The sequence below is a fragment of the Lutjanus erythropterus genome, chromosome 17 (genome assembly GCF_056507025.1).
Source record: "Lutjanus erythropterus isolate fLutEry1 chromosome 17, fLutEry1.hap2, whole genome shotgun sequence".
In the NCBI taxonomy this organism is placed as follows: Eukaryota; Metazoa; Chordata; class Actinopteri; order Lutjaniformes; family Lutjanidae; genus Lutjanus; species Lutjanus erythropterus.
This window is the reverse complement of record NC_139333.1, coordinates 5,281,939-5,342,886: the sequence shown is the minus strand read 5'-3', so window position 1 is coordinate 5,342,886 and position 60,948 is coordinate 5,281,939. Positions and strand designations below refer to the sequence as shown.

The following is a 60,948-nucleotide window of genomic DNA, read 5'->3' as shown; positions in this document are numbered from 1 at the left end:
GTCATGAACGTACCTTCAGCGACTCTCTCAGTCCAAATCAGCCCAGCAGTTCACTTCAGCTCACTTCAGTTCCAACAACCTGAAACAGAAGAAAAAAAAAAAAAAAAACATCCTCTGGCTCTGGTGGCTTAAACATGTCTAGACCTGTCCAATAAAGCTACTAGACGAAGCGTCTGTGACCACTTGGACACAAGGATGAACTGGTCAAAGGTCACCTCACTACACACAATTTTGGCTGTAAGTCAACATTTCATATGCTAATTTTGATAAAATTAGGATAAAATGATGTGGTAATGACATTTTGTATCCAAAATGCTTCACCGTGGCATCATAATGTTCAGCTCTCTATCAGTCTTCTGTCTTCCTCGGTAAAAACAGTCTCTAAGTGAAGACAGCATGTTTCTGCCAGGAAATTATTCACGTTTATAGTAAGAACTTCCATCTTGCCAAAAAATACACTTACTACACTTTAATTCCTTCAAAGTCACAGGTCAATATTGTAGTAAGTTCCATACTAAATTCCTTCACCACATACATTATATGAGTCTGGACAGACATAAATGTAAACTGCACTGGTTGGTGAAGACAACTGTGAAGGCAGTGATTCTATTTTGACTGCTCTGTTTTATATGACTATTGACAGCTGACTTCTCACTTTTCTTTGCAAGTGATCAACTGCTGGTGGTGGCATTGCAGTAGGTGTTTCACCATCTGTTGATGGGGATCTGCACTCCACTGAGTGACCTCTTCTAGTCTCATTCTGTGGCAAGACTGCAGCGCATTAACTGCATTATCCACATTTCAGTGCGTTATAAAGACCTACACCACATATTTTCACAATGCTCTCCTCCCCTGTTAAATTACTGCAATAAAAAACCTCTGTTTTATGCCCTAACTACTTCTTTTGCTTTCAGTATCACATCCATTATAGGTCCTGTGTGGTTATTACAGTAGTTAAATATAGTCTAATCATGGGGATAAGAGCCAATTTTCCGCTGCAGCCGCCACCTGCCTGCTTCTGCGCTGTCATGTCACAGAGATGAAGAGGCTAAACTCGCAAGGAGGCATTGTCAAGGCAAAGAAGAAAATCTTCCCCTCTGAGCAGAACAACGAGGTGCTTTCACCCCGGCCTTGTCCCCGTGTATAGCTGTGTAGTTAGCCAGAGGCGATTCTGAAGGAGGTTAATTTGAGGTGCAATGATAGTATCTGAGTTATCGGGGGTTTGGCACTGCTCCAGCTCCCAAGTAGCGCTGCTCAAGTCTGAAAATGAAGCTGTCCTGATACATTTTAATGACGTGCACTTTGGCAAAGGAAAATTCATCTTGGGAGAGAGGACAAATACAAGGCCATTCTTTGAGGTCAGTCTAGATGAGTCTAAAATTGCAGGCTGCCTTCTGTGTGCTAATGCGTCTGTCCAATGAAAGCAAAATGTGAGAAAATGCTGAAGTGCTGCTCTTTGAGAAAAAGAACCTTCCCGTCACACTGAAGTAGGCCAAGGCCCTGTTAGTCACTGTACTGTGCTGTGAACCTGTATAGCATCAGTTCATAGGGTTTAGAACCTGCTGTTCAACAACACATACCTAAATGCTAAAATAGGTCTTTTGGTAGGAGCTTCCAAAGTCTTACCTGCATGTATTTGAGGGAGAAATCTGTAATATATTTTCTGTCTTTTATAACTTTTATTTTTCTTCCAAGTATACTGCTTCTTCACTTCTGTATCTATTGCAAGTAAAATCCTCAATTTAGCATGGATTACCTTCTGTTAACATAGGAGGAGCAACTTGTTTGAGTTTGTGTTGTAACTGATTGGCTGTTAACTATTGAATTGATAGCTGTTTTGATGATTGTTTGGATTTTTTCTTTTTTTTTCTTTTTTTTTTTTTTTTAGAAAGGTCAAGGTTCTGTAGTCCCAGCTCCTGGAATCTGAGCCTTTGCTGGTTGCTGGATGTCTTTGGGTCATGAACGGAGGGGACATTTGAGGACATCATTTCGGGCTTTGATTTGATTGATTGATTGATCAGAAGGAAAATCGACAAGATTGTTGGACACAGAAAGTGATCTTTGGTTGCAGCCCTAATTAATGCAGCAAATTTCTGTTAAATGTACACTAAACATTGACTGTAAAAGCCTGTATTTATACTGTTAAACTTCCAGTAAAAATTGTAAGAAATAAAATGACCACGGTTGGGTGAGTCAGTATTTTATAGTTGTGAGTGTAAACTCCTGATCTTCCTGAACTCAAAAAACAGAGTTGTGTTTTATTTACTCTGTTTTTCATGCTTTACTTAAGATGCATTCACATTCCAGCCAGAGAAAGTGTGAGCTCTAAGATGACTTCAATGAAATGAGGCGCTGTGGTTGAAAACAGTTATTTCAACAAATGTGATGACACTCCAACCCGTATTAGAGTGTCATCACATTTGAAATAACTGATGCTGTGCCCTATCAAAAAAAGTCGGATTACCAGCAGTGTCTGCTCTTCATAAGAGAGATGTGTAGAAATGATAAATATCAAAGGACAGAGAGGCCGCAGAAGCATTTCTTAAGACAGAGACCTCAATCAGTCCACAGTCAGTCAGATAAATGAAACAGAGGGGAGAAACTTGGCAATGCTGCTCCTCCCCAAAGAGAGATTGAACTGCTAAGATCACTGCAAAAACGATGTCAGAACTTAAGCAGGTATTTTACAGACATCACTTGACTTGCACTTGCACTTGCTAATATGTTTCTCATGAGTCAAACCAACCAGGCGTTATTAATAGAGAACTGATCTAACGTGACATGCATGATCCACAGCGGAAAAAAGATGAAATCTTTGGCACAAAACTCAATAGAATCTGCTCTGTAGACCGATCACCTCCTGAGCTTCAACCCAATGAAAAAGTGCCATAGTGAGCGATGACGGAAGACAGCTCTTTGTATTGATGTATGACTGAACTGTTCTATAGAGAGATGCTAAGCAGGATCCTGGGAACAAAGGAGATACTTCGACTGCACTGTGTGTCTCCACAGAAGCAGGTTCAGGGTGTTTTTACATAGGAGTTTATGGGAATGTTAGCAAAACGTTCTTGCTGTGAGGCGACAGTGCTACTATTGAACCACCATGCCACTGAGCATTAATGACATTTGTTATTTATTTCTTATTGACAGCATGCCAGTATTTGAGTGCCTTAACTGGTACATTAAGTTGTTTTTATGGACAATGAACAATATGTCATGACACAAATGAGCGACTTTAAAACTGAGATACACACCGAACCATTAACTGTGTGTACCATTCCGTCCTTACCGCCACAAACTTGTAGCTTGGCATCAGCCTTTTAGTATGATATCATGTATGTAGCCATCAAGTCCAGGGTTGCTGTTAAAATGAATCAACAGGGGACAAATTTTCACTTAAGCACTCATTTATGCCAACCGTTAAATACGTGTACAGACACTGACAGAGCCTTCTGTCCGTACCATGCAAAACTTTTGACTCCTCTTCTTCGGTGTTAACTTTTGACTCTGAGCGGTGCCCTCTTGTGGATGTATTGCATAACATCCATGCCAACATAAAGGAATGGATGTATAGCAGCAATAACTATTTTTGTACATAAAAGGGCCATAGGGTTAACGCTGAGTGATTAACTTTACCTGGCGAGGTAGCTGGATTTGCGAGATCACACAAGAACCCATCTAGCCAGGCTTAACGTTTTCCCGATTGTGTCCGCAACAAAACTGGGAGCGACTACTGAGAGCTATGGTTGTGAGGCTATGACAAGAGTTTGATCTGACTGGTTGAAGTTAGCCCATGTTAGACATGATAGACGGATGGTTCATCTGATTACCTGCCAAGTATCTTTTTTAAAGTGCTTGCCCTTTTCCAGACAGTTTCTAACGACGGCTTCCCAGATGGTTCTGTGTAAAAAACCATCTGGCGTGTCAGTTTATAGACCCTTTTACAGTTTGTAAAGAATGAGCACCATGTTTGTGCATTTTCTCAACAGAAGTATGGTGGACCGAAACAGTGGGCGCTGAAAACAAGAGCAGTTGTGATCTAAGTCCGGTCCACACATTTAATAGCTTGCAGCAATAGACATCGTTGATTGCTTTGGAATTCTGTTGTAATCCTGTATAACTTGAGTCAACCAGTGAAATATTGATTCTGACAACATGCAATGTTGTACATTCAATGTCCAAGAGGTGTTTTGCATGCAACAACCAACATTTTGGTGCTTCCATTACCGAAATGCATGCACTGCTTTTTGATTATGTCAGCTGTAAAAGGGTCTATAGCTAGCTATGTAGAGCTGTTCAAATCTGCTAGCAGTTTCTGTCAAAATCAACGGTTGCTTGCTAGAAATAAGAAGCCTGCATTGTTTCAAAAAGAATTTCATGTCAAAACTGCCACCGTTCTGGCTTTAAACCACATTATATGTGATGATTGATGTGTTTAAGTCTGATGTTAAGATTTGGGAGAAGGTATTGCTGGTTTTCAGGCAGTTCCTCAAAGGTTTGTCAAACTGTGTCAGATGTGATCTGAGCGTAGATTCTGCTGTCATTGTCATTGTGAGATTCGAGCGACATGCTGTTTGATGTCCATTGTGGCAGAAAGTGGGATTGTTCCCTGCAGAGAAAGTGGCCAGTGCCACAGTAATGTCACCTGTCACAGCACTGCCAAACTTTGTTCCTTAGTGGCTCTCTCCAGCATGCCATGTTCCAGAAATTGTCCACACACTCCATGCTATTACCCTGCTGTCTCAGCGACCTGTGCAGCAGCATCTCTCCTTGACTTTGTACTTGTAAAAGCAGCCGTGTATCGGTGCTTGATATTGATTCAAATGTAAAGCATTTCTCTTATTTTGTTCACCCTGTATTGGACTGCACTGATAACAGAATGAAATGAACAGAATTTCTATATGCCACCGCTTAGAAGTTTTCTGGCTTTCTGCCTGTGCCCACATTAGCATACTGGCGTGACCCTTGACCTCCCAACCGCGTGGAGCTGTAGCACACACTCGCTGCAGTGGGAATCGCCGGGTGTCAAGGAGACAGAGGTTCAGCAACAATTGGAGATGACAGCCCATTCATCATGGCCGAGGTATCCGTTCCACTGAATAGAGCACATTCTCCACCCTAGACTGCGTCTGGCTCGCTTAATTAAAAATGGGAACACAGTAAACAACTTCAATGATTTCTGCTCTTCGCAGTGCTACCTCATTAAAAAACATACTTTTGATGTTTGCCATCTTTTTCTTTTTTGTGAATGACGAATGGAATTGAGCTGTTAATTTTGAGGACATGCTTTGATTGTTCTTTTTGTTCTGCTGTTTTGTTTGCACGGCCGTGTGGCATGTGAGTGTGTTTGTGACTGAATGAGATAATAGCTTATTGTCCACTACTGACAGAAGAAAGCTGGATGTGTAGTTCAGAGTGTGTGCATAAACTCACACACAGAAATACACACACACACCTGTGTCTGGTTTCACAAAGCCAGACTCTGAGGATGGTGTATGTTGTACAAATATTCTCACAAATAGTGAAAAAAAAAAAAAAAAAGCTGTCCATGGCTGTCTTGAGTATGACCAGTTTGCTAGTAATTGTGGGTAATTTAAAGTTTTTTCAAAATAGAACACAGTTTCCTATTCCAGTGTCAGAATGTGCAAACAAGACTGTGTTTTTATAACCTGTGGTAGCCACAATGGGCAATTAAACCTTTGCTAAGCCCCGCCTCTTCAGTTATTGTTGCTATGCTTGTCAAGCTTTCCATTCTTGCACTGCAAATATGCTGTTTACAGTGATAAATGATATAGCAATTAGGAACAGTTGTTGAAATGCGAGGCCTTCAACTGTACAGAGGAACTCATAAAAGCAAATTCTCATTTCTAGCTGACGACCATGGATTTTGTCGGCTAGAATGTCCGACTCTCATGAGGAGATTTCATAAGTGTAGCTGGCTAATGTAGGCTAATGCTTAAACTCCTAGATTCAGTTGAGAAATCTCTCTCTAGCTGACTTTTGTGATCTGACACTTGTTAATGCAAGGCATCTGTAAAAGGATCTTATATATGTAAAGTTAATTAAGGTTTATAATGTTAATGCTTAAAGACTGAGGCCAGAGCTACATCCCAGAAAACACTGGTAGAACGGCAGAATTCAACATATGTATAGAGTATACGACAGAAATACACTCATTAATGTGAGAAAAGGAAGCACAGGGAATAAATTAGAGCAGCACACCTTGAAGTGGTCACCCAGCTGGACTGCAATCGCCTTAGGAAGAGAGGTGGGATAAGAGCTAAGTTAACCTGGCTTAGATCTAAGAAAGCAAACCAGAGGGAGGTGTGTTGTCATCAGCCCACATTGATTATGCACCACATCATATCCTGTTACTGCAGCTAGTAAGCTAATGTTAGTTAGCTAGACATGCTAATGCTCTGAGGTTATGTAGAGCAGAAAAACACAAAGTTAAAGCTATACCTTACATGTGTATTTCTGTTTTACATTTTATACAACAGATGCTGTTTGCAGTTTTGTTTAAAAAGATTAAATAATGAACAATTTAAAACAATTTTTTTTATTGTAGTGTGTATATAACAGGAGACAATTATACAGCCACTGCATTGTCATTACAAGTCTTGGTCAGAATTTTTGTTTCCAATATTAATTTTTAAAATGTATTTGATATTTTTCTCCTAATACACACATCAGTTCTAAAGCAATTCATTCATTGTCCAAGTGATACAGTCGTCCATACAGAGAGGCAGTGACCAGCCCAGCAGTCATGTTCGAGTGTTTCATGCTCACTCTGCCATCTGCAGCTACTTCCAGATGTTCTGGCGTCTCCACGATCATCTTACTACCTAACACTGATGGGTACACGTATTTGGTTCCAAAGTTCCCCTCCAACAGGAAGTCCATTTTAGACTCAGCCTCTTCCACTGCCTGTCCACAGGAAGTGAAGTCTGGCCCTGGACATCTGACCAGTGCACACGCCTGCAAAACAGATGTGATTAATGTGACAAAACTCTCATGAAGGAGTTTTAAATTTTAAAAATTGTTTTCATTGATACCTGCATAGCGAAGACTCCGTCCACAGTGTGCTTCCCAGCAAATGCTCCCACTGCGTAAAGCTCTTTACTGCCGGCCTGTGGTAACCATCTGTACTGAAGGTGACAACAGAAGGTGCCATTGCACACCTTTACTTCACCCTCTGTCTCATTCAAGAGGACAAATGTAAATGGGTCGTGAATCATGTATGAGATGAAGGTGTCAGAGGAGGGAAGAACTGCAGAAGCAGTTTCAAGAGGAAGATCAACACAGTTCTGGTGACAGGATCCAAAATCTGTAGCTGATGCTGATGTGGACTCAACTCCCTCTTCGTCTGTGGCATTGCTGTGCCCCTCCCACAGTGGGTCCAAGACAGGCACCTTGGCCACCAGCAGCCTGCCCTCTGCTGGGTCTCCTTCCAGGGCATGGTGGTAGGTGGCAGAAAAAGGGGTGTAAATACCACTTCCTCTCATGTTTACTTGGTCATAACGAAGGTTGGCCGCTAGCAGGGTAACATTGGCACCCAAGCTGAATGCCCGCTGGAACTGGACTGCGTCCAGTAGCGGGAGCGTGTTAAACCAGGCTGTGGGGTAGACCACCTGACGCACACCCTAAAAGGAGTCCAAATAGAAACAGATGTTAGGAAAAAAGAAGACCAAACACTAGAATCTGCGGGGCTGTTTTATTACCTTCTTCACCAGGGCAACTGGAGGATTATGGAACAGGATGTCAAAGCAGATCACGAGGCCAAACTTCCCAGCAAAAGGTGTATCAAACGTTATGATCTCAGGTTGTGATGGTGTGTCAAAGGAATCCTCATGGAAGAGGTTTTGTTTATGATAGCGTGCCACCAGCAGGCCATCTGAGCTGTATAAAATAAGATACTGTGAACAACTGATATAGCGGTATTGTCGGTCAATTTGATCATTCATGTGATGTAAAAGGAAACGTGATTCATCAGACCAGACCACCTTCTTCCATTGCTCCGTGGTCTAGTTCTGATGCTCACGTGCCCATTGTTGGTGCTTTCAGCGGTGCACAGGGGTCAGCATGGACACCCTGACTGGTCTGCAGCTATTCAGCCCCATACGCAACAAACTGTGATGCACTGTGTATGCTGACACCTTTCTATCAGAACCAGCATTAACTTCTTCAGCAATTTGAGCAACAGTAGCTCATCTGTTGGATCAGACCACATGGACCAGCCTTCGCTCCCCACGTGCATCAGTGAGCCTTGGCTGCCCATGACCCTGTCACCGGTTCACCACTGTTCCTTCCTTGGAACACTTTTGATAGATACTGACCACTGCAGACCAGGAACACCACACAAGAGCTCTGACCCAGTCGTCTAGCCATCACAATTTGGCCCTTGTCAAACTCATTCAAATCCTTATGCTTGCCCATTTTCCCTGCTTCTAACACATCAACTTTAAGGACAAAATGTTCACTTGCTGCCTAATATATCCCACCCACCAACAGGTGCCATGATGAAGAGATAATCAGTGTTATTCACTTCACCTGTCAGTGGTCATAATGTTATGCCTGATCAGTGTAAACTACTTCTATTTTAAGGTATACACTACACCTGAAAACCACATTTGTGTTGAACTGCCAGTGTCCATCAGGGGGGCAGGAGGAGGTGGGCGTTAGTGGGCAGGGTTGTAGGTCACCCATGTTGGCCACCAGGTAGAGTTTGTTATCACGGGCCATACAACTCAACTGCTGGAGAACCTGTGAAACACAACACAAACACCATTTATTTTCACTGATGTTTCACAGAGACACCATGTCAGTGAAAGGTTAATATCATTAGCCTGGAATTTCTCATGTCATTTTCAATGTCCAAGAGGCGTTGTCAATGAGTGAAGACCAAAATGGCCACCTGGTCACAATCTCTCTCATATATTACAGTTCTGCAGAACACCAAAATATAACTCTGACAACATCTGAGTTGAGGAATAGACAATGCAGTAATAGAATCTCCATAGATAGTTGATCAGCAGTGCCTGGTTTGACAGTATTATCTGAGTTTTGGGAGTCTGAGGCACAAAATGGCAGCTACTTGTTCATGCTCCTCCTCATTCCTCAGTCTTTTTTAAAAGGTTCTAAAGCAGGCATGTCCAAACTGTTCCATAAAGGGCCATGTGGCTGCAGGTTTTCATTCCTTCCAAGCCGGAGCACACCAGGCTCGACTCATTTAATCACCTGATTTCAGTCTTCAAACAGCTGATTAGTCGAATCAGGTGTGCTCTAGACTGGTTGGAACAAAAACCTGCAGCCACTCGGCCCTTTATGGAACAGTTTGGACATGCCTGTTCTAAAGGGTATACTAAAATATGTTTCTGAAAACATGTGACGCAAGAAATGGGCAATGTAGTAACAGAATCTTGATTTATATTTGATTAGCACTTCAACTTCAGTAATCTGAGTTTTGTGAGCTGAGGTGTTGTACTGGGCACACAACTGAACAGGCTTAAAAATCAATATATCAGTCTTTCAATGGAGAACTCAAGCCACCAGAGTCATCTGATAAAACCAGTAATTTTACAACACAGAACCTGGGAGCTGCTGGTCCACCGCTGTGTTGACTTTGGTGTTTCAGCCCGTTTGGCTGTGACATGTCAATTCTGGAGCTAGCTGCAGTCTGGCTGAACTCACCTCACTTCCTGTCTGCTCTCCTCATCAAACAGCAGACACTGTTTTAACAAATACAGCAGATGGGCAGATTAACCCTTTTTTCATCATGTGGGAGAGAAAAACCCAGAGAGAGAAATGAAGAGTTGGAAATTAAGGAAGGTGTATTTCATCATATCATTATCATATATATCATTTCTATAATTTATGGTGGAGTATTAGTGTGCTCACATGTAAGATTTGCTCACAGAGCATGAGAAAAATAAAACAGGCTAGTTGATTAACATGGGCATCGGATGGACGCGAGCAGAACCCCTGGGCTCTGGGGCTCGCTTGCCACAGATCAAGGCAGCGGTGCACCAGCAACTCCTGTGTCCTGCAAGTTAAAAAACCTGTTTTTTAAAGGAGCCTGAGTGGTTGAGGACAGCACAGATGGCAGCTTCAGCTCCCTGATGGAAAAGGCTGTCTGATGGCAAATAAAAGTGGTGAAAATGTTTTAAATATAGTGTACATTTAAACTGATATTGATTTCTGCGAGGTGAATTTATTACAGTTTGTCTCAAAGGAGTCTGGAGCGATAAAGATCTGTGTATGAAGCATAATTCATCTGCAGTTGTTTTTCTTTCTTAAACCAGTCAACAGAAAAGCAACTGCAATGTTTTTTTAAATCTTAATAAATATAAATAAATATTGTATGTGTCTTAAACAGAAACGTGACTGCATGTTCCATTATCAAACTTGTACAATGAAGATCAACAAAGTACGCCAAGAGATGGAAACAGACAACTGGACTTCAAATTAAAATTTGAGCACCATGAGCAGTGATGAAATGTAATATGGGCTTTTGAGCTTCTCCTTCAGTTTATGAAATCCTTACAGCACCTGAAGGCAGCAGAACTGATATGAGACGTGCCATACTAAAGTTCAGCACTGAACCTTATATAGGGCACTCTAAAGTAGCGTCTCATGTTTTATCCTGGAAAGACATCAAAGTGCAAACACTGTAGTGTAACATTAATAACCACACTATGACTACGTGTGAGGTGAAAGATTTTGTGTTTAAATGGCGTCAATCTGATGTAATGATCACCAAATCTAATTCTGTATTCAGCCGTTGGGATTTTGTCTGAATAGATTTATGGCCAGATGTATCTGCCAGGGCAAACAAAAACATGAACTCTTCTTCTTCTGCACCTCAGTGTTTTTGTGTCTGTCCGGCTCCATGCAGGGATTCCAGCTCTCCGCCTGGGGATCAGGAATAGTTTCAAGGAAGCTGGCGATGGACAAACGGCTGTAGTTGAAACCGAAAATACCGTCTTCTGGAAACACCAGGATCTGGGCCCCCTGATTATGGGAAGATAAGGACAGAGTAAAGAAATGACACAGGAGGCAAACTGCAGTCATGAGTTCTGTAATGCACTTCTTTATGTGACCATACAGAGAAATACATTTACATTTACAATTAACTACCCTTCAATCACAAGTTTAAAGATTGGCCTCTTCATTTAATATTAGTCCACCAGGGCACAGACTTATTTTCATTTATATACTTGAATTTCTTTTTTTTCCTCCTTTTATTAAATTGGAAAGTACTCAAATCAAAGTCATTTCAAATACATTCTTCAGTTATTTAAGAGAACTGAGTTGTGTCTCCTCCATCAGGATAGATGTCAACTCTGTCAGGAGGAAAATGATGGAGTGACAAAATGTTGCACTTTTTCATTTTGCAACATTGTGGTGTCAGTGGTTATGAGTTCTCTTAGTGCTAATAAAAATACACGTTTTCAAACCCTAATTCTTATTTTGTTTTGATTTAGAAGGGCTGTGGAGTTGACATGGTTGAGAAACATCTGATGGTAATATTATTTAACAAATAGTCTGTTTGCTTACGAGTGGATGAGCAGTTAAATGGTTCAGTGAGACAGCAGCACTAAACCTTTTATGTCTGGTTAAATCTTGTTTTTGTAAAAACATTTTTTTAATTTTCAAAATATAATAATGATACTAAATTAAGACAAGACAGAAATTCTATTAGTCGGCCCCTTATCAAAACGGAAGGACTTGCTGAAAAAAACTGGCCATTTCTCCTCCTGGGTAAAAGCAGAAGTAACGAGTCTGGGGGTTATCTTAGACTCTGAACTAAGTTTTACCCCCCACATAAATAAACTGACCAAGGTGGCATTTTTCCACCTCAGAAACATTGCCAAGGTACGGCCATTCCAAAACAAAGAACAGAGAACATATCACTCCAGTTCTAGCCACATTGCACTGGCTACCTTTGTCCACCAGAATTGATTTTTAAGTGTCCCTGCTTGCATACAAAGCTCTCAATGGCCTAGGACCATCCTACATTAGAGTCTCTCTGCTGTTCTATGTTCCATCAAGACCTCTCAGGTCCTCCACTGCTGGTTTTTTAGACACCCAAAACTATAACAAAAAGAAAATTGGAGATGCAGCTTTTTTCAGCTATTCTCCCAAACTGTGGAACAGCCCACCCAAACACATCAGAGAAGCAGGCTCTGCGGAGATGTTCAAACGGCACTTAAAGACACATCTTTTCAACAGAGCCTTCACAGTAGTTTGAAAATAGTAGAAAGGCTAAGTTAGTTAGTTCCTCTTTTTTACTCCATGCCCGATGGCTTTTTCTAAATTGTCATTTTATACTATCTTTAGTATTATCATTATTATGTGTATGTTTGTATGTATGTGTTGTATATGTGTGTATGTGTGTGTGTGTGTGTGTGTGTGTGTATATATATATATATATATATATATATATATATATATATATATATATATATATATATATATATATATATATGCATATATATATATTATTTTTAATCCTCTTTAAATTGTGCTATTCTTGCTTAATGTTTACTGTATGTATGTATATATTTGTGCTTTTTACTCCTATTCTATCCTAGTCTCTATTATGTGAAGCTGCATGCTTTGTATGAAAGGTGCTATATAAACTAAAATATATTATTATTATTATTATTATTATTATTAGATTAGAAATTCAAACAAAGATGATTATAATAGCACATTTTTATAGCTACATTATTAGTAGGTGCTTAGTTTTAAATTTTGGAGGCTTTTAACATGTTTTCAAATTCTTTGAGGTTGTGAATTCTTTTCTGGAACAAGTGTGTTTTCTGATACAGAGCAAGTTTAGAAATTAAAAAGAATTAAAGCAGACTAAAACATTTTATAAATTACATTGGTTTCATATATCAATCCTTAAAGAATACATTTTCACCAGAAATGTGTGTTATTAGAAATATTCTTTTTTTTTTCAAGTTCTCAAGAATAAATGATGAAATAATTTTGAAGGATATGTTTACTGCATACACATATTTATCATCTATAATCAATAAGCCAAAGCTTTTTGCCTGCAAAAACAAACTTTAGTAACTCTCTTGAGTTCTGACCATACCTGCTGAGCGGCCTGGGCAGCCTGCTCCTTGTAGACATCAAGGTTTTTCTGCATGTACTGCAAGGCATCGGAGCGGGACATGGGGACACGAGGATTCGGGTTCAGGACTAAGTTGTGCTCATACACAGCAGCAATGTACGAGGGGCCCTCAACAGTCCCCGTATCAGCAACGGCCAACGTTAAAAAAAGACTAACAACGGCAACGTACGAAAACATTGTTTCTTCTCTGTGAGACATGAATGGTTTGAACAGAAGGACTGACAAGGTGACAGTCCAGTCCAGCTTTAAGTAAAGGTAAACAGAGCTGAGCTGATTTCTCTGATTGGTTTAAACGGGGTTGGATAATCTAAAATGTTCTTTAGCACAACTGGCACGAATAGTTGGTGTTCAATGCCAGGTCCTGAAAGATAAGATAAAGTTTATTGATCCCACACCAGGGACATTTATGTTACAGTATGTCCAAACTTGCAGCTCAAGAAAAGTACTTTATTTGACACAACATCCATTTTAACAAGAAGAAAATTACATTACACATTACAATTTAATTATTCATGTTAAAAGGAAGTTGTTCAAAGAACTGGTGGTAACGTAGGGTTTTTCCTGCTTTCCTCTACAGTGTGTAACGTTTTTAAGCAAATTACCAGCATTATCAGATCTTGGTATAAGCATGCTGCAGGTTTAATGGTTTGCTTATGCTCATGAGATTTTCACTTAAAGCTCACACAACAAGACAGCAGTTTCAAAATCATAACAGATTTAAAAAATCTGGTTGCCCCACATATGAGGAAAAACTGAACAGATTCTTTTCTCTCTAATCTCAAACAACCACACACTACAAGATATGAAAATAATGGCACACCACAGGATATATTAAGATTATCGTGCCAGAGGAACCTCATGAAAAACATGATCTTGCGTGATTTCATGGGGAACGTGATCTCGTATGATTTTATGTGGAAACAAGTGGATGTACACAGTGGAGACAGAACAACTTGCTGTAATAATGTTTTGCAGAGAGAAATAATAAAAGCAAAAGTTAAGTCTGGATGAGAAAATAGTTTGCAGAGACGCGGTCAACACAAGCTGCCTACTTTTCATCAAGAAGTGGAGTTGATACTTTAAAGAGTTTCAGTATCAACGGTCAACAGTAGCATGTAAGCTAACATTAACATCAAGGGATATAAAGTTTACCATTGAATGGCAACACCTGTTTATGACATCTGTACCAACCAAATCAGATAATCCACAAGCCTTGTTGTAATCAGGTTCATGTAGGAACTACTTCCTTTCTGCAGCAAAGTCCAGAGCCAGAACTTCTTTAGAATTTAGTAGAAAAGAAAGAAATTCTTATTCTTATGAAACTGCTCACAACAATATCTGTGGATTATCTTGAGTAATCGAGTCATGATTTCTTGAAAGAGACTCTGGTTTTGATATGTTGACATGTATGTTTTTAGCTGTTTGAGCTCCACAAGCTGAGTGCCATTTAGTCGCATTATGTTAGAGAGAAGGCATACAGCTCTACAGCTGATATCACCAAAACATGTTACCAAAAAAATCTAGATGGATAAATCACACTACAGGCCAAGAGAAAAATATTGTATTTTTGATTTTGGGTGAACTGTCCCTTTAGGCTTTCCCTGCAACACACTATGGTTTACTGTAAAGCATCGCCCAAGCATCGGATCACAGGACAAAGGTTACAGTGAAAACAGACACTGAACCCATAAAACAAATTTATATATATACACTGTATACATGCAAACCAGATAAGAAGTCTGAACCTTGTGTGGGTGACAGCTTTTGTTCACGTCATTCTGTACAAAGGTTCATGGACAAAAATCTATCATAGAAGAAATGCCAATTTCTACACCCACAGGAACCAAAAGACCAGAATACAAAGTTGCTCTGTGTTTCTCATGTGTTTAACATCAATATTGTCAAGACCATGAGATTTCCAAAAAGTAGGCCGTGATCCAGCCAGAAGCCCAGTTACACAGTGCATAAAGATGAGTCGAGACAGAATCGGCTCTTCTCTGCCATTCATTCATCTTTGTTACATCTTCTGTAACTGCGACAAGTAGCCTGTTTAGAGTCATACTTGGTCACGCAACTTCAACTCATCCAGAACTCAGCAGCCAGATTACTGACAAAATCTAGAAAGTCCTGTCATATCACCCCAATTTTAGCATCCCTGCACTGGTTGCCAGTTAATTTTAGAATACATTTTAAAATGTTATTAATTATGTACAAGGAAATCCATGGGCTTAAGGAGTATTTAACTCTGTACACTCCAGCCAGGCCCTTGAGATCAGTTGATCAAAACCTTTTGGCTCCACTCCACTCCACTACAGCTTTCAAGTGGCTTCTTAAATTTCACTTCTGTAGGATGGCCTACTATTTTCAATGTTTAAATGTTTTAAGGATTTAATAATATTTGTTTTATCTGCTGTAAATGCTCTTTTAAATGTTTGCAGGAACAAACAACTTTCAGGCAAGGATGAACATTTGTGTTGATCAAGATTACATAATGAACAAACAGATGTTTTTTTTTAATTTATTTTATTGCAGTGTATATATGACATATGAGACAATTATACAACCACCAAATTGTAATTACCAGTCTTGGTCAGCACTTTGGTTTTAAAATGTATTTGATATTTTTCTCCTAATACACACATCAGTTCTAAAGCAATTCATTAACTGTCCAAGTGATACAGTCGTCCATACAGAGAGGCAGTGACCAGCCCAGCAGTCATGTTCGAGTGTTTCATGCTCACTCTGCCGTCTGCAGCTACTTCCAGATGTTCTGGCTTCTCCACGATCATCTTACTACCTAACACTGATGGGAACACATGTTTGGTTCCAAAGTTCCCCTCCAACAGGAAGTCCATTTTAGACTCAGCCTCTTCCACTACCTGTCCACAGGAAGTGAAGTCTGGCCCTGGACATCTGACCAGTGCACATACCTGCAAAACAGATGTGGTTAATGTGATGAGAGTCTCATAATCTTTTTAAATTTTAAAAATTGTTTTCATTCATACCTGCACGGCGTAGACTCCGTCCACAGTGTGCTTCCCAGCAAATGCTCCCACTGCGTAAAGCTCTTTACTGCCGGCCTGTGGTAACCGTCTGTACTGAAGGTGACAGCAGAAGGTGCCATTGCACACCTTTACTTCACCCTCTGTCTCATTCAAGAGGACAAATGTAAATGGGTCGTAAAACATGGATGAGATGAAGGTGTCAGAGGAGGGAAGAACTGCAGAAGCAGTTTCAAGAGGAAGACCAACACAGCTCTCTTGGTGACAGGATCCAGAGTCTGTAGCTGATGCTGATGTGGACTCAACTTCCTCTTTGTCTGTGGCATTGCTGTGCCCCTCCCACAGTGGGTCCAAGACAGGCACCCTGGCCACCAGCAGCCTGCCCTCTGCTGGGTCTCCTTCCAGGGCATGGTGGTAGGTGGCAGAAAAAGGAGTGTAAATACCACTTCCTCTCATGTTTAGTCGGTCATAACGAAGGTTGGCCGCTAGCAGGGTAACATTGGCACCCAAGCTGAATGCCCACTGGAACTGGACTGAGTCCAGTAGCGGGAGCGTGTTCATCCAGGCTGTGGGGAAGATCAGCTGATGCACACCCTAAAAGGGGGTTCAAAGAGAGGCGGATGTTAGGAAAAAAGAAGACCCAACATTTGAGCACAAAATCTGAGAGGTTGTTTTACTACCTTCTTCACCAGGGCAATTGTGGGATCATGGAACAGGATGTCAAAGCAGATCATGAGGCCAAACTTCCCAGCAAAAGGTGTATCAAACGTTATGATCTCGGGTTGTGATGGTGTGTCAAAGGAATGCTCATAGAAGAGGTTTTGTTTATGATAGCGTGCCACCAGCAGGCCATCTGAGCTGTATAAAATAAGATACTGTGAACAACTGATATAGCAGTATTGTCGGTCAATTTGATGTTAAGCCAAGGTGGACCAGTAATACCAGATTTTAAATACTCAATGTCACAGGTGACCCACCTGCTCTCGAATGAAACATAAGAGCCCATTTGTGAGAATACAGTGTATTTCAGTGAGTTTCCCACAACATATTCCTGGAAACATGAAGGCTAGAGGGCTTTTAATTTGAAACATATACAGAAGTGTTGAGTTTACATTAACAGTGTAATCCAGTAACCTCGTTAGACACAAAGTTTGCTAGCTAACTGTGAAGACATCAATTCTCCACCACTGCACACCTCCACACATGCATGTGCACATTGCTTTCCCGATTGATCTGGGTATCCCTAGCTGTTAGACTTCAGCTACACTGATCAGGCCTAACATTATGACCACCTGCCTAATATTGTGTTGGTCCCCCTTTTGCTGCAAAAACAGCCCTGACCCATCGAGGCATGGAGCCCTGAAGGTGTGCTGTGGTATCTGGCACCAAGATGTTAGCAGCAGATCCTTACATTCCTGTAAGTTGTAAGGTGTGGCCTCCATGGATCGGACTTCTTTGTCCAGCACATCCCACAGATGCTTGATTGGATTGAGATCTGGGGAATTGGAGGCCAAGTCAACACCTCAAAATCGTTGTTGTGCTACTCAAACCATTCCTGAACCATTTTTGCTTTGTGGCACGGTGCATTATCCTGTTGAAAGAGACCACAGCCATCAGGGAATATTGTTTCCATGAAAGGGTGTACATGGTCTGCAACAATGCTTAGGTAGGTGGTACGTGTCAAAGTAACATCCACATGGACCCAAGGTTTCCCAGCAGAACATTTCTCAAAGCATCACACTGCTTCCGCTGGCTTCCCTTCTTCCCATAGTGCATCCTGGTGCCATGTGTTCCCCAGGTAAGCGACGCACACACACCCGGCCATCCATGTGATGTAAAAGGAAACGTGATTCATCAGACCAGACCACCTTCTTCCATTGCTCCGTGGTCTAGTTCTGATGCTCACGTGCCCATTGTTGGTGCTTTCAGCGGTGCACAGGGGTCAGCATGGACACCCTGACTGGTCTGCAGCTATGCAGCCCCATACGCAACAAACTGTGATGCACTGTGTATGCTGACACCTTTCTATCAGAACCAGCATTAACTTCTTCAGCAATTTGAGCAACAGTAGCTCATCTGTTGGATCAGACCACATGGACCAGCCTTCGCTCCCCACGTGCATCAGTGAGCCTTGGCTGCCCATGACCCTGTCACCGGTTCACCACTGTTCCTTCCTTGGAACACTTTTGATAGATACTGACCACTGCAGACCAGGAACACCACACAAGAGCTCTGACCCAGTCGTCTAGCCATCACAATTTTGCCCTTGTCAAACTCATTCAAATCCTTATGCTTGCCCATTTTCCCTGCTTCTAACACATCAACTTTAAGGACAAAATGTTCACTTGCTGCCTAATATATCCCACCCACCAACAGGTGCCATGATGAAGAGATAATCAGTGTTATTCACTTCACCTGTCAGTGGTCATAATGTTATGCCTGATCAGTGCAAACTACTTCTATTTTAAGGTATACACTACACCTGAAAACCACATTTGTGTTGAACTGCCAGTGTCCATCAGGGGGGCAGGAGGAGGTGGGCGTTAGTGGGCAGGGTTGTAGGTCACCCATGTTGGCCACCAGGTAGAGTTTGTTATCACGGGCCATACAACTCAACTGCTGGAGAACCTGTGAAACACAACACAAACACCATTTATTTTCACTGATGTTTCACAGAGACACCATGTCAGTGAAAGGTTAATATCATTAGCCTGGAATTTCTCACGTCATTTTCAATGTCCAAGAGGCGTTGTCAATGAGTGAAGACCAAAATGGTCACCTGGTCACAATTTCTCTCATATATTACAGTTCAGCAGAACACCAAAATATAACTGACAACATCTGAGTTGAGGAATAGACAATGCAGTAATAGAATCTCCATAGATATTTGATCAGCAGTGCCTGGTTTGACAGTATTATCTGAGTTTTGGGAGTCTGAGGCACAAAATGGCAGCTACTTGTTCATGCTCCTCCTCATTCCTCAGTCTTTTTTAAAAGGTTCTAAAGGGTATACTAAAATATGTTTCTGAAAACATGTGACACAAGAAATGGGCAATGTACTAACAGAATCTTGATTTATATTTGATTAGCACTTCAACTTCAGTAATCTGAGTTTTGTGAGCTGAGGTGTTGTACTGGGCACACAACTGAACAGGCTTAAAAATCAATATATCAGTCTTTCAATGGAGAACTCAAGCCACCAGAGTCATCTGATAAAACCAGTAATTTTACAACACAGAACCTGGGAGCTGCTGGTCCACCGCTGTGTTGACTTTGGTGTTTCAGCCCGTTTGGCTGTGACATGTCAATTCTGGAGCTAGCTGCAGTCTGGCTGAACTCACCTCACTTCCTGTCTGCTCTCCTCATCAAACAGCAGACACTGTTTTAACAAATACAGCAGATGGGCAGATTAACCCTTTTTTCATCATGTGGGAGAGAAAAACCCAGAGAGAGAAATGAAGAGTTGGAAATTAAAGAAGGCGTATTTCATCATATCATTATCATATATATCATTTCTATAATTTATGGTGGAGTATTAGTGTGCTCACATGTAAGATTTGCTCACAGAGCATGAGAAAAATAAAACAGGCTAGTTGATTAACATGGGCATCGGATGGACGCGAGCAGAACCCCTGGGCTCTGGGGCTCGCTTGCCACAGATCAAGGCAGCGGTGCACCAGCAACTCCTGTGTCCTGCAAGTTAAAAAACCTGTTTTTTAAAGGAGCCTGAGTGGTTGAGGACAGCACAGATGGCAGCTTCAGCTCCCTGATGGAAAAGGCTGTCTGATGGCAAATAAAAGTGGTGAAAATGTTTTAAATATAGTGTACATTTAAACTGATATTGATTTCTGCGAGGTGAATTTATTACAGTTTGTCTCAAAGGAGTCTGGAGCGATAAAGATCTGTGTATGAAGCATAATTCATCTGCAGTTGTTTTTCTTTCTTAAACCAGTCAACAGAAAAGCAACTGCAATGTTTTTTTTAAATCTTAATAAATATAAATAAATATTGTATGTGTCTTAAACAGAAACGTGACTGCATGTTCCATTATCAAACTTGTACAATGAAGATCAACAAAGTACGCCAAGAGATGGAAACAGACAACTGGACTTCAAATTAAAATTTGAGCACCATGAGCAGTGATGAAATGTAATATGGGCTTTTGAGCTTCTCCTTCAGTTTATGAAATCCTTACAGCACCTGAAGGCAGCAGAACTGATATGAGACGTGCCATACCAAAGTTCAGCACTGAACCTTATATAGGGCACTCACTTAGCTAAAGTAGCATCTCATGTTTTATCCTGGAAAGACATCAAAGTGCAAACACTGTAGTGTAACATTAATAACCACACTATGACTACGTGTGAGAAAGATTTTGTGTTTAAATGGCGTCAATCTGATGTAATGATCACCAAATCTAATTCTGTATTCAGCCGTTGGGATTTTGTCTGAATAGATTTATGGCCAGATGTATCTGCCAGGGCAAACAAAAACATGAACTCTTCTTCTTCTGCACCTCAGTGTTTTTGTGTCTGTCCGGCTCCATGCAGGGATTCCAGCTCTCCGCCTGGGGATCAGGAATAGTTTCAAGGAAGCTGGCGATGGACAAACGGCTGTAGTTGAAACCGTAAATACCGTCTTCTGGAAACACCAGGATCTGGGCCCCCTGATTATGGGAAGATAAGGACAGAGTAAAGAAATGACACAGGAGGCAAACTTCGTTTTTTCCTGCTGCAGTCATGAGTTCTGTAATGCACTTCTTTATGTGACCATACAGAGAAATGCAACCACTCCTGATGTCTGGGGTTAGATGGGGACATTTACATTTACAATGAACTACCCTTCAATCATAAGTTTAAAGATTGGCCTTTTCATTTAATATTAGTCTGAGTTTGCTCTTTAGTTATTTGCTTCACCTGAGAGACTGAACTAATCCATATTTCTAGGGGTTTGATATTTACTCTTCAATTATGGTGGAAAAATATATTTTGAAGGATTAATTACTCTCTTTTAATAGCCCAACTTCCCAATAATTTTTTTTTTAAAGCCATTATTTGCATCAAAATCATTTATAACAGAAAGATCAAACATTTGGTTTTTGTTGGCATAAACTCATTTTAGAAATGCTTATGAAGATATAGTTAATGAATATAACAAAGAAAAAGTTCTCTGTGTTGGAGCTGACAGCCAACTAATGACACTGACGAAATCTACGGGGGGGTGTTTTGACGGGGGGGGGGGGGGCAACTAGGGCACTGACTTGTTTTCATTTATATACTTGAATTTCTTTTTTTCCCCTCCTTTTATTAAATTGCAAAGTACTCAAATCAAAGTCATTTCAAATACATTCTTCAGTTATTTAAGAGAACTGAGTTGTGTCTCCTCCATCAGGATAGATGTCAACTCTGTCAGGAGGAAAATGATGGAGTGACAAAATGTTGCACTTTTTCATTTTGCAACATGGTGAGTAGTTACTACCAGTGGTTATGAGTTCTCTTAGTGCTAATAAAAATACACGTTTTCAAACCGTAATTCTTATTTTGTTTTGATTTAGAAGGGCTGTGGAGTTGACATGGTTGAGAAACATCTGATGGTAATATTATTTAACAAGTAGTCTGTTTGCTTACGAGTGGATGAGCAGTTAAATGGTTCAGTGAGACAGCAGCACTAAACCTTTTATGTCTGGTTAAATCTTGGGTTGTGAATTCTTTTCTGGAACAAGGGTGTTTTCTGATACAGAGCAAGTTTAGAAATGAAAAAGAATTAAGCAGACTAAACATTTTATAAATTACATAGGTTTCATATATCAATCCTTAAAGAATAAATTTTCACCAAAAATGTGTGTTATTAGTAATATTCTTTTTTTTTCAAGTTCTCATGTTTACTGCATACACATATTCATCATTTATAATCAATAAGCCAAAGCTTTTTGCCTGCAAAAACAAACTTTAGTAACTCTCTTGAGTTCTGACCATACCTGCTGAGCGGCCCGGGCAGCCTGCTCCTTGTAGACATCAAGGTTTTTCTGCATGTACTGCAAGGCATCGGAGCGGGACATGGGGACACGAGGATTCGGGTTCAGGACTAAGTTGTGCTCATACACAGCAGCAATGTACGAGGGGCCCTCAACAGTCCCCGTATCAGCAACGGCCAACGTTAAAAAAAGACTAACAACGGCAACGTACGAAAACATTGTTTCTTCTCTGTGAGACATGAATGGTTTGAACAGAAGGACTGACAAGCTGACAGTCCAGTCCAGCTTGAACTAAAGGTAAACATAGCTGAGCTGATTTCTCTGATTGGTTTAAACGGGGTTGGATAATGTTCAACACCAGGTCCTGAAAGATAAGATAAAGTTTATTGATCCCACACCAGGGACATTTATGTTACAGTATGTCCAAACTTGCAGCTCAAGAAAAGTCCTTTATTTGACACAACATCCATTTTCACAAGAAGAAAATTACATTACACATTACAATTTAATTATTCATGTTAAAAGGAAGTTGTTCAAAGAACTGGTGGTAACGTAGGGTTTTTCCTGCTTGCCTCTACAGTGTGTAATGATTTTAAGCAAATTACCAGCATTATCAGATCTTGGTATAAGCATGCTGCAGGTTTAATGGTTTGCTTATGCTCATGAGATTTTCACTTAAAGCTCACACAACAAGACAGCAGTTTCAAAATCATAACAGATTTAAAAAATCTGGTTGCCCCACATATGAGGAAAAACTGAACAGATTCTTTTCTCTCTAATCTCAAACAACCACACACTACAAGATGTGAAAATAATGGCACACCAGAGGATATATTAAGATTATCGTGCCAGAGGAACCTCATGAAAAACATGATCTTGCGTGATTTCATAGGTGAACTGTCCCTTTAGGCTTTCCCTGCAACACACTATGGTTTACTGTAAAGCATCGCCCAAGCATCGGATCACAGGACAAAGGTTACAGTGAAAACAGACACTGAACCCATAAAACAAATTTACAAATACATGCAAACCAGATAAGAAGTCTGAACCTTGTGTGGGTGACAGCTTTTGTTCACGTCATTCTGTACAAAGGTTCATGGACAAAAATCTATCATAGAAGAAATGCCAATTTCTACATCCACAGGAACCAAAAGACCAGAATACAAAGTTGCTCTGTGTTTCTCATGTGTTTAACATCAATATTGTCAAGACCATGAGATTTCCAAAAAGTAGGCCGTGATCCAGCCAGAAGCCCAGTTACACAGTGCATAAAGATGAGTCGAGACAGAATCGGCTCTTCTCTGCCATTCATTCATCTTTGTTACATCTTCTGTAACTGCGACAAGTAGCCTGTTTAAACTCACACTTGGTCTCGCAACTTCAACTCATCCAGAACTCAGCAGCCAGATTACTGACAAAATCTAGAAAGTCCTGTCATATCACCCCAATTTTAGCATCCCTGCACTGGTTGCCAGTTAATTTTAGAATACATTTTAAAATGTTATTAATTATGTACAAGGGAATCCATGGGCTTAAGGAGTATTTAACTCTGTACACTCCAGCCAGGCCCTTGAGATCAGTTGATCAAAACCTTTTGGCTGTTCCTCAAACCAGACTTAAAACTAACGGTGACCGTGCATTTTCAGTTATGGTTCCTCGGCTGTGGAACAACCTTCTCCTAAATGTGAAATCAGCAGACTCCACTGCAGCTTTCAAGTGGCTTCTTGAATTTCACTTCTATAGGATGGCCTACTATCTTTAATGTTTTAATGTTTTAAGGATTTAATAATATTTGTTTTATCTGCTGTAAATGCTCTTTTAAATGTTTTTATATGATCTTTTATGATCCTGACTGTATTTAACTGGTAGGGGATTTTGTGGATCTGTTTTTTTAAAATTCTGGTTCTGTAAATCTTTTAATATGGAAAGCACTTTGTGTGTAAGCTTGAAAAGAGCTATATAAATTATATTATTATTATTATTATTATTATTATTATTATTATTATTATTATTATTATTATGTTAGTATTTTAAGTATTTTTTTGCCAATTTCTAAGCATTGGATTTTAACAAACTCCTATAGAATAAATTAAAATGAAACAGTCTTTTAGGAACAAGCAACTTTCAGGCAGGGATGAACACTTGTGTTGATCAAGATTACATAATGAACAAATAGATGTTTTTTTGAAAAAAAATTTATTGTAGTGTGTATATGTATTGTATGTGACATAGGAGACAATTATACAACCACCAAATTGTAATTACCAGTCTTGGTCAGCACTTTGGTTTTAAAATGTATTTGATATTTTTCTCCTAATACACACATCAGTTCTAAAGCAATTCATTAACTGTCCAAGTGATACAGTCGTCCATACAGAGAGGCAGTGACCAGCCCAGCAGTCATGTTCGAGTGTTTCATGCTCACTCTGCCGTCTGCAGCTACTTCCAGATGTTCTGGCTTCTCCACGATCATCTTACTACCTAACACTGATGGGTACACGTATTTGGTTCCAAAGTTCCCCTCCAACAGGAAGTCCATTTTAGACTCAGCCTCTTCCACTGCCTGTCCACAGGAAGTGAAGTCTGGCCCTGGACATCTGACCAGTGCACATACCTGCAAAACAGATGTGGTTAATGTGATGAGAGTCTCATAATCAGTTTTAAATTTTAAAAATTCCTCTCAGTCATACCTGCATGGCGTAGTCTGAGTACCCTCTGTGCTTCCCAGCAAATGCTCCCACTGCGTAAAGCTCTTTACTGCCGGCCTGTGGTAACCGTCTGTACTGAAGGTGACAACAGAAGGTGCCATTGCACACCTTTACTTCACCCTCTGTCTCATTCAAGAGGACAAATGTAAATGGGTCGCGAGACATGGTTGAGATGAAGGTGGCGGTGGAGGGAAGAACTGCAGAAGCAGTTTCAAGAGGAAGAGCGACACAGTTCTGGTGACAGGATCCAGAGTCTGTAGCTGGAGCTGATGTGGACTCCTCTTTGTCTGTGGCATTGCTGTGCCCCTCCCACAGTGCGTCCAAGACAGGCACCTTGGCCACCAGCAGCCTGCCCTCTGCTGGGTCTCCTTCCAGGGCATGGTGGTAGGTGGCAGAAAAAGGCGTGTAAATACCACTTCCTCTCATGTTTAGTCGGTCATAACGAAGGTTGGCCGCTAGCAGGCTGACATTGGCACCCAAGCTGAATGCCCACTGGAACTGGACTGAGTCCAGTAGCGGGAGCGAGTTCATCCAGGCTGTGGGGAAGACCAGCTGATGCACACCCTAAAAGGGGGTTCAAAGAGAGGCGGATGTTAGGAAAAAAGAAGACCCAACATTTGAGCACAAAATCTGAGAGGTTGTTTAACTACCTTCTTCACCAGGGCAATTGGGGGATCATGGAACAGGGTGTCAAAGCAGATCATGAGGCCAAACTTCCCAGCAAAAGGTGTATCAAACGTTATGAACTCGGGTTGTGGTGGTGTGTCAAAGGAATCCTCACGGTAGAGGTTTTGTTTATGATAGCGTGCCACCAGCAGGCCATCTGAGCTGTATAAAATAAGATACTATGAACAGTTTGCAATACTTTTTTTTCCCAGGGTGGCGAAGACATGACCCACCCCTACTCCAGGCTTACCCTAACCTTAACCAGTCACACTCCTCATGCCTAAACTTAGCCAACCCAAATGATCAAAAGCAACAAAGAGCCATAATGGCCAATACACATCCAGTACAATCTGTTTTTATTTTGTTATAGCTGCTGATATGGCAGTATTGTAGGTCAGTTTGATGTTAAGCCAAATGGGACCACTAATACCGCATTTTGCCACCAGTTGGCAGATGTGACTCACCTGCTCCCGAATAGAATATAAGAGCCCATATATGAGAACGGGGTGCATGTCAGCGAGTTTCCCACAACATGTTCCTGGAAATGGTTCACAATAAAAGCCCTATTTGGAAATGAAGGACTTTTGTCCACTGAAATTTTAGATGGCTTTTAATTTGAAACAGATACAGAAATGTTGAGCTTGCATTAACAGTGTAATGCTACGATAGCAAACAGATAGTTATTATGGACATTTGAGTCAATATAGAAAAGGAAAAATGACAGGTCACTGTTTATTAACCTTAGGAATGTATATCACAAAGATAGCAACTTACTGACACTGATACCAGTTCTCCACCACTGCACGGCTCCACACATGCATATGTGCACACTGCTTTCCTGATCAATTTGGGTATCCCTACTTGTTGGACTAAACTACTTCCAGTTGAAGGTATACACTGTACCTGAAAACCACATTGGTGTTGAACTGCCAGTGTCCATCAGGGGGACAGGATTGCTCGGTCTTCATTGGGCAGGGCTGCAGGTCACCCATGTTGGCCACCAGGTAGAGGTTGTTACGACGGGCCATACAACTCAACTGCTGGAGAACCTGAGAAACACAACCATGCTCAAATGTGATTCATTTTCACAGATGTTTCACAGACACGTTTCAGTGTATTATGTTAATATCAGGTATGACTGTGCACTAGACTGGGATTGTCAGACTAATTCACAATTAGTTTGTCTCATTAGTCTGGAACTGTCCTCACTTCTCACTTCATTTTCAATGTGCAAGGAGCAAGGTTGTCAATGAGTGAAGACCAAAATGGCAGTGGAAGTAATTGGACAGACCTACAACTAGAGCAATGAGAGACGACCTACAACCAATGAGGGCAGCGAAACATGGCGTAGCGGTTTCTGTTCTGTTTTCAAGCAAAACACAAAATGGTGGCCACCTGCTTACAGTCTCTCTCATATTACAGCTCAACAGTACACCAAAATATTGCTATGACACCATTTCAGTTGTGAAATAGGCAATAAAGAAATGGAATCTTGATAGATATTTGATCAGCACTGCCTGGTTTGACAGTTTTACCAAAGTTTTGGGAGTCTGTGTTTGAAAGTAGGGCACAAAATGGTGGTTGCTTGTTCATACTCTTCTTCATTCTTAAATTCTCCTAAAAAAGGAAAAGGCTGTCTGATGGCAAATTAAAGTGCTGAAAATGTTCTAAATAGTGTACACTTAAGCCGATTTTGATTTCCGTGAGGTGAATTTAATACTGTTCATCTCAAAGGAGTCTACAGCGATAAAGATCTGTGTGAAAATTCATCTGAAAATTCAGTCTTTTTTCTTTCAACAGAAAAGTGACTGCAATGCTTGTTTCGTTCTTTCTTTTTATCTTAATAAATACAAATGAATATTGTATTGTAATTCTGCACCTCAGTGTTGTTGTGTCTCTCCGGCTCCGTGCAGGGATTCCAGCTCTCCGCCTCGGGATCAGGAATAGTTTCAAGGAAGCTGGCGATGGACAAACGGCTGTAGTTGAAACCCTGAAGACCATTCTCTGGAAACACCAGGATCTGGGCCCCCTGATTAAGGGAAGATAAGGACAGAGTAAAGAAACGACACAGGAGGCAAACTTCATTATTCTGCTGCAATCACGATTCATTTGTCTCCCCAAAGCATTATTTGCAGTTAAAGACATAAATTTTGTCAACTCCATCAGACAAACAAACTCATTTATAACAGAAAGACCAAACATTAGGTGCACCATGATTTTGTGATAATTCTTTGTTGGTGTCAACTCATTTTATTAATGCTTATTAACTTATATTTAACAAATATAACAAAGAAAAAGTTCTCTATGATGGAGTTGACAGCCAACTAAAGGGGTTGATGAAATCTACAGGGGTGTGTTTTGACTGAGGGGCAATGACTTATTTTTATTTATAATACTTGATTTTTTGTTTTATTATTAAATTGCAAAGTATTAAAAACTACTAACTTCAAATAAATTCTTCAGTTATTTAAGAGAACTGAGTTGTGTCTCCTCCATCAGGATAGATGTCAACTCTGTCAGGAGGAAAATGATGGAGTGACAAAATGTTACATTTTTTCATTTTGCAACATGGTGAGTAGTTACTACCAGTGGTTATGAGTTCTCTTAGTGCTAATAAAAATACACATTTTCAAACCGTAATTCTCATTTTGTTTTGATTTAGAAAGGCTGTGGCAAAATTATTTAATCAGTTTGTTTGCTTACCCGTGCTTTAGCAGTTTTCCCACTGTTTTTAAACCAGGAGTGAGACAGCAGTCCTTATGGTATAGCTAAATCTTTTATGCCTGATCAAATCTTGTTTCTGTAAAAAAGAAACCCCCCCCAATAAATAAATAAAAATAAATAAATTAAAACAAAGATGATTGTAATAGCACATTTTATATGTTATCGGCAGGTATTGTTAGTTCTAAATTTTACAAAATTTTAACACATTTTTAAATTCTTTGAGGTTGTGAATTCTTGTCTGGGACAAGGCTGTTCTCTGGCACAAGACAAGTTTAGAGATTTAAAAAAATAATTATAATAATGATTAAGCAGACTAAAACATTTCATACATTATACATTTCATATAAATAAATCCTGAAAGAATAAATTTTCACCAAAAATGGAATGGAGTGTTAGTAGTAGCAATTTTTAAAGTTTTAAAAGTGATAAAAGTATTTTGAAGGATAATTTTACTGCATACACAAAATTTCTATGTATAATCAATAAGCCGCAGTTTTTTGAAATCCCAAACTTCAGTAACTCTCTTGAGTTCTGACCATACCTGCTGAGCGGCCTGGGCAGCCTGCTCCTTGTAGACATCCAAGTTTTTCTGCATGTACTGCAAGGCATCGGAGCGGGACATGGGGACACGAGGATTCGGGTTCAGGACTAAGTTGTGCTCATACACAGCAGCAATGTACGAGGGGCCCTCAACAGTCCCCGTATCAGCAACGGCCAACGTTAAAAAAAGACTAACAACGGCAACGTACGAAAACATTGTTTCTTCTCTGTGAGACATGAATGGTTTGAACAGAAGGACTGACAAGCTGACAGTCCAGTCCAGCTTGAACTAAAGGTAAACAGAGCTGAGCTGATTTCTCTGATTAGTTTAAACGGGGTTGGATAATCTAAAATGTTCTTTAGCACAACTGGCACGAATAGTTGGTGTTCAATGCCAGGTCCTGAAAGATAAGATAAAGTTTATTGATCCCACACCAGGGACATTTATGTTACAGTATGTCCAAACTTGCAGCTCAAGAAAAGTACTTTATTTGACACAACATCCATTTTAACAAGAAGAAAATTACATTACACATTACATTTTAATTATTCATGTTAAAAGGAAGTTGTTCAAAGAACTTTTGGTAACGTAGGGTTTTTCCTGCTTGCCTCTACAGTGTGTAACGTTTTTAAGCAAATTACCAGCATTATCAGATCTTGGTACAAGCATGCTGCAGGTTTAATGGTTTGCTTATGCTGATATATTAAGTTTATCGTGCCAGAGGAACCTCATGAAAAACATGATCTTGCGTGATTTCATGGGGAACGTGATCTCGTATGATTTTATGTGGAAACAAGTGGATGTACACAGTGGAGACAGAACAACTTGCTGTAATAATGTTTTGCAGAGAGAAATAATAAAAGCAAAAGTTAAGTCTGGATGAGAAAATAGTTTGCAGAGACGCGGTCAACACAAGCTGCCTACTTTTCATCAAGAAGTGGAGTTGATACTTTAAAGAGTTTCAGTATCAACGGTCAACAGTAGCATGTAAGCTAACATTAACATCAAGGGATATAAAGTTTACCATTGAATGGCAACACCTGTTTATGACATCTGTACCAACCAAATCAGATAATCCACAAGCCTTGTTGTAATCAGGTTCATGTAGGAACTACTTCCTTTCTGCAGCAAAGTCCAGAGCCAGAACTTCTTTAGAATTTAGTAGAAAAGAAAGAAATTCTTATTCTTATGAAACTGCTCACAACAATATCTGTGGATTATCTTGAGTAATCGAGTCATGATTTCTTGAAAGAGACTCTGGTTTTGATATGTTGGCATGTGTGTTTTTAGCAGTTTGAGCTCCACAAGCTGAGTGCCATTTAGTCGCATTATGTTAGAGAGAAGGCATACAGCTCTACAGCTGATATCACCAAAACTCTACATGTTACACCAAAAAAAATCTAGATGGATAAATCACACTACAGGCCAAGAAAAAAATATTGTATTTTTGATTTTGGGTGAACTGTCCCTTTAGGCTTTCCCTGCAACACACTATGGTTTACTGTAAAGCATCGCCCAAGCATCGGATCACAGGACAAAGGTTACAGTGAAAACAGACACTGAACCCATAAAACAAATTTACAAATACATGCAAACCAGATAAGAAGTCTGAACCTTGTGTGGGTGACAGCTTTTGTTCACGTCATTCTGTACAAAGGTTCATGGACAAAAATCTATCATAGAAGAAATGCCAATTTCTACATCCACAGGAACCAAAAGACCAGAATACAAAGTTGCTCTGTGTTTCTCATGTGTTTAACATCAATATTGTCAAGACCATGAGATTTCCAAAAAGTAGGCCGTGATCCAGCCAGAAGCCCAGTTACACAGTGCATAATGATGAGTCGAGACAGAATCGGCTCTTCTCTCTCTGAAAACTTTAATGTCCCCAAACTGTGTTGCTGCGTGACTTCGTCTCACCCTGACTGCTAATTTGCGTTCTGACTGCCAACTAAAAAAAAAACAAAAAAAAAAACATTCAGACCAGAGCAGGTGGAGTTCACTTTCAAGCCCTCTGGTGACGACAGGGTTCATCCAGCTGTGTTAATGACACACATTTCCCTCAAATTACATTATATGCTTTTGCTCTCATGACTCACATGCACGAGCGTATTCAAAGCAGCAGCACACTGAAATCAATCATAAAAATCCAGACCTTCATTGTGAGTCAGAACTTCCCTACATTTTTATTGTTACTCATATTTTATCATGCATTGCACTGCAGGGTTCTGAATACCTTTCAAGGCTTCAAGGCCATTAAACCTTCTTCTAAACCCTTGAATGTTATGAAGCAAAGAAATTAATAGCCGGAAAGGTTGCTGAGGTTACAAGACTACTCATTCACCATATTCAAACAGCGGCCATCTTCCTCAGATGTCACACTTAGTGGGTGGCTCAAATGTTACATTGCAGATCCAGGTTGCAAGATGCACATGTGGAAAATCTGACAAACCATTATCATTTCAGTGCATCCTAGGAAGATCTACTGGCAGCTACAGGTGTGGTTTTAGGTGCGACGACAGCGAGACACGTCTATGGAAACGTTGATCTGACTGACTGAAGTTAGCCTTTGATAGATGTGATAGACAGATGGTTGATCCAATCATCTGACAAGTGTTTTTTGAAAGTGCTTGCCCTTTTCAAAACAGTTTCTAAGGACGGCTTCCCAGATGGTTCTGAGTAACAAAGCATCTGGTGTGTCAGATTAGGAGCTTCTTGCCATGGTGAAACTATGAGGCCATTTGTGGGCTGATAGAGGGGTTCAGTGTGGTGTTGAACTAAAAAATAAATGGCCAAATGAGCAGTAATGGACATTAAACCTGGCAAATTAGTCCATGGAAACAACTCGTCTCAAATGAATAACGGCAGCTCCTGAACAGGTTAGCATGGCTACTGTGATAGCATTAATTATATCAGATTTGGAGAGTATTTCTTCATTGAAAGAAGAGCATGCCCCGGTCTAGGGGAACCCTGGACATAACAGATAGTGTGCTCCCTCTGTCTTCCCACTCCAAAGAAGGCCAGCGACCACGTTGCCAAGTTCAAGGAAAAGGTGCAGTTTTTATTTTACTTCAGGGGGAGAAACAGGCCAAAATAACAAACATAACAATCTAAAGAAAACCCTGAACTTACCTAACGAAAGTAATAGAAAATAAATGACAAAATACTAATCTGATCTCCTAAATTAATATAAACAGGAGAAAACAAGGTTCAAAATAAAAGCCCCCCCCTACTAAACTGCCCTATTGTTTACACTTATTTACAATATTTACAAAAGCTTGAGGCTTACTCTACACATGCTCCCAGTGACCTATCAAAGAATTACTCTAAGTTAATACAAACAATCTTTTGTCTACTCGTCTATAAAAGATTACTCTGACCAAACAATTTGTAACACCATGCTGGCAGTTCTTTGTGGTGGAAAGGCTGGAGAGGAGACAGAATGCAGGCCGCCGGCGTTCAAATAGGCCTTCACAAATGACCCACAGGGTCATAACAGTAACAAACCGTCTTGTGTGTCAGGTTAACATTCTACCACTTCCTAGTACCTTTTGATAGTGCTGGACAATATAACGTAAATTAATTCTAAAAAATCAATGCACTAAAGTAGTGTCCCTTTTTGTTTTAGGAGTTCAAACGTCAGACAACCTTTGCAGCACTACAGAAGAAGACAGTAAGTTCATTGGGCTGGTAGTATGTTGTTTTATATTTCGCTATGAGTGAAGGGGATCAGAGGGCCAAGGTCTAAGATACACAGTTCCCTATTAAATGTAATGGATGGAAAAAGTAAACTTTTGTTTTCTTTAATACTACCTACCTAATAAAATATTGTTATTGATTGTGGAGGGACGGTCATACATTTTCCTGCAGTCAAGTTAATTGTTTCAGTCTATCTGCTTGCTTACTAACTAGTTTTCACACACTAGTGTATTTTATAAGGACCTGAGCATGGACCAGTGCGAGGACCCTACTGTAATGAAAGGATTTTTTTTTTCTAGTAACAAATGAATCACATTTTTAAGAAGCTAAACATGCTTGAAAACTTTGAAAGAGGCATGTGCGTCAGTCATAGTAAAAATTTGACGTGGGTTTTGGCGATGAGTGTAACTAAATAGCTCAGCCACACCCTTAAAGCCTGAAATTAGGCATGGTGGGATGTGCATATCCAAAATCCAACAGGAAGTCAGCCATTTTGAATTTACAGTGCCATTTTAGGCATTTTTTTTTTGTCATTTACCAGCATTGCACTACAAAGTCCTCCTAGAGAATTAATAAGGTTGACTTCAATTTTGATGTGTGCAACGTAGAGACCTTTGTGATCAAAAGCCAGAAAAAGCTTGAGTTTTCACTGAAGGGCATGTCCGTGGCAGTGTGTCAAATTGCAGTCTTTCTCATGAAACAGGAAGTTGCGGTAACTTGAGTTTAAATGGTCAAATCTGCACCAAGCTCCATGTTTGATGTCAACCAGTGAAGTTACATCCATAACTAAATTTTAAGCTACACGAAACTTTAAATAACTCTGCATTTACTTTCGTTTCACACTTTTCGTCTCCGGGGTGAAAGTCCAATTGGTGTCCAGTGATGAGGCTGCATGCCCCAACGTACTTGGGGTGCAAGGGTGCATTCACTGCTGCTTGGGGCTTTAATTCAAACTGCATTTGATTTTTTTTTTTTATTTTGCAAATTGCTGAACTACCCCACAATCTTTCCATGTTCCCTCATGAAGTACTACTTGGAGTGCTGATTGGGAATAACTGGTCTATTTGGAATCACTGCAAACATTAGCAAGCTATCCTGCACCCTTGAGTGGAGGCCAGTTAGCCTAACTTGCCAGGTTCCATTTTGTGAATAAAATATAAATGTAAGAGCATGATGAATCCTACTAAATGCTGAATTCTGTGAAGAGACAGGTGGGTGAAATCACACAGCCATCGTTATATGGGTACAGGGTATAGCGCGCTCCAGTCAATAGTGCACCACGGACACTGACAGTGTCTCCTTGCAATGCCGGGCCTCAAATGTCAGTCAGAGACACAAGGGAAGTGCCCACAGAGAGGCCTGACACTGTTTCCATGAATATATCCAAATGGTTTTATCATAAAAAATGGAAAATTATGCACTATAGCAATAAACATTCAAATTTCAGTGTAACTTTAATACATGTAGGCCTACTTCTTCTTGACCTATTAAAACTCAAACAACACCAAAAAGCCTTGGGTGATGGGGAACAAACATTGCTTGCAAAGATTTAATTTTATTTCCTTAATTCAAAGTCTGCACAGTATTTTGGGTGACTGAAGAGAGAAAAGACCACTTCTCAGTTATGTTTTAGTTTTTGATTCAAAATTAACCAAGACGTGGGCTGTGTTGCTGTATTTGCGGTCCGGCTGACATCTCTTTCTACTCCCTACACCTTTTGCTCTCTCTTATGCCTCCAATCTATTGGCTCTTCTCTGTCTCTACCTTTTCTTTTAAGCTCTTTCTTTGCCCGTCTGCTCGCTGGCCCGTCAGTATTGTGTCTGTCCTTGGACCTGAAACGGAGCGGAGTAAGCCATCCCGGGCATCCTAATCTCAGGTAATGGAAGAAAATTGGTCTCATCCTCCTCTCCTCCTCCACCCTGAGCCTCCTGACCTCCAGGGAAACCATCCACCATTTTAATGAATGCTGAGTTAAAAATAAATAGCAACATTAAATCCTGTAATCCATAGCCTGTGCAAGTCCATTTTTAACATCGTAAAGTCCTGAGGTGTGTGTTTCTTCCTCCCAGATGACAGAACTCTGCTCATTTAAACTAAATCAATTGTACGTGACATTATTTTTCTACACAGAAATAATTGGATTGTGTTTCGTCTCTCAATTAGTCTGATTCATGAGCAGACTCATCAAATACAGAGGAAACTGAAAGAAAACTGACTTAATTAGCAGAATTATTACAGCACAATGACCTTGAATTGAATAAAACATACACGCCTCAAGACCTGTCTTTTATTTCTTTGCTTCTTTTGCCACTCACTCACCATACAAAAGGTAACAAATGGACATAGTCCAAATGTGTACTTATTTTAACCCAAATCACGATCTTTTCCTAAAACTAACCAAGAAGTTTTACCACCTAACCTCTAACCAAACTGCAACTGTTAGACGATGAAGGTCACCTGAATTTTCAGCTGAAAACTGGACTTCTGTGTAGGACTGAAGGTTTAAAGTTGTATTATTCACACACAGATTGAAGAAACCGGATTTCAAATATCACTCATTCTTGAGAATTAGGACAAAACCATAGAGACCATAGAACCATAGAGGGTGTTTTTATTGTAACTCTTCAATTTTGATGGGAAATATATTTTAACAGATCAAATTCTTGGCTAATGAACTTTGTAAAGGGCAAACCTCCAAATGATTACATTTTTTTATTAAATGTAGATGCCAGCTCCATCAGTTGACGTCTTACGGAGATGACAAAATGATTCATTTTTTCATTTCACAGCATAGTCTTGGTGAGCAGCCATTTTTCTTTTTTAAGTTCTCTAAATGCTAATCAGAATATAAATTTTTAAACCATAATTCTTATTCAGCAGCAATTCAGTTTCAGGATTTTAGCAGCATTCTTGACTGCCTGCAAACAATGAAGAGAGCAGAAAAGTGCATTACAGCTGTCAATGCGAGATGAGATAAAGGTATGTGTAAGCATCTCTAATTTAGCAGTCGAAACTAGATCTCAGTGTGCCAAAATTGTTTCTCTGGAGCAACAACCAATATACCTGTCTCATCAGCTTTGATCTATAAAAGAAATCTGTTGTCCAGTCCCAAACAGCATTAAGAAAATATGGGGCCCTGTTCAGACCTGGTATTAACCTGCATTGAATTGAATCGTTGGTCATTTAAAAATTTCTAAGGTATATCGTTGATCAATTTGGTCTCAGTCAGTGAGACACACCTAATATTTGAGCATTCTTGTGAATTTGGCAAGTGTTACACTTCAATGTTTTCTTTGTGGAGATAACATTGTCTCAGCAAGCTGCAGTTAAAAACAACAGCTCACTTTGCAAACACGTTTATGCACGTATAGAGTGGGGAAGTAAAACAACTGGCAAAATTCTTTACTGTTCATGTCTTCTTGTAAATTTGGCCTTAAATGCAATTTCTTTTCTCGTAAAAACACATCATGTCACAAGAAGAGCAGACAGGAGAGAAACTGCGGGAAAGCAGCATCAGATTTCCACACAGCCATCGTAAGAGTAAAACAGAATAAAAGCGCGCATCATCACGACCGTAGTTTCTTTGTTTTGTTTTGTTTTTTTTTAATAAAATCCCAGCAGATCATAGAGCTTCTCTCCATGGTAAAAACAGGAGGCCAATTGTGGGCTGATAGAGGAGTTTAGTGTGCTGTGTAATTAAAAAAAGAAAGGATCGAATAAGCAGAGATGCATTGTAATGTCTGGTGTGACCCCACATACTTAGAGCTGTCCATATGTGATCAGATCACTGAGGACGCATGTTAATAACAGTCTGAACAAGGCCTAAGAGCCAAGATAACCTAAAAGCCTCACTATGTTTGTCTAAAAAGTGGAGTTGGAAGAAATACTCTCCAGTTTTGACTGATGTTATCGCAGTATTTACGCTGACGTCTACAGGAGACGCTCCCATGGACGCTTCTCGCTGTCGTCACACCCTAAACAACAACTATAGCTGCCAGTAGTCCCTCCTAGGATGCTGAGTGGTTGCACCACTTTAGGTGCAGACACAAACTGATAACTTGAAGCCTGGCGAGATGGATTCTGATGTGATCTCATCATGTTGTGAATCCAGCTGTCTTGCAAGGTAAGAGTTAGATATCATCTGCAAATAAATGCTAGGCAATATGAAATCTGTCGTTGATGATCTGTCCCGAATGAAGCAAATATAATAAAGGCCCAAGAACCAAACCCTGCGGGACACTACAAGATTTCTGTCAGTGAGACAAGATGGAAACCAGTCTAATTCTATGCAGATACGCCCACACAATCCCGTAACCTCGTAATGATCTGATGATGAATACCATCAGAGCAGGCTTCGCTCTCGCACTTTCACTGTCAAAAAAAAATGCACAGACCTTACCAATATATATGTGAAAATAAAATGTTTGCGGTTGTTAAAAATTTTAGTAAGTACAATGTTGTAGCACCTTGGCATTGACATAATCTGCAATCAGGCTCAAGCAGCTGCCCCCATCCAATGAAAGATGTTACATTATGATTTAATTAAGCTGAGACAGTCTTGGAGATCTACTTGATTAACTTTTCATGCACAATTCTGCAGAGGCCACTTAAAGTTGCTACATTAAACTGCTGACGTGAATTAGTTCTAGTCAGCTCAGATCAGAATGCCGTTTGCTGTCAAGCAAGGCTGAACATCTGAGAGCTGCAAAACAAACACACACAAACAGGCCGTGGGTGTGTGTAGAGCGTGATGTGGCGTTGCAGGCAGGCAGAGCTGCTCTGTAATTGGCCGAGCCAGCTCGTTAAGGGCTGCGTTCCAGCCCCTCTGGGTGTTGATGTGGCCTCTGAGTGCCCGGCAGCTGCTTTCATCCAGACCACCACCCCAGCCTTCCAAACCAGACCCATGGCTCGGCAGCAATTAGCATCAGCCTGTAAACAAACTGCCATAGTTAACTATGTTTAAAACCCTACACTCTTAGAAATAATGGTTCCAAAAGTTATATATACATATATAAACCCTTTATGCTGCACTCTAGTTATAACTCTCTAAAAGGATTCCAGGTTAAACCTTTAGAAAAGCATCTACCTGGAACCAAAAAGGGTTACTCTATGGGGACAGGCTGATGAACCCAATATAATTCTAGTTAGCACCTTTATTTCTAAGAGGGTGTGTGTGTGTGTGTGTGTGTGTGTGCATCAGAAAGGAAGTATAGTTCATATGCCATACAGTATTTGTTTGTCTGTTTTTGTGTCTTCTCAGTTTTGCAAATTCAAATATAGCTCTATTACCGTAAATGGAACCATAACGAGTCACACTGAGCCATTACGAATCAAATGAGTGGAACAGCAGCAGAAAATGGACTTCCAAATTACTGCGAATCAATTTACTCTGCGTGTGTGATTGGTAGAAGCGTGCCATGCCATATAATTAAATGGCTGTTATCATACTCTCAAAATCTAAAACACAAAGCTCAACAATCAGGTGAGATTTAGCGAAGGAGTATGCATATCACAGCAGGGAGTCCTGCTGAGGGCTTACCGCCGCTGTCGGAGATTTGTGGGGCTTAACAGGAAATCAGAGGTTGTTTATCTGAGTCACAGGTTGTTTATTTGGTCTTGTGTTAGTTCCCTCTCGGATTTCAATGAGGGTTTGATGGGAAATCTCAGGTCATTCATCCAAATCCCTCGTCTTCGGTCACTTATCAACTGCTACAGCCAGCGCTAATCCGAAGCAATGAAGATAAATGTTGTACCCACTGTGTTTTAGCAAGGCAGGTTGGTTTGTTGGATGTTAAGTATGTGTCTTAGGTTTAAATGGGCATTAGTTTTAAAGGGTTTTGGTTTATGTAAGATCTTTTCACAACAATTCAGTGGAGGTGAATTGAATTTCATTTGTTAGATCTAATTTTTATTTTCTTAGAACTTTACAACCCAGAGGAGTAAACAAGAGTTCCCTTTTTATATTTATCTCTATAAATATTAAATATTTTGTAGAGAAGAGTTTGACAGTTTTCACATTGTATAAGCAACATTTTGGTGGGAATTGCGATCGCTTGTATGACGGAACAAAACCAAGGTACACACCCGACACCACAAAGCCGTATCTGGTGGAAACCCCTGGAAAAAGTTTCACATGAACAATTCCAGACATGTTTGAGCTACCAGAGGATGGTAGGATGTTTTTTCTTTCCCTGAAAGAGTGAGCTGAGGTGAACTGCTGGGATAATTTGAACTGAGAGAATCACTTCAGGTACGTTTGTCACTTATCATTTGGGAGGCACTGTCATTTGTATTGAAAGACCATGGCACATCACCAAGCCATGTTTAGTTTTCTCAGTACTTACACGTTTTCAGCAACTATTTTCTAACATGGACAATATGTTTAAAAGAGTACTAATAACAGAAAAAAATGGACTGGTATTCTACAAACTCCAGCTTCAAACTTCAACAGTTCTTTTGCAGATATATTATCATATTGTCTTCCCTGAGGAAAAGCTGTTGTCATCATCATTAGAGGACTCCTCATCATAGACATAAATATCAAGTCATGATGGCATGTCCCATCTAGTGTTTTATGTCTCTGTGGCCCATCACGGGGTCAGGGACACCCACACTGTTGGCAGATGTGCCTGGCATGGGGTCACGCAAGCAGTCGAGCATGGTGAATCCATCTGCTGTGTATCTGCTGTGCTGCCAGATGCTTCAGCCACTTTACACATAACTGTTTTTACACAGCTGTTGGACGCCTCACGCAGTGTTGGAATCCATCAGAGTGAAACACAGCCACACATCAAACTGTTTGGCTTGGTTTTCACAGTAGCTACTAGCTAAAGGAAGGCTAACTTTACCTGCTGGCAGAGCTATACAGAGCGAATGCCGCCATAGTGTTAGCAAGCAGTCTGGTGATGCATCTGTAACATTCAGCTCAGGCATGTGGCACTGAAATGAAGCACTGTAATCCACATTGTGATTCTGTGCCACATTGGTAACAGGTTTTGGTATCTAACCATAGTCTACAGTATGTCTCTGTTTTCTGTGGATAACTGACAAAGACTCATTCTTCCTGTGGACCTTGAAGGCCCTGTGCTGAAACACAGAGGTATAATGAATATTAGACTCTTTCAGCAAGTCAGTCAGTGTTGTTTTTCCAGAGAAATCGTCTCAGTGAAGACTGTTCATAGTAATCCCTTTGGTTTAATCACTGTAACTGGGACACAGTTCCTGGAAAGTTATGTTGCTAATAAGCTTTTCAGTGCACTGAGAAGTACAAACAAAACTCCTTTCTCCTCAACTGAATTGGATTGGTTACAAGTTTGAGACACATCATAAAACCATGGCACATAAAACCAAAACCATCTGCATAGCTTTAATGGTTCGTCATCTTTTTAAATATAAAAACTAGAACATATTTATTATATGTATTTTCATTCTAAAACTTAAAGGCTAGCCAGTAGCCACAGTAGAAGAGCAACTTAGGAACAGACAACACAACCTTGTACCTACACAACAGAACAGATCCATTGTCAGTTATTCCAAATATAAAATATATTACCAGTGAAGAGTACATGCAGCAACAGGCTTACCTGACCCTAAATATATTACACAAGTCATGTGACACAACTCACTCACATTACACCTGTGGTTAATGTTGTGAAAGTGCCACAGTTCGGTTAGGTTTAGAGACAAAACCACTTGGGTATTGTTGGGAAAATATGGTAGTAAGGGTGAAAATAACTATGTTCCGCATGCCACATTAATTATTTTATTATTTTTATCTTATTTTATAAAAGACTTCTACTGAATTTGCATTTACACATATAAAATTCAAACACTGACAAAGCAATTCATGGCAATTTTTTTGCATATTCTTAGGTCAAGCTGGGTCACTTTTGTTTTATTTCATTAAGAAGGAATGCAGAAGCACTTTAAGTCGAAAGGGAAAATGAATTTTGAACAAAAAAAAATGCTATACTCATCAGATTTATTACTTTTTCAAGTTGTCATTTTCCTTTAGTTTTTAATATAAATATCGAGGAGAAGAAGAAGAAAAACATGGGAACACAAGAGGAGGTTGTAATAATGAACGTCTTGAGAAAGAGGCAAAAGAAGGGGCAGCGTTTTAGACAGACGTGGTCTGTATGGCCATTAAAAACATTGAGACATTTGGACATTTTAAACATCCTTGTTGTGTCCTGCGGTCATGTCTCACTTCAACTATTGGCTACACTGCGACACTGTCCTGATGACTAACGGACACACTGTTTCACCTGTATCCATAAGCTTTCAGAAATTGAAGAGAAATATAGAAGAAAATAACAGTATGGACAGAAGGCTCCGTCTGTATCAGTATTTAAATTGGAGCACAAATGAACCTTTAAAAGTGCTGGTAGACAGGGTTTTTTAAACTTTCCGTGAAACTAGACGATGTTTCCCTCTGCTTTAACTAGGCTAGCTATAGCAACATGCACAATGGACATTCTAATCTAACTGCAAAAAAACAGAGAAGTGTATTTAATGTCAAATAACTCTTTTAAGAAGCTCACTGTAGAGTGTAATCTAAATTGAGCACTTGTTGTATGTGTTTGTGTATGTGAGGGTGTGTGAGAGAGCGAGCGAGAGAGCGAGAGAGAAAGAGAAGCTGTGCTCATTCAGCCAAGAAGAGACCATTTCTTTTGCCATTATTTTTCTGATTCCACCGTCACTGTGGTGGGATTAAAACTGGATGTGTATCCAGGCAACAACAATGGGACAACTGGGCTCTTTTGGCCTAATGTGAGAAAACATACTACAGCCTCCCAATATAGAAACCCAGGTTAAAAACAATACTGTGGGCTCTTACATACAGCTTGAAGGAAAAAAGAGAGTGTAGTTGTTAATTGGCTCACTGACTGAGAGAAAGGCTGAGTGGTTTTGTATCAGCCTGCGTCATCAGTGAAAACTTTTTCAGCAACAGTTTCTCTCCCAGAATTCACCATTGCAGTGCTCAACATTACATTTTGTTGTTATTGCTTGTGGTGTTTGCACTCGTTCTTACACTCATGGGTGCAAACAAGCATCCTGGGCAGAGGTCAAAATATTGTCATGACCTACACTGACCGGCATCATGAGGGTGGATGAGGTAAGTAAAGTGTTGTGGTGGGTGATGGTCGTTATTTGAGTCAGTGGACTCCATTTCTAAGTTAACGTTAGCTAGTGTTGGACGATGCTGTAGGGGAGCTGAATGCAATCGAACTGAGTCCTTTACATAGAAATCAGTCCTCAGGCTGTTATAGGCAACAGAGGAAATTGGAAAGGTCTAATTTTTTTAAAGTTACTTACAGCCTGGTCAAAGTGATTAATACATGTAAATGGCCAGGGCCTATGCTAAAGCAAAAGACATTATCTTAACTTACTTTGAGTCCACTTGCTGGACTGTCCTTGCTGTTAATGAAAAAGAGAGAAACATATGTGATTTAGAGATGGAATGGAAGTAATTGGTAAAGATCTGTGGCCATTAAAACATCTTAAATTATAATCCTGTTTTATTCATAAGAGAAAACAGTGATTATCACAAAGTTTGACGCATTAGATTAATTTCATATAATTGCGATATTTAACATGATAAAGTGATCTGAGATTAACAGTCATTTGCTTAGAGGATTGGAAGGATTAATGAGTGTTTTATGCCTGAAATATTAAGTATTTATTTGTTTTGAGGTCAATTTATCCAACTTTTACTTCCCTAACTGCGTTTCTTTTGTCCCAACAAAGAGGGACAAAAGTAATAACGTGCAACATAAATTTCTGGCCTTATTGCATCTGGCTCATTCATCAAAAATAATTGAAGAAAAATGGTTTGCATTAGCATAGAGGACATTTGTATGTTGTTCACAATAGTATATGGGTTACTCTAAAGGAAGGAAGGAAGGAACATTTCCGTTCCTCTGTAGATTTTGAACTGTTACACCACCGTTTTTCTAAATCACATAAAAAACCATCAGTTAGGTTATACCATAATCAGGTATTTACCATTTATTCAAAACTGCTTCAATAATTCTGACTTTGGCACATGGACTCATATGCATAAAAAATATCTACAAAAGACTGATGTAACTTATAATTTGCCCCCAGAAAACGTCATGTTAGCTTGTGATGCTAGTGCTTTCACAGCCATCTTATTTGCATGTTCCTTGCAAAATGATTTACACATCCTGATATTTAATAGCTAAGACATTTAAAGTTTTAATGGTGCAATTAGTTAATCAGTAGTTTGATATTAGCCGGTAACTAAGGACTTAAGTCACAGATCTATAAATAACCGGTGCAACCCAATCGAACACTTACCAAAAGTTTTATCTTTCTCTCTATGTCTCTCCAGCACTTTCTTTTCTTCAACCCTTGGCTTGAGTGACACTTCTCCTCCCATGCCATCCTTACTGGGCACCTGACAGGCTCAATGAAAGGCAGCTGGCAGGACAGTATTGAAGAATGAAGTGAATAATTTATCTGAGCATCTGGGCCCATGTCCCTCATTCATCTCAGCCCCCCACCCCCCCATCTTCTTCATCTCGCCCCCATCTTCCCTTTCACCCTCCACCCACACATCCGTCAAGAACAGCTTTTCTTTTTCTCTTTTGTCTTTTTGGGGACTGTTCTCTTTTTCCCCTCAGTGTGTCATCTCTGTCTGTTGTTCCCTTTACTTGTGTAGCTTCTCTCATATTTTGTGTATGACCATGTAATTATTTTGTATGAGCAGAACGGCAAACTGGGCATTTCATCAGCCACCTAATGAAGTCAGGGAACTGGTGAGTAATGAACATTAATGTTCACTAATATATCTGTGGGTCTGTGGCTATTTAAGCAACAGAGATATATCTGTCTCAGTTGCCCAGATGGGTAGTTTATGAGTTGAACATGTTAAATCATGTGTATTTTGTGATTTGATTGAAAATTAGTAAGATATTTGTGTACAAGTGTGGTTGCTTCATTATTTGTAATATAATATAGCTTAACTTGATGGAATCGTAACCACTGCAATAATCAGTACAGTGCCTTCTTTTCCATGAGATGTCATTACCAGACTGTCAAAAATATGGACGTAGTCTCTGTCACCCATCGCTAGCCATTGTGAAGCTCAGTGTGGTGGCCTTCGCCATCTTGGTAGTTCTTGACTCTGCCTAATTATGGGCTTATCCAAAAATGGACAAAGAGGTGGAGCTGAGGCAGCCGAATGAAGCAAATACCACCACCTGTGACAACACTCATCTGTCACTCAATGCAGCTGCACCCTTTATTGTGCATAACTTTAAGTCTTAATATAATTTTAATGGATGTGTTATATAAATTTCACCCTTCTACACAGTTGTTATGAAGGGGGAATTTGCAGCCCATCCTTACCAGAAAAATATGCCTGTTGGCTGTACACACAAGCAGCTTATTTGAACTTTTATGTAGGTTTAGTGTAATGCAGCGGCTGCTACTGGATGTTGTAAGTATGAAGAAGAAGGAGTGAGAAAGTCTGCATTTGGAACAGATGTGAAGGTTGGACGGCTCACACATACACAGGACTTTCACCCAGGATACCATGGTTTGTGTTCCACATAAAACGAAAACTAAACAGTTATTTTAAGTTTTGAGTAACTTAAAATTTCATTATTCTCTCAAGTCATTTCTGTTGCACGTTACATACGTTAACATTTAACCCAAACCACAATCACAGTCTATTCCAAAAAAAGGAAATCTTGGTGTCAAAGTTGTTAAGTCATGTGTCTTACATAATGTAGTTAAGGTCTGATAAGCCTGATGTTGCTGGTACTCTATGTCACTATGTCTATTTGAGAGTGATTAGCAATCGTCCTGTTGTGTTGTGTAGGTAAGAGGATATATTGGAAACTAGCTATAGAGATCAAAACTGTTTGTGTAGCAGGCTGCAATGATATAAGGGGGTCTATGAGGATTGATTTGCTTTTAGAGCAAGTCTCATTTGAGGAACTGCAGTTTTTGGCACTTCAGCATTGACTTCATTTTGTAGCTGCTTGACAACTACAGAACATATGAAGCTGCTTTCAAGTTGAATGCAAAGTCAATTTTCAGCTTTATTTGCATGAATTTGACCAATTAATTGTAGAGACTTTAGTTTAACTGATCATGTATGTCCGGAGTGTGCCTGTGTAAGCATTTGTCTGACACTGTAGACTGCAGAAATTTATCAGCTCTCACTTTTTCTGTCTTGTATCTGTATGGCTATGACATTAAGTCATAAAGCCTTGGGATAAGACCATAACGACAAACATTTTCACGTCGCACTGATGCATCTCCACCTGAATTCACATCATTGAGCAAAAGACCATTTTTCTCTTATGTCCACTTGTGTCTTTGCACTCAAATACACAACTGGCTGCTTTTAAAATTAGCTTTGCTTTGAGCTTACTTATCAGCTAAGTTAAATGAGTGGGCTTCCTGAAGGTTACACTATTAAAAGATGTTTTTAATCTTGCAATGTATTTTAACTTTTTCTTTGGTGGGAGCTTAATTTAGCTGTATGTCATGCCGTCCACAGAACAAAGGTAGTATTTTCTGGTCATAGAAATACATTCTTCAGTGTGAAGACACAAGTAAATAAACAATAGAAATTGAAGATTGAGGCGGTGGAGAGGAATGGAGAGATTCTGTGAAGAAAGACGACAGGGGAATGTATTAACAGCCTGGCAAGTTATGGAGGGTTGTTTTTAATCCCTTTGCCTGGTTTCATTAGAGCGTGCCGTCATTCGTCATCGATCACTGGTTGTCATGGAGGATATGTGGCAGCCTGGAGCCCCATCGGCTCTGTTCCATTCTGAAACATGCTGGGATCTTAATGGAATGATTCACTCTGTGAGAGACAGACAGACAGGGAGGGAGAAGGAGACGGTCATACAGACAGCGGAAGGTTGCAGAACTCTTTAACCCCTCTGGCAAACAGTAAGATGGGCACATGGTATCGCAGCACGGCCTTAATGGCTTCCACTGTTGTGAAGTGTGCGATCGGACAGAGTTGAGTGCATTTTCCTCACGGGTTGAGAAACACAACTGTCCCAAGTCTCCCACTGGTTTCCAGTTGACCATCAACCAGCTGATTAGATGGAACAAAATGAGACATCTTCATGCATAATATTAAGGTTGGGATAGTTCCTGTGTGGCTGCTGTTTCACTGACATTTTGATGAGGAACTGCCAAAACAGGGACGATCCCTGCACTTATGTGTTGATGCAAATGTGTAAACATGGTTACTAAATGATTGCATTACTATAGAGTGCATACAGATTGCTTTCTTGACAGTTTCTTCCATGAGCTAAAGCATTTAACAATAGACAACAATAACAAACAACAGTTTGACAATAGTCTTGATCCTCTTTAAGTAACTTAAGTAACTTGCAACTTGACTTGGACTTAAATGGATGGATGTCAAGGCTAATATGAACATAATAAGCTAATGTTTAGGTAACATTTGCTGAACAGCTGAGTAACTTTGAGTTTCAAGGCCGAAATAATAATGTCACAGTCAGTTTCTTTCCTCATTGATCTACAGTTTGTTACTTAAAACTTTGTTCGAAATTTTAAAGTTGCACAAATAATGATAAGTCAAGGTTAATATAACTATAATTAACAAGCTAATGCTTAGCTAATGATAGCTTAACAGCTGAGAAAGCACTTAAACACTTAGGACTTGACTTGGGGCTTTACTTGAGACTTGAGTGAGACTTGACTTGAACTCTGTGTGCTCCTTTCTGACTGAAAAGAAAATCAGTGTTTGTAGGTGCAGTCGTGTGCTGGATGTGCAGACTTTGTAGTTTTCATGAATCCTCAGGTCTGCTTCCAGCTCCAGTCCGTCCTGATCAGTCTTTTCATATGACAATGAGAGGCATCCCATTCTCCCTGCTGTCTCCTTACCTCACTAATGATTGTCATTTGGACCGGACTGTCCAGCACTGTGAGTTTATGATCTTCCCAGGAAGAGTCAGGCTGCCACTTCTTATGAACCCTGTAATGTCAGTCTGCTGTTTATATGCCTGACAGCCAGCCACAGCCTCCGATAGAAGATAAGGGTGCGGCTCCGCTGTTCAGGAACAACAGGATCAATAATCTGTCTTTTCTGACGGCACTAAAGGGAGCAGAGGGGTGGAATGAGTGAAAATACAGGAGGAAGGAGGGAGAATTGAAATGAAAACACACATAATAGGATCAAGAAAAATGTAAGCCAGGAGAGTTTCAAACTTGGCTCTTACTCCTATCATACATCATTAGTTAATATCAGGCTGGCTGCTGGGATAAATATTAGTGTTTTGTCAGCCAAAGGGGCTGACAAACAGGCTGTGTGTCAACGTGTAATCTAACCTGTCAAAAGCAGGGCATCAGAGGTTACAGATGCTTTGGGAAGGAGGGTAAGAGATCATATTTAGCATGGGCCTAAGGCATGCTTTAGTTGCCTTACATTTACTGTATGATTATCACAGTGTAGGAATTAGCCTTTTGGTGGAGGAAAGTGACTCAGAAATCTTCATCTGCTGCCTTGTTTTATTGCTGTAACCTGTCAAGTGCAAAATGCAGTTGTGCAAATGAGAATTGTAGCCAAAAAAAAGACAAAAATTTAAGAACCCAATGTACAAACTCATGAAACTATCACAAGGAAAGTCATGCCAAACGAACACAAGAAGAAGGACCAAAGCTTGGTCCCTGACTATAGGGCTTTAGTATATGCTGTCTTTCCAGGCCCAAGCCGAACTCTCGCAAGGAGCTTCTGTCTCACTGGCTTTATGCTTCAGTCAGACATGTACACATTTGCATTATCACTTAAAGTTCAACTTTGGTGAGCCTTGACTGATGAAACTGTACCCTCAACCAAAAGCAAAGATGGATTTGGCACTGGCACTTGAACAGCAATTGTCTTCATCCAAAATGGGATGTGGTTGTGGGAAGCGATATATGGCTGCTCTCATTCATTGCCCCAGAGTCCTGAAATTGCTGCTGCTTTTGCTACACCTCCTGTGTAGACATGGTTCAATATTTGCTACCCTTTTAGCTGTTTTTGGTCCCCACCAGCTCCTCAGACAAATATCATGCTCTTGAGCTGCTGAATGCTGTCCATGGTGGTGCATCTTTCTTATAGCAGGAACAACAAAAACAAGTTGAAGCAAAAGTTACTTGGACTAAGTTTGGTACCTTGACTTTGAAGCAGCCTCCCCCATAAGTCTATCGTTCTCTTCTTAACGCCAAGGCATTGTGGGTTATAACCAGAATAGAAATAGACATGGCATCACAATTGCTGAATTTATTCAGAATCCAAAGAGAATTGATTTCAACTGTTGAATGTTTTATAAGATTTAAACAAAGAGTTTTAAGCTGGGTGTTTGTTACAGAAACACACTTTAGTTCAATTCCCTCCTCAAGCGTCTACCTCATACCTTTGACCTTCCTATGAAATAAAGCTCATGTTTTATGAAGCTGGTGTTCGCCTGATGATTCAGCCAAGAGTTTTGTGTGCGTTCAAGCCTTAGAAGTGCTATAACAGCCACTGCCCTTCCAGAAAATCTATTCAAAAATCTATTTTACAATAAAATGCAGAATTCTACTTGTCTTGTGCATCATTTTATTCATATTTCCCTAAACTACAGCTTAAGATATTTAACTTTTTGGGAAACTTTGGGCTGTCCAATGAATTTCAAATAAAGTTCTGTGGATTGGAGGAATGCTTGGCTGCACAGCATGAGTTTGTAATGATGGACCCACTGGTGGGTCTGGCAGGCTTAAAATAAAAACTTTCTCTCAAAGGGAATGTTGTTGCGGTGGTCATTTGTGGACATTTTTTTGGCTAACTTCAACCAATCAGATCAAACTCTTTCTGAAGACAGTCAGAAGAAAAGCCAAAACATTTTCCATGGAGAAAAGACTTCACTGCTGTTCTTTACTCTCCAGTTCTGATATAACGGATCCAATCACAGTATCTACACTAACCTCTTCAGGAGCCGCCATTGTTTGTTAGAGACGAGTCGCTTCCATGGACACTTCTCACTTTTGTCACTCCTAACACCACACCCATAGCCAGTAGCCCCTCCAAGGACACCTCTGGTGTGGACACAAATGGATAACTTGAAGCCTGGTACGATGGATTCTCATGTGATCAAGCATATCTGTTGACTGCAGATTCTTTAGCTGCCCTGCTGTTTGTTTGCTCATGTTTACTATGATCCACACTGGTCTTGTAGAGTCAGGAAGTCAGTGGGTTTACCAAAAGCTAGCCTGCAATGAGAAACAATGATCTACACCCTGAAATTAAACCAAAGTAAGGACTGATCCAGGCATTTTGATTTCTTAAGTATCACTTATCCAGATTAATGCTCCCCAAAACGCCCCACCATGCTCTGCAATAACTTATGTTGTGTGTGAGCAAGTCACTGTTGGTTTGCTACACAGAACCATCTGGGAAGTCATCCTTAGAATTGTTTTGAAAGTACTTGCATCTTGCGAAACTGTTTCTAACTAACTAACTTCAACCAATCAGATCAACAAACCTTATAACGTAGTAGTTGGATTCAGGACATTTTATGTCACCTTTTTGTGTGACTAAGACATCAGACAAATCACAGTCATCTATTATCTACCTAATCCACAAACCTCGTGGTGATGCATGTTTCTTACAGCAGAAATAACATAAACAGGATGAGCTAATAGTCAGACATTATTGGACTAAGTTTGGCTTCTTTACTTTCTAGCAGCCACAGGCCTGTAGTTGTCTTCTTAAGTCAAGACTTTGTGGGTTTATTCATAAAATAGGAATAAACATGGCATCACAGTTCCTGAATTTACCCAGAATCCAAAGAGAATTGATTGGCTGTTCAATGTTTTATCAGATTTCAAAGAGTAGGTACACACGACAGCATTCAAACAGAAACACACCTTAGTGAAATTTTCTCCTGAAGCTTTTATATCATATCAAATGATCTCATATTTTATAATGCTTGTGCTCATCTTTTGTACTGATGATTCAGCCAGGAGGTTCATGTCCATCCAAACCTTAGAGGTGCTTTAAAAGCCACTGCCCTTCCAGAAAATCTATTTTAATTAATAATGACTGAAGTCAACCTGTCCTGTGCATCATTTTATTCATATTACATATTACAGCTTAACATATTTAACTTTTTGAGAAAATTTGGGCTCTCCAATGAATTTCAAATTAAGTTCTGTTGATTGGAGGAATGCTTGGCTGCACAGCATGAGTTTGACCCACTGGTGTGTGGCCTAAAATAAAAAAAATAAATAAATAAAAAAAACAACTTTATCTCAAAGAGAATGTTGTTGCTGTGCCACATGGCCGTTTTTTGTTTTTTGTTTTTTGTTTTTTTGGCATATGCAAGCTTGGTGGTTGCTTTGGGGACCACAAGCTGGAGGGGCGCCAAAAAGGAGGAAGAAACCTTTTGCAATAAATTTCAGATGCACAATCTACTTTTAAAAGTCTGTCACCGACATCCCATGCGTTCATTACATTTATGCTGACCCTAAACTAAACACATGATACTGATATGACACTAACTATCCTATCATTAACCTAACCTGACACACAAGATGCTTTGTTACACAGAAGTGTCTGGGAAGCCATTCTTAGAAACAGTCAAGGGTCAGCACTTTCAAAAACTACTTGGCAGGTGATTGGAACATCTACTACAACTAACACAGGCTAACTTCAACCAATCAGATCAAACTGTTGCCGAAGCCGGTCGGGAGAAGAACAAAAGCATCTTTTTAATTAAGAAAAGCCTTGAGTGCCGTTCTTTGCTCTTCTTTCAATGAAGAAATGCTTTCTAGTTCTGATATAATAACTAATGCTATTGCAAAATAAATTTTATAATGATGGCAAAATCTGGTCTACTCCATCTGTTGCAAATCAGCTGTTCCAAGAAACAATTAACAAAGGAAACTACTAGTGTTGTGTGTGTGTGTGTGTGTGTGTCCAAATCCACCTTTGCCATCTTGTCCCACCCTGTGCACACAGCATGTTACACCTATCAGTTGCACACCAGTGTCTTGGTTAATTCATGGGTGTGTTTTGGGTGTAACATGCAATAAACCAAACAGAAAGTCAATTGTCACCACCTTTAAGGGGCAGGTGCACCCTGAGCATTGGCAGTGAAACAGGTGAAAACGCTGATTACACGGGTGAGTGTTCTGGCTGGGATTCCCACTAACACTACTGTGCGTTGAGGAAACAGAAGTTTGGGGGAAGTGATGCACACATACCTTTTTTTCACCTGGGTCGGACTTGTCTACAATGCACCATGTATAAGATATGCAAACGCATCTGGCCATGCCTTCATTTTTAGACCTCCTGCTCATGGGTGCACAGACAGGCACAATTTCATTTGCTATCTTGCACACATGGGGAAAATGACAACTGCGCTGGTGTAAGGGAGCAATGCCAACTGCTTCACCAGTGCTATCTGCATTGCGCCAGTTGTTGATGGAGGGGCTGCTTGAAAAAAAAAAAACAGAAGCATAAATTAAGAATATACCTACATCCCAAATGCAAAGTAATATTATGAAAGCATTATAATTGGTAATATGATAATACTTGAAAAGAGTTGGAACACTGCAGGTGAAGTAATGTATTAGCTGCAAAGTGTTCCATTTTCCTTCTATTTCATAAAATAATTTAGCATTCTGATGAAAAATGCAGTATATATGATGGATTATTGATGGTACAATATAGCACGTGACAAATTTTAATAAGCTCTATATTCTAATGTATGATACTGATGTTTTTTACTCTTCAGAGGAAATATGCCAAAGAAAAACACAGGAGTTTGACAGAAAGTGACTTAAGGCGTTGGATGAGATGATGCTGCGAGCCTTGGTGCGGTGAAATTCAATCCCTCACAGTGAGACAAATTGTTCCATTAGCGACTCGCTGTCCTTTCAATTTCTCAGCCTGTTGATTAATAGCTAAAGAGCACTGTCTGTCACAACGGGAGTCTAACTTGGCATGTCTTCCCGGCTACTCCTCAGCCAAGGCCCCCTATAATGAGCCTGTGCTCTCGGCGCCCGGCAGCAGATTGCTTTGATGCTCCTATTTACCCAGCTTCTGTTGGCTCACCATACAGAAATGCACAAATCCACCCACTCACCCGCCCCTCTGCCTGAAAATTAGAGCAGTACGCTCACGGTAATGGAAAAAAATGAGATAGTACCATCACTACAAATGAAAATCAGCGTGGTATTGTCACTCACTTTAATGTAATGCGGTAAGACGTGCATTTCCAATTTCCATCACCCTTTGGTCAGAGTTCTGTTCCTGAGGCTTGACTGGGATCATCAAGAGCTTATACTTAGTAGATGGACCAACACACAGAGCTGCATATTTCAGCCGTAAGATGAAATAAGAGAATGGCAGCAAAAATCAATTGGTTCTGGCTTCGACGTTCAGTAATGCCTCAGCGTTGGGGTGGAATGCTAATGTTGTTCTTGCTCTTGATCAGTGCCCTGCGGAGACGGACAGCAGGCTTTCTCATTCTCACTTTCCCTGTTTTCACTGGTTTTATTCCCAAGAATTCTTACTCAAGTTGCAGACTTTATAACTTAAAAGTTGATTCTGCTCATTTTACCCTTAATCTCATTTAATAACACGTGCCAGACGTCTTCAGATATCGTCCACAGATATCAGCATGAGCAATACAGATTTGTAAGTCAACAAATTAAAGGGACACTCTGACCCCATTAATTTGTGTACTATGCACTGGTCAGTGTTGCTGGTCAAAAATGCTAAGTCCTCCTTCACTCAACTCAAATTTATTATTATAGGATCTCTCTTACACTTATGCAACCCAAAGATTTTCATACAGCAACAACAAAGACAGGAAACTGCAGAAACGTATTGCCAGACTGAACTGACTGCTTTTTTTTTATGATAGATTATCTCAAATTCTGAAAAGCAAACCAGATTGTGGTTTTTATTCATGATTTTTTTTTCCATAAAAAAGAGCTCATAAATTCAGAAGGACAGAACAGACTGTTTATTAAATTCACTTAGGGAAAAAAAAACCACTGCTCCGTTTTTCTGGATTTATGAGATAATTTTCATGAAAAAACTTCTATAGGAAACAAATAGAAACAAAAAATAAAAAAAAATGTTTCAAGAATAAAAACGACAACATCAAAACAATAAAATGCTTTAAAAAAAGATAAATAGACAGATGATTAAAGTAAAAGAAACACCAAGGAGAAAAATAAGGTAAAAACCAATGATTGAAGCCTAAACATTATACACACACACATAACATTTCTCCCAATTAAAAATGAAAAGGCTTTGCTTTTAAAAATACTGAGAGCTTGCCACTCTAATCTCCAGAGGTAGTGACTTTCACAGTTTAGGGGCATAAGGACAGAAATCACTACCATTTGTAGGTTTATGGGACACATAAGGAACATTTAAAAGAAAAGGAGTGGAGGACATCAGTGATTATGGCTGGAACATAAAACGACAGATCCCTGATCACCCACAGTCCTGTCTCCTAAAACAGCCATTCCAAAAGACTGGGTCGAGACCCACAGGTGGGTCACAGGAGATTTGATTTGGGTCCCCACATTGAAAAGACTAGGGAGACATTCTGTAAATTTAAGATTTATATGTGTAGCCTTTTACACCTTTTATAATGCATTTAGAAGATTTTTTTAATGAGGAACAGAAAAAAACACAAAAAAAGACTAAAAAGTGAAGGTGAATAATTGTTTGTTGTATTTTCAATTTAAAACTGAGGCAACCTTAGAACCTTTTTATTTTCCAAAGGTTTTATCTAAACCCATTCAGGGGTTTTTGCTAACATTTTTATATTCCAAGAGTTTCATTCAGGACATTCAGGAGCGCTACTGAGAATCTTTTTATATTCCAAAAGTGTAACATTCCGGGTTTTATTATGTTTCCTGTTTTATTTTTTTACACTACCTCTTGTGTCTTTTCAGTTTCCCGTGTTTTCCCGCCCCTCATCAACTGCACCTGAGGCCACTCACTCACCTGCCCCTGATTACCCTCCTTGCCATCCCTGTGCATTTATACCCCCACCAGCTCCACATGTCTCTGCCAGATTGTCTCTATTGTCTGTGAAGCTGCTTGGTGTGGTTATAGGCCTCATGTTTCCATTTGGACTTCGCCTATTTATTGGATTATAGTTTTGTGCCTTTTTTTCCCTGTCTGTTTTTGTTTGCCTTTTTGGACTCCCTGTGTTTGCCTTTTTTTGGACTTAAGTAAAGACAGTGATTTTCATTTGAACCTCACTCTGCCTCCTGTGTGTTCTCTGTACCTGAGTCTCACTTCCCAGAGCTGTTACAAAAAGTTTTATCAAGAGCCCACCCTGGGGTTTCTACCAAGACTCCTTTTGTATACCAAGGGTTTTATCTAGAATGCAGCCAGGTTCTTCAAGGATTTCAACAATGCCTGATGAATTTCTTCTTCCAAAAAGTGTTCTTTGGATGAAAATGGACCCTGTAGCCTTACAAAGAACCCTTAACAAAAGCTTGACAAAAGAGTTCTTCGGTGATTTCAACAATCGTTGCAGAACTCTTTCTTCCAAGAAGGGTTCATAATGGACGCCACAATCTTACAGAGAACCCTTGATTAACCCATTCTTTGAAAACAAGTTATTCATAAGCAAATGGCTCTGGGTCCCACACAGTGACAAATGTGTTGGCATTTTATGACCTGGGTTGAGAATAGCTTTACAGAAGACATATTCTTGTTTTACGGGCTGAATAGTAGTCCTAATCACTTGTAAAGTGATCTTTAGTTATACAATTGGTGGAGTGGCCCTTTAATGAATCCATAAATCACCAACTGGGAAGCCGTGCTGTGATAATAACCATCCTCAGTCAGGATCGGTGAAAGAAACATGCAGATGAGAGGATAAGAATAGCTCTTGATTTCCTGTGTCCAGTCTCATGATGAAGTGCAGATCCTGGGTTTTAATTTACTGACACAGGGGCGGGTCCACTGACTACAGCGCTGATGTTATCATAAATCAGGACTGAGAGATGTGCAATAAATGGCCTGTGTACTTGAATTCTGCCTCACTCTGGAGTGGGGATGGTAATTGATACATTTGTAAATGTGGCCGTCTTAGAAGCCATATCCAAGTGGGTGACAGAGGCGACATGTTTCATATTTCAGAGGGATGACACGTGCTGTGTTAAGACCACACTTCTGCCTTTTACATTCTGCTGATTCCACTCACTCACGGACTGATGGGGTGTGGGGGAGGGGAGGGGGTTTAAACAATTGTTTTTATGATTTCCCCCATGACAACTAAATGGAAAAACCTCCTTGATTGATTGCAACAAAATCCAGGCACTTACAGGCTGGCATGAGCTGTCACACCGCAGATAAACTGTTCTTACTCGCCTGAAATGGAAATCTACCTGACAGATATCAGGCACGAATGAGAATGTTTCTGTGCCAAACACTGAGCTTTTCAAAAGGCTTTTGAAGAAAATAAATCATTAAAAAAGAAAAACCAGTCAGTTATTACCGAACTGCAAGTCTGATTTAAAGGGATTGTTCAACCAAAAATGAAAATTCAGTCATTAGCTACTCGGCCTCATGCCGATTGAAGGTCGGGTTTATTTTGTTACTCCATAAAACCCTGGTGGAGTTTCACAAGAAAATAGCGCTGCAGAATCTCCCAAACAGTGGAAGTGAATGGTGACCAGTTTTCAAATGTAAGAAAAACAAATGAATAAAAACATAACATGTCTCCACACTGCTCATCTGGTGTAATCCAAGTCTCCTAAAGCCCTTACATGCCAAGTTGATAAAAAAAAAAAAAAAAAGTTACTTACACCATGTTTTAGCCTAAAATCTTCACTGTAGATCCTTAACTTTGAGCCTAGTTCACATGCACATGCACACTGTCTGAACTCTGTGTGTTGTTTGACGGCGTGCAAACAGCATTTCATGTTTTTTTTCCCAGTTATTTTTTTACATTTGAAACTGGTCACCATTCACTTCCACTGTTGGGGAGATTTTGCAACACTACTTTCCTGTGAAACTCCAGCAGTGTTTTGCAGACTAACAAAATAAACTCGACCCTCAATCAGCATGAGGGTGAATAGATAATGGCTGAATTTTCATTTTTGGGTGAACTACTATGGAGGGCTATTCACTCTTGGAAATAAAGTTGCTACTTTTTGGTTCTCGATAGCACCTTTTATAAAGGTTCCACTTGGAATCCCTTCAGAGTGTTCTACCTAAAACCCAGCATAAATGGTTATACTTAGAGCCATCTGTGAAAGGTGGCACCCATAACACCCTATGATAACCCCTTTTCACCAACAGGGAACAGGCTCCATTCCACAGGTCTTCCTTGGGAACCAAAGTGAGCACATCATATTCTACAGATCAGCGAGCGTTGTGCAGTGGTATTTGTTGATGAGCATCCTTGATGTTTCATTTAAGACACCTAATTTTGGACCATTCTGAGCATTGCCACCAAGAATAAATTGTTTCAGAACCTGAGAAGGTCATATTCTACAGGCTGTTATGCATTGTGCAACGCCTTCTTGATCACATCCCTGATCACAATGGTTCCACTCAAAACTGGGGGAAACAAGGGCTGAATCCATGAACTGTTGGGGTTCTTAATGGAACCTGCAGTCTTCCAAAGAACTCTTGACAAAAGACTTCTTCGAGGATTTCGAGAATCCGTGAAAAACTCTCTTCCAAAAAGTGTTCTTTGGATGAAAAAGGTTCTTAATAGAAGCTGTAGCCTTGATGAACACTTGACAAAACAGCTGTTCAAGGGTTTCAACATTCCTTAAAGAAATCTTTCTTCTTAAAAGTGTTCTTTGGATGAAAATGGTTCTTAATGAAAACTGTAGTCTTACAAAGAACCCTTGACCCTTTCATCAAAAAAAGCGTTCTTCAGAAGCAAATGGTTCTGGAAAAGAACCTCAGCCCTACTGGAACCCTTATTTTCAAGTGTGTTGTGTCTAGCAATCAAATCAGTGAGACACATGAAGACACATGAAGAAGAGGGAGAAGAGAGACTCATCTCCCTGTCTCCCTGAGAGTACTGAGCTGTTTTGCAAGAAAATGAATAATAAAAAGCTCCAATAAAATATGGATAAAAAGTAAAAAGGGGGGAGACTTTTAAAGAGTTGGAAATCCAGTGTGTAACAAAACTCTTGGTGAATAAAAATGGTTAAGGCTCGGCCTGTATTTCTGATGACATTAGCACTGGCAGGCAGGCAGCTCGTCTCTGGTGGGTAACGTTTGGGAGAAATTACTGTCACAGTGTACTCTGTTATCCGCTTAGCAACATAATCCACTGAGCTTATCAAATACAGTCAAGTAATCCAATTTCTTACTATTAACTATGGAATAACTCCCTTCTATCCGTAAAATCTTTTTATCTTAATCACCTACATCACAATCAACCACAACTTTAAAGCTACACTAATCAATATTTTATCTTAACAATTAAAAAATGACTGTGTGTAATATTAAATGGTGTTACTTGTAGAGAGGATCCCTCAAAGAATTGCCACTCGTTCCACTCAGCTTTTCAGCATCTTTAAGCTCATTGTTCATTTTGACAATAGACCACATTGTACAGTTCCCCTCAGGGCTATGGAGCTTTATACCCTGGGAATGAACACTTGAACAGACATAAGCATGATAAGAACTACCTTAAATGACTGAATAGTTGTACAGCAGGTGTTCAGCTATTTACACCTGGCTCCCTGGGTTAAACATAGGACTCTTTCCTGAGAGTCCAGTGTTTGAATCCTGATCTGGGAGACTTGGATTTGAGTCCTGCGTGAAACAAGAAGTCAGTTTGTGTTTTTTTTTTTTTTCATTCATTATTTTCAGTTTTCAGTTGCAGTTTGATTCTGTATAGGTAACAAAACTACTTGGTGTTTTTTTTTTTTTTGGAAAAGATAGTGGTTTAGTGGGTAGATAGTGGGTGCGAACAGCATTGTTGGCTATGGACATGGCCATGGCTGTTATATTTCACCCCTGGTGCAAATAGCATTGTTTGCTACAGACACCTGGGTGCATATACATGCAAGTGTAAATAGCCACATGGCTATTCCACCCAAATGCATGCAAACAGCATCAGAATCAGAAATACTTTATTGATCCCTGGGGGTAATTGTAAATGTTACAGATGCTCCTTTCAAGAATAGAAAAAATGTATTGCAAAATGCAATTAGATGAGAAAATGTATAAAATAAGTACAGTCTGCCAAATATACACAGAGACAAAATGGCAATAATAGATAATAAAACAGACTATATACACTAGAAGTACGTGCTGTGTTTTCCCAAACAGTAATGCAGTGTTATTATTCGGGATGTACCTATGCATCGTGAGACAGTTAAATATCGATACAAATGTGTGATGACTAAAATTGGTTGAGATGAAAAATTAATTGTGATGCCATTTTTAAGTAGCAGAAAGCAAAATTTACTGTAATATCTGACTGCATGAGACCGGCCCGACCTGGAGAGAAAAAGGTATGGGTGCTTCTGACAGAGCAGGTGTATATGATATACCATGCATAATTTTGTGTACTTCAAACTTCAGAAACACTTTAAAATTTAGTTTCTTACACCCACGGTAGTGGTAGCAGGACAGAGGAGTGAAGATGGGGGGAGGAGGAGATGAGGATGAGGAGGAAGAGAAGAAAGGAGCAGCATGGTCAGCCGTGTAACTGCTCTGTTGAGGTGGCTGGATCGGTTCGCCTCTCCTCTCCACTGTACCATCTCTCCTCTACTCCTCAGCCAGCAGAGCTGCATAATAATGATGATGATAATAATGAATTACAAGGAACAACACATTTTCAAGGTGCTTCAGTGGTAAAACATAACCAGTTACATATCTGCATGACATTTGCAGTTCATTTATTGTATTACTTTTTGCAAGCATTCATGTGAAATAAACTATTTCCACATGAAGTTGTTTTGGAGACGTCGTGCCGTCTCCATATATAAAACATTATTGTGCTTTTTCTCGAACCAGGATTATCTGTCTCCTGGCTTTGAAAATCTTCTCTTTGTGATGAGAGACAACTTTCTGGTCAGCTTACTGCAGTCCACCTAAACTCACCGGTGAATTAATGGGGGCACTTGGGCAGACCAGATAGGTGTATCCTGCTGTGCACTGGTGGTGCAAGGGGTAGGACAGGGCAGGATAACCCTGCACCCCTGGTGCAACATGGCAAAAGTGGATTTGGACATACCTTGAATAAATTAAATCCATTGAGCCTTGTGCTTTCCACTTGCGCTTTACATCAGTGTAAGATAGGTCCCCAAGTGTTCAAAAACGAGGAGGGAAAGAAGATCACAGACAGAGGGTGATGACCTACACAAGTAACACAACCAACATGATGCAGCACATCAGCTGGCAGCATCGTGAGAAGCTCAAGTCAACACTGCCTGAGCAAAGAAACTGTTAAAAGAACAATCCACACTGACAAGCAGATTTTCAAACTAGCAAAACATGCAAGCCTTAGTTTGTTTATTTGAAGACATTTCATTTATTTGTATTATTCATTTAGTTATATTGATGTGGGATTTCTTAAAATGTAATTTTTTTATTTATTTTTTGTTATTTAAGATAAAATATAATTTCAGTTGCACTTTTAAGAAGAGGACATACATTTGGGTTTTTTTTTCATTTGTTGTTTTTTGTCTGAGAAATAATTCCATATTTTTCAGTCAAAATTTGTCTGTAAACTCATTCTGTTAAAAAAAAAAAATCGAGAGAAAATCGTATCATGAAGCCAGCATCGGAAATTGTATTGAATCATGAGTTGAATGTATCATTACATCCCTAGTTATTACACACATGTACTGTAATAAAATAGAAGCAGAGAAATAGAATAAGAAATAAGAAAAATAAGAATTATGTATACAATGTGCATGTGATACAAAAGTATAGATTCATATCTTAATGGCATTGCTAGATACTTACATCTGGGTGATACCAGCATCTGCCAAAATTGACAAGTACTTAGATTTTTTTTAGTTTAGCCCATGTACCATCCACAAGCATGACCTATACTGCAGCAATTGAGATGTCACAACTTTTCATGTCATCCATCTTTATATACATATACAGTCAGTGGTTTCATTTGATTTCAACAAAGCTACAGACCAGCCTAAAATACAGAGACAGGATGAAGCAGATTAGTAACAAATTTTGAGGCGCATAATTTAAAATACAGCACAGATTTCTAATGAGTGAAATAAACAGTGCAATGGCAAGCGGGATCATTAACACTGCCACACTAACACATTCAAAATGCTCATTTTTATGAGGCGATAAAATGTCAGTTGTGACCAAAAGTAATTTAATGCAGTTTGAAGTTGTTTTATAACCTGAAAATGTTGTCATAAATATTTTATAGTAATCAAATACAATATATTTTAAAAACCATCATATGTCTCCATTCTGGGTCAGCACTGTGATGCCTGTCAGGTTCAGGGGTCAGGTTTAATTTGGCTGTTCTCACTCATGCTTTCAACAAGGAATCCAAGGCAACATCATTAATCCACCAGCAGATGGAGAGGTCATGTTTACCCGCTACAGCGAGATGTCTGTGCCATTCACAGCGACAAATCAGCCTCCGTGCCGCTCTAGAGGCACATACCAGGCAAACAGATTTAATGAGGGATCACTTGGTATATACCATTTGTGACCAGGCGTCAGCGGAGCAGGAGAGACGCTGCTGTTGAGGGGGAAGTTATTTAGCAGGATTAAGCTGACGGATCGTGCTTTTGACTTGAATTTAATGATCCACAGAGCAGATTGTGTGTGTTATGCTTGCCATGCCTCTTAAAGTGATACTACAGACTATTTGGTGTAGAATTCATATAAGGTATTTATCATTATTTAGTGTTTTACATACATCAGGTGTCAGTCGATGCTCCCCCAGTTTGGAGGGACAGAGGCTAAAGCAACAAAAGGTATTTTAGCTACTTAAAGGTGAAATCTGTAATATATTTACTGTAATAAATCCTAAATTGCTTTTTTTAAAGATTTTTTTTTTGGCTTTTTGCCTTTATTTTTGATAGTGACAGCTGGTGATATGACGGGACAGGGGGCAGCAAGAGGGGGGATGACATGCAGCAAATGGGCCGCAGGCAGGAGTCGAACTGGTGGCCGCAGCAGAGGAATGACAGCCTCAATACATCTGGCGCACACTCTACCAAATGAGCAATAGTGGAAACCCCATAATACGAGCCAATACCGTTCTCTCCACCAAACTCTATAGACGAAATCAGTAATTTTACCTTGTTGCTGGTCTACTGTTGTTTTGAGCAGTTTTGTCTTTTAAAAGGATTTAAAAGGACTTCACATTCAAGGAAATTGCACAATAACACAGATCGAGGCAGTGGTAGACCAACAACTCCTGTGTTCTGTAAGGAAAAATTAAGGATTTTGCCTATGGAGTTTGGTTGGTTTGGAAAAAGCAATATTTAGCTCAAAT

At 39.9% G+C, this 60,948-nt stretch overlaps 3 protein-coding genes across 3 annotated transcripts; all 3 read right to left on the bottom strand.

Moving 5' to 3' along the window:
• Positions 1-6,543: 6,543 nt before the first annotated feature.
• On the bottom strand, positions 6,544-13,380 carry LOC146311578 (biotinidase-like). Its single transcript, XM_084741123.1, has 6 exons — positions 13,106-13,380; positions 10,861-11,010; positions 8,618-8,763; positions 7,722-7,899; positions 7,056-7,643; positions 6,544-6,978 (listed from the first exon to the last, which is right to left on the bottom strand). Exons 1-6 carry the CDS (start codon positions 13,340-13,342, stop codon positions 6,706-6,708), a joined length of 1,572 nt encoding a protein of 523 aa, XP_084597249.1. The 5' UTR covers positions 13,343-13,380; the 3' UTR covers positions 6,544-6,705.
• Positions 13,381-15,741: 2,361 nt separating this feature from the next.
• Positions 15,742-22,402, bottom strand: LOC146311577 (biotinidase-like). The gene is made up of 6 exons (XM_084741124.1): positions 22,124-22,402; positions 20,663-20,812; positions 18,629-18,774; positions 16,827-17,004; positions 16,150-16,740; positions 15,742-16,074 (listed from the first exon to the last, which is right to left on the bottom strand). Exons 1-6 carry the CDS (start codon positions 22,358-22,360, stop codon positions 15,805-15,807), a joined length of 1,572 nt encoding a protein of 523 aa, XP_084597250.1. The 5' UTR covers positions 22,361-22,402; the 3' UTR covers positions 15,742-15,804.
• Positions 22,403-24,401: 1,999 nt separating this feature from the next.
• Positions 24,402-29,046, bottom strand: LOC146311576 (biotinidase-like). The gene is made up of 6 exons (XM_084741125.1): positions 28,760-29,046; positions 27,374-27,523; positions 26,398-26,543; positions 25,479-25,656; positions 24,811-25,392; positions 24,402-24,734 (listed from the first exon to the last, which is right to left on the bottom strand). The coding sequence occupies exons 1-6, from the start codon at positions 28,994-28,996 to the stop codon at positions 24,465-24,467; spliced, it is 1,563 nt and encodes a 520-aa protein (XP_084597251.1). The 5' UTR covers positions 28,997-29,046; the 3' UTR covers positions 24,402-24,464.
• Between the last annotated feature and the right edge of the window lie 31,902 nt (positions 29,047-60,948).

Bases quoted from the DNA above. Each gene is read 5' to 3' on its own strand.
- LOC146311578 (XM_084741123.1), bottom strand. From the start codon at position 13,342: ATGTCTCACAGAGAAGAAACAATGTTTTCGTACGTTGCCGTTGTTAGT. The intron at 11,011-13,105 runs GTATGGTCAGAA...TCCCATAATCAG, and splicing joins CTGCCCAGGCCGCTCAGCAG to GGGGCCCAGATCCTGGTGTT. The intron at 8,764-10,860 runs GTGCAGAAGAAG...TGTGTTTCACAG, and splicing joins ACAGACACAAAAACACTGAG to GTTCTCCAGCAGTTGAGTTG.
- LOC146311576 (XM_084741125.1), bottom strand. From the start codon at position 28,996: ATGTCTCACAGAGAAGAAACAATGTTTTCGTACGTTGCCGTTGTTAGT. The intron at 26,544-27,373 runs GTGCAGAATTAC...TGTGTTTCTCAG, and splicing joins AGAGACACAACAACACTGAG to GTTCTCCAGCAGTTGAGTTG. The intron at 25,657-26,397 runs GTACAGTGTATA...TATTTTATACAG, and splicing joins AACACCAATGTGGTTTTCAG to CTCAGATGGCCTGCTGGTGG.
- LOC146311577 (XM_084741124.1), bottom strand. From the start codon at position 22,360: ATGTCTCACAGAGAAGAAACAATGTTTTCGTACGTTGCCGTTGTTAGT. The intron at 18,775-20,662 runs GTGCAGAAGAAG...TGTGTTTCACAG, and splicing joins ACAGACACAAAAACACTGAG to GTTCTCCAGCAGTTGAGTTG. The intron at 17,005-18,628 runs GTGTAGTGTATA...TATTTTATACAG, and splicing joins AACACAAATGTGGTTTTCAG to CTCAGATGGCCTGCTGGTGG.